This window comes from Neoarius graeffei, chromosome 12 (assembly GCF_027579695.1).
Source record: "Neoarius graeffei isolate fNeoGra1 chromosome 12, fNeoGra1.pri, whole genome shotgun sequence".
Taxonomy (NCBI): domain Eukaryota; kingdom Metazoa; phylum Chordata; class Actinopteri; order Siluriformes; family Ariidae; genus Neoarius; species Neoarius graeffei.
Genome location: NC_083580.1, coordinates 21,845,839 through 21,905,877, shown reverse-complemented (window position 1 = coordinate 21,905,877; position 60,039 = coordinate 21,845,839). Strand labels below are relative to the sequence as shown.

The 60,039-nt window shown below is 41.8% G+C and overlaps 1 protein-coding gene across 1 annotated transcript; it reads left to right on the top strand.

Annotated features, from left to right (window-relative positions):
* The first annotated feature begins 9,531 nt into the window (after positions 1-9,531).
* haus1 (HAUS augmin-like complex, subunit 1) lies at positions 9,532-53,733 on the top strand. The gene is made up of 9 exons (XM_060935681.1): positions 9,532-9,669; positions 9,780-9,954; positions 25,927-26,062; positions 27,633-27,767; positions 31,476-31,599; positions 33,006-33,071; positions 33,405-33,476; positions 53,211-53,258; positions 53,532-53,733. Exons 1-9 carry the CDS (start codon positions 9,649-9,651, stop codon positions 53,589-53,591), a joined length of 837 nt encoding a protein of 278 aa, XP_060791664.1. The 5' UTR covers positions 9,532-9,648; the 3' UTR covers positions 53,592-53,733.
* Positions 53,734-60,039: the final 6,306 nt, after the last annotated feature.

Genomic DNA, 60,039 nt, shown 5'->3' with positions numbered 1-60,039 from the left:
CAAAATCCGTAGGGAATACGGGAAATCCATAGGGGTTGACATGTATAAGCGATTGACAGCCTAAAGCCGGTATCTCACTGGGCTGCGACAAATTGCAAACGTCATTGGCGAGAGAGTTTCAAAAGTGTCTTGAAACATTCGCGGGGCTTCTCAATTTCCTCGCATGAGTCGCAAAGTGTCGCTCCTTCGTCGCTGAAATTTTGAACATGTTCAAAAAGTTCGTGTGACAAAATTTCTCTCAAAATAGCCGCAAATGCGTCGCTGGTGTCGCAAAGCCGTCGCGAACCCTTCTCAAGTCAGTTTCTGCCGAGGGAAAGCCGGGCTGAGACTAGTTGGAGGCACAACAATTGCAGTAATATATGCGAATATCAATTCAGTGTGATTCCAAGTGAAAATTGTTGCTAATTCGCATATTTTATTGCAATTGTTATTTCTCCAACTAGTCGTGGGCTGTTGCAGCCCAGTAAGATACTACCCTATCTCACTGGGCTGTGACAGCCTGCGACTAGTTGGAGACACAACAATTGCAATAAAATATGCGGCTTTGCGACACCAGCGATGCATTTGCAGCTATTTTGAGAGAAATTTTGTCACACGAATTTTTTGAACATGTTCAAAATTCCAGCGACGAAGGAGCGACACTTTGCGACTCATCTCATCTCATTATCTCTAGCCGCTTTATCCTGTTCTACAGGGTCGCAGGCAAGCTGGAGCCTATCCCAGCTGACTACGGGCGAAAGGCAGGGTACACCCTGGACAAGGCGCCAGGTCATCACAGGGCTGACACATAGACACAGACAACCATTCACACTCACATTCACACCTACAGTCAATTTAGAGTCACCAGTTAACCTAACCTGCATGTCTTTGGACTGTGGAGGAAACCGGAGCACCCGGAGGAAACCCATGCGGACACGGGGAGAACGTGCAAACTCCGCACAGAAAGGCCCTTGTTGGCCACGGGGCTCGAACCCGGACCTTCTTGCTGTGAGGCGACAGCGCTAACCACTACACCACCGTGCCGCCCGCCCAGTGAGATAGTGGCTTAAAACACGCAGAGATCACAGGTGCTGTGCAGGAGACGAAGGGAGGTTTAGGGTTCCAAAACTTTCAAAGAGATGCGCAGAACCTTTATTTTTAAATACATTTCTGAGTAGATAGTATCTCCATCCTTGACTGCATAAATGGGAATTATATTTTTGAGAGTTAAAATCAACCGCAAAGTTGGCATTCGAGCTGAGCCAGCCAGCCCTGAATGCGTGACGTCACAGTGGGAACCGATTTTAAGGCCGAGGCTTTTTACAGCTATAGACCAAAGTCATATAAATAAAAATTTATGGTGAAAGTAAGAAATACCGTTACCGACTTGTTCAACTAAGACTGATTTGACTTCATTGATTGTGGGTTGACTCTCATTAAAACAGGATGGGCGTTATAACATATGCAACATACATGTACATGCATGCATTTTCACTGATAAAACGTAAAAGGCTAATTAAATAATCAGATGAACTGAGACAATCACATTCTGAAGCAAATTAAATCATCTTATACCGGTAACTTAAACACACAATACAAGTTACGTGTATTAATCTAAATGGAGGTAAACAATGTGGTTTTGTTGTTTTGTATCCAAATGAGAGTCACTTCTTACTCGTCTGTGTTCTTGCTTCTTGAAGGCCGACCTTGTGGCCGATTGTTTTGAAACAATCTGACTTTCAGTTGTTCGTTCAGTTCTCCGTTCATTCGCTTCTTCCACGTAAGGGCGAGATATTGCTGCTGAGGCAAGCATATCCAGCGGATATCAGATGGCTGGTCCACTCATTCTCCATTTTCTCCATACTGAGTACTCCGCCATTACTGCTCGGTTCAGGCAATTACTAAAACCCAGGACGGGACATCACCGGTTTTAGCAACAACTGTGGGGAGGTCACTGTCCGAGCGATAATATGTCCCATTCCGTCCTGGGTTTTAGCAACAACCCTCGGCTCACACTCCAGGAGAACTGGTGCAACTGAACTTACTTTCATTTTCTTCTAGTTTCCTTTTCCTTTAATTGTTGGTACTGCACCCTTTTTCAATACGGTCCAACGCTCCTCAACAGATCAGAGGTCTCGTACGAGTCCTCAGTAAAATGTGCAGAGCAGAGGAGAGACCACTTCATAGGCGTCCAATGTGCCCGTGAACTTCTCGCAAAACGCGTTCAAATCTTTGCAGTTTGAACATTCTTGGGCCATGAATGCAACATAAATCCACCTTCTGTCGTGTTGCTGTACCGGCCAGCAACACATCTACGTGGCATGGTGATAAATTGGCTCAAAATGGAGGATCAGAGTTGCAGTCAGCTCTGTGTTTTAGTATAGCGGAAATGGCAATGAGACCGATAGCCTTCCTGCTGTGATGTCACAGATGTCAAGATCATTCACTCAGACCGCTACCTATATGAATCATTTTAATCATAAAAATTATTAGATTTATTGTTAACGCTTAAAACTATTCCTGTGCCATTCTTGAGGTCTCAAGGCATTTATAAACAAAAAGTGAGGTCATGGTTCTGCATAGCTCCTTTAAGCCGTTCTGCATGAGTAACAACTGGGAGAAAAGAAGTGCAGTAGTGAGAGAGATAAGGAAAGAAGAACAAGAAAAATGATATCTTCATTTAGTACAGTGCGCACAGCAAGGACATTGTTTAAGATGGGAGGAGAATGTAGTAATTGGATGGAAAGAGATCTGGAGTTGGGAAAGATCAAGAACTTCATTTCTGATAAAGTCAACATACGATGCAATGCCATCCCCAGTCAGCTTAGTCTGCTGGAAGCAAGATAATGATGACAGATGTAGATGTGGAGTAAAAGGAACACTCAAACACATTCTGTCTAAGTGCAAGCTTGCACTGGAAAGATACACTTGGCGTCATAATGAAGTGCTGAAAGTTATAGAAAAAGTAATACAGAAGAAAATCAATCAGTTTAACAGTGGCGAGCTTCCGAAAGTGGAGAAGATAAAGCGAATGAATTTCCAAAAAGCTGGGTGCTTGGGTACTGCAAATAGTCACAGCAAGTCACAGGAGATAGATGAGAGATGGTGCGGAAACTGGAAAGTGACAGTAGATACAGATAATTTCTTGGTTTTGCCAATGGTCCAAACACGTCAACGACCTGATCCTGTGGTATGGTGTGAAGAGAAGAAAGAGGGCATAGAACTAACTGTGCCCTGGGAAAACAACTTTGCTGCAGCAGAAGAGAGAAAAGAGAGCAGATATGAAGAACTGGTAGAAGAGTGTGAAGAACAAGGATGGAAGATTCGGTACCACCATTTGGCTGTCAGCATACGTGGGTACATTGAAAAGAAATTTGTCAACTTATTTCAAAAAACGCTTCTGCTGCACAAACATCGAGGTAAAATAACTGATTAAAAATCTACAGGAGACAGTTGAAAAAGCCTCTCATTGGATTTGGCTGAAAAGGGATGATTCTTCTTGGCTTGAGAACTAGCAGTTGACACCAGCATCATATGAACACCTCCAGTTGGAGGGGACTCGCCACTTCAGAATGCAGTAGAGGAAAAGGGGCTGAAACTGCAAAGTGGTTCTTCCTGATGATGTTCGATGCTGGCTCTGGTGTCGGAGCTGTCCTCTGCAAGCACTGCAAATAAGTGTTTGTTATCCCCTAGATTAGGGCGGCACGGCGGTGTAGTGGTTAGCGCTGTCGCCTCACAGCAAGAAGGGCCGGGTTCAAGCCCCGTGGCCGGCGAGGGCCTTTCTGTGCAGAGTTTGCATGTTCTTGCCATGTCCGTGTGGGTTTCCTCCGGGTGCTCCGTTTTCCCCCACAGTCCAAAGACATGCAGGTTACATAGGTTAACTGGTGACTCTAAATTGACCGTACTGTAGGTGTGAATGGTTGTCTGTGTCTATGTGTCAGCCCTGTGATGACCTGGCGACTTGTCCAGGGTGTACCCCGCCTCTTGCCTGTAGTTAGCTGGGATAGGCTCCAGCTTGCCTGCGAACCTGTAGGACAGGATAAGCGGCTATAGATGATGGATGGATGGTGTCATAGAGAAAATTGAGGTGTTTTTTTCCCTGCCAATCTTCTATTCCGGGCGGCACGGTGGTGTATTGGTTAGCGCTGTTGCCTCACAGCAAGAAGGTCCGGGTTCGAGCCCCGTGGCCGGCGAGGGCCTTTCTGTGCAGAGTTTGCATGTTCTTCCCGTGTCCAGGTGGGTTTCCTCCGGGTGCTCCGGTTTCCCCCACAGTCCAAAGACATGCAGGTTAGGTTAACTGGTGACTCTAAATTGACCGTAGGAGTGAATGTGAGTGTGAATGGTTGTCTGTGTGTCAGCCCTGCGATGACCTGGCGACTTGTCCAGGGTGTACCCCGCCTTTCACCCGTAGTCAGCTGGGATAGGCTCCAGCTTGCCTGCGACCCTGTAGAACAGGATAAAGCGGCTACAGATAATGAGATGAGATGAGATGAGATCTTCTATTCCTCACTCCAACCCAGTAGGTGGCGGTAATGCACCTTTAAGCTGGCATGCCAACCGCCATTAAACCCAAAAGAAGAAGAAGGTTTGTCTCATTTCCATGGACCAGTCCCTAAAATCTCTAAACAAGAGGATAGTAGTTGCTACGTGTTACAGTTGGCATTAGAACACATTCAACTCGAATACAATCAACACTTACATATATTTACTGATGGTTCAAAAAAAAAGATCTCGATTGTGCATCTGGCATTGTAATTCCAAGTCTAAACTTTCAAAAAGATTATAAAATCTCAAACGGTACTATTTTTAGAGCTGAGTTACAAGCAATTACAAAGGCTTTGGAACTTCTTATTGATAAACCTCCCTCTCAAAGTGTGATATTTTCTGATTCCTTGTCTGTCTTACAAAAAATTTAAAAAGAAGATAATGACATAGAATTACTATTAGATTTCCGATATCTTATGTATCACTTAGGGGTGGTGAGGTGGTTTTTTGTTGGATTCCAGCTCATGTGGGTATTATAGGAAATGAAATGGCTGATAAATTGGCCAAAAGATCAATAAATAAAACCTATTATTAGATTAGATTAGATTAGATTAGATTAGATTAGATTAGATTAGATTAGATTAGATTGAACTTTATTGATCCCTTTGGGAGGGTTCCCTCAGGGAAATTAAAATTCCAACAGCATAATTACAGGATAAACAGAGAATAGAAAATAGAGAAAACTCCTAGATAAATTATTTACATATACAAATATAAAAAAGAATAAGATATGGGAAAAGACAAAAGAAAAAAAGTCCAGCAGGAGAGGTATTGCACATTATATTGCACATTGTCCAGTATTGCTTTTTGTCAGGCTAGGCTACTGCTCCTTCCCATCCTCTGTCCTCCTATTACCCCTCCTCCCCCCCAGAGAGGAGTTGTCCAGTCTGATGGCGTGAGGGACAAAGGAATTTTTAAGTCTGTTAGTCCTGCACTTGGGAAGGAGCATTCTGTCACTGAACAGGCTTCTCTGGTTGCTGATGACGGTGTGCAGAGGGTGACTGGCATCGTCCATGATGTTCAGTAGTTTGTCCATAGTCCTCTTCTCTGCCACCATCACCAGAGAGTCCAGCTTCATGCCAACCACAGAGCCGGCCCGCCTGATCAGTTTGTCCAGCCTGGATGTGTCCTTCTTGGATGTGCTGCCCCCCCAGCACACCACGGTGTAAAACAGGACACTGGCGACCACGGACTGATAGAACATCCACAGAAGTTTCCTGCAGATGTTAAAGGACTGCAGCCTCCTCAGGAAATATAGCCTGCTCTGTCCCTTCCTATACAATTGGTTGGTGTTGCAAGTCCAGTCCAGCTTACTGTCCAGCCACAGCCCGAGGTACTTGTAGGAATCCACAGCCTCCACCTCGACTCCCTCAATCAGAACTGGTCGTGACCTTGGTCTGGACCTCCCAAAGTCAATGACCAGCTCTTTGGTCTTCGAGGTGTTGAGCTGCAGATGGTTCCTGTTGCACCAGATGGCAAAGTCCCTCACCAGGCTCCTATACTCCTCCTCTCTGTCATCCCTGATACACCCCACGATGGCTGTGTCACCGGTGAACTTCTGAATGTGACACAGCTCCAAGTTGTAGCAGAAGTCCGCGGTGTACAGGGTGAAGAGAAGAGGGGCCAGCACCGTGCCCTGGGGTGTTCCGGTGCTGCTAATCACAGTGTCGTATTTATGACATTCATTACCCTTTTACCACTGTTGATATTACAAAGCATATCAAAGATGTTATTTTTACAAGATGGCAAGACAGATGGGATAATTCTCAAACTGGTAGATTCTTCTACCAACTTGAACCAAATATTACAACACATACCACATCTCATCTCATCTCATTATCTGTAGCCACTTTATCCTGTTCTACAGGGTCGCAGGCAAGCTGGAGCCTATCCCAGCTGACTACGGGCGAAAGGCGGGGTACACCCTGGACAAGTCGCCAGGTCATCACAGGGCTGACACATAGATACAGACAACCATTCACATTCACATTCACACCTACGGTCAATTTAGAGTCACCAGTTAACCTAACCTGCATGTCTTTGGACTGTGGGGGAAACCGGAGCACCCGGAGGAAACCCACGCAGACACGGGGAGAAGATGCACACTCCACACAGAAAGGCCCTCGCCGGCCACGGGGCTCGAACCCGGACCTTCTTGCTGTGAGGTGACAGCGCTAACCACTACACCACTGTGCCACCCCACATACCACATATTCTGACAAAAACAGAAACAAACAAAGAATAATTACAAGACTTAGATTTGGAAAATGTCTACTTAAAGTGTATATCCTGGACCAATTTCTTTTTTTTTTTTATATGAAAGTATGTCCCTTTACACACTCATCCAGAAGGGTAATTTTGCACACGGCCATCTGTCTACAGCAGAAAAAAAATAAAATAACAAAACACGTCTGGAAAAATCCCAAGGGAGTTTGGAGCCAGAATTGTGACGTCACCTGCAGAAGCGCCAGCAGGCTGCGCGAGCTTTGCACAGTTTCAGTGCACAGCCTGTGTAGACCAAGTTTAGCAGCTAGCGATTTTGCACTGAAATATGGAATTGTCACCTGAGCGCAATGTTACTTCATCTTTGGATGAAGAATATGATGAGATGTCAATTATTTCTTACCCTGGCAACAGCCAACTTGTGAACTCTTGATTTTCTTGGTCTTTTTCTCGGCTCTACTTTGATCCTCGGCTTCCGGGTGCCTCACATGAAGCGCTCCCATTTCTCTCTCATTGTCCGGTCTTTTGGAAAACGATGAGTACTAATCCCATCAAGATTGGTGTTGCTACACCCTCCTACGATACATCTGTTAACCATTTTAATAATTACGTGATAACATTGAAGAAATTTGCAGAAAACCACCGGGTCGTTTTCTCAGAAACAAACCAGCGCTGACGCCTACATACCATTCAGAGGGAGGCGTCCTGCTGCACGCAACGTCATGAAAATCAATGTTTGCTGGGAAATCCAAATGCCAAGTTTTTTCAGAGGCGGACCAATTCGCCTCAAATGGCTTGATTTCAACTGAATTTTTCTGGTATTGCACAAGGTAAAAAAAATTGCACAAAATGCAAAATGTGACAGATATTTGACCAAAGTTTAATATAAAATAGGAGAATTACATTGATCTTGCTCCTGAATTTACCCGTGATATGCACTTTAATTATACACAATTTCTTTTTTTTAAAAAACCCTTCCAATCAATGTACAACTTGTGGTGTAAAAGAACGTCAAACACCTGCTTCTAGATTGTATGAAATATCCAAACTTTCATGATAAAATTATTCAAAAAACGAAATAAACAGTTAGAAATTAATATTAAAAATTCACTTTTACATAAAGAATTTTATGATGACATAAGTTTAGGGCGGCACGGTGGTGTAGTGGTTAGTGCTGTCGCCTCGCAGCAAGAAGGTCCGGGTTCGAGCCCCGTGGCCGGCGAGGGCCTTTCTGTGTGGAGTTTGCATGTTCTCCCCGTGTCCGCGTGGGTTTCCTCCGGGTGCTCCGGTTTCCCCCACAGTCCAAAGACATGCAGGTTAAGTTAACTAGTGACTCTAAATTGACCGTAGGTGTGAATGTGAGTGTGAATGGTTGTCTGTGTCTATGTGTCAGCCCTGTGATGACCTGGCGACTTGTCCAGGGTGTACCCCGCCTTTCGCCCGTAGTCAGCTGGGATAGGCTCCAGCTTGCCTGCGACCCTGTAGAACAGGATAAAGCGGCTAGAGATGATATGAGATGAGATTTATAAGTTTAGGGTGGCACGGTGGTGTAGTGGTTAGTGCTGTCACCTCACAGCAAAAAGGTCCGGGTTCGAGCCCCGTGGCCGGCGAGGGCCTTTCTGTGTGGAGTTTGCATGTTCTCCCCGTGTCCGCGTGGGTTTCCTCCGGGTGCTCCGGTTTCCCCCACAGTCCAAAGACATGCAGGTTAAGTTAACTAGTGACTCTAAATTGACCGTAGGTGTGAATGTGAGTGTGAATGGTTGTCTGTGTCTATGTGTCAGCCCTGTGATGACCTGGCGACTTGTCCAGGGTGTACCCCGCCTTTCGCCCGTAGTCAGCTGGGATAGGCTCCAGCTTGCCTGCGACCCTGTAGAACAGGATAAAGCGGCTAGAGATGATATGAGATGAGATGAGATTTATAAGTTTAGGGTGGCACGGTGGTGTAGTGGTTAGTGCTGTCACCTCACAGCAAAAAGGTCCGGGTTCGAGCCCCGTGGCCGGCGAGGGCCTTTCTGTGCGGAGTTTGCATGTTCTCCCCGTGTCCGCGTGGGTTTCCTCCGGGTGCTCCGGTTTCCCCCACAGTCCAAAGACATGCAGGTTAGGCTAACTGGTGACTCTAAATTGACCGTAGGTGTGAATGTGAGTGTGAATGGTTGTCTGTGTCTATGTGTCAGCCCTGTGATGACCTGGCGACTTGTCCAGGGTGTACCCCGCCTTTCGCCCGTAGTCAGCTGGGATAGGCTCCAGCTTGCCTGCGACCCTGTAGAACAGGATAAAGCGGCTAGAGATGATATGAGATGAGATGAGATTTATAAGTTTAGGGTGGCACGGTGGTGTAGTGGTGTCACCTCACAGCAAAAAGGTCCAGGTTCGAGCCCCGTGGCCGGCGAGGGCCTTTCTGTGCGGAGTTTGCATGTTCTCCCCGTGTCCGCGTGGGTTTCCTCCGGGTGCTCCGGTTTCCCCCACAGTCCAAAGACATGCAGGTTAGGTTAACTGGTGACTCTAAATTGACCGTAGGTGTGAATGTGAGTGTGAATGGTTGTCTGTGTCTATGTGTCAGCCCTGCGATGACCTGGCGACTTGTCCAGGGTGTACCCCGCCTTTTGCCCGTAGTCAGCTGGGATAGGCTCCAGCTTGCCTGCGACCCTGTAGAACAGGATAAAGCGGCTACAGATAATGAGATGAGATGAGATGGTCACAATATGAGAACTAGTAGTTCCAAGAAGCTCAAGCTCAAGATTGGCCAGTAGGTGGCGGTAATTCAAGTTCTGGTTCTACGTCAAAGAAGAAGCGCAAGCAGAAACTACATGGCGGGATTTTCTAGTGTTTTGTTTACACAGTTCTCTCTCAGGTGTTGAATTAAGTTCTGTGGTTTAAATGTAACGTTTCATTCGGAGAAATATGTGTGAAAAGAACAAAAGGGTGAGCAGCGTCCTTAGTAAAAAGGAAGTTTAAAAAAAATATATATGTAGATACTTGTAGGCGGTTTTCGCTTGTTTGTTTGTTTGTTTGTAACACAGTCTGTTGTGCAGGTGAGCCGGTGGCTCGAGACGGTGTTCGGTGCTGACGGACTTCCGGGTTTTGAGGTGAACACGCGCACAGTTGAGCTGCTGGACCAGCTGGCGCACATGAGCGAGCTGAGGTGTAAAGAAGCGGCCTTACTCACAGACGATTACAGACACAAAGCAGCGGAGTACAGCAGTGATGGTACACAACTTTACTGGCACTTATTATTCAGAATCAGAATTACTTTATTAACCCCCGGAGGGAAATTCAAATTTGCAACCAAGCTCCTGAATCAGAGAAGAAGTAAACATGTCTAAAAGTGAGCAATTCCAGCGTTATGGACGTGACACTTGAACTCAAAATGGCAACAAATGACCCAGTGCATGTTTTATTGTCTCCCAGTATTTAAACAGGTGTTGCATATTTTAAGGCTGTACCATACTGGAGAAGTGATAGAACAAGAACAATTCCCATAGTACATCTAGGGCATGCCAGAAAATGCCAATAAAAGATGCGTTATGGATGTGACAGAAAAAGTATCACTTTTCTTGGGTGACTGTACATTTTTATCAAACTCTGTGAAATTGTAAACCTAATGTCGAAATGGAGATATCCATTTGATAGAGGGGTCCAAGGTGAATGTTAAAAAATCTTTGTTTAAAATATTTTGTATTTCATGCAGAGTTTCGGAAGGAAAAGTCAGCGTTATGGATGGACGAAATTCCGTTATGGATGTGACGCGTCTGAAATAGACATGGCCTATGTTTAGAAAATCAGCAATTTAACCACCATAACCCTTTGAAAAACTCTCTAAATATCAGCTAAAACTATCAAAGTTCTTAAATAATATTTAGGATGGCTATTGTTTTGCTGTTTTGTGGATTTTAGCATACATTTCTGTGGCTTGTGGCAATAATATAGAATTGTACATGATCAAAGTTGATTTTAGCTTGGGGTTTACATTATAAGAAAGAAAGACTGACAGTGACATATTAGGTTGGTTACAAATTGGTTCAACTTATTCACATCTGTAAAATACAGGCCTAGGTGAGATCTCTGGAAGTGGTTTTGATGTATTACATGTTGCTTTATTTTTGCATGGTGAGGTTGACATTTACATGGAATTGCCCAAATAGAAGATAAAATAGTCTTTAAAAAAAAAATAAATAAAATTTAAATAAGTTCAGTGACTGAAGTAAAAGCAAAATGAAGTGATGTTATATACAATTCCTATATACATATATTGCACCTGAGTTACGGATACATGAGAAGACAGTGTACCACAGTCAAGTCAAGTTTATTTGTATAGCGCTTTTAACAGTAAACATTGTCGCAAAGCAGCTTTACAGAATTTGAAAGACTTAAAATATGAGCTAATTTTATCCCTAATCTATCCTGTAGTGCAATACCTCACTCCATAATGTGAAACACAACACATTCACCTCACCTCAGGACTGTGCACCTTAAGGCCAATTTATGCTGACAATGCAGTCCTCGCATATGGTGTCGCAGATGGCGTCTGCGTAGCCCCCCCCTTCGCAGACGCTCTGTGCTCACCTCCCAAAAATCGTGACCACCGCAGAAGCCTTGCAGACAGCGTTGCAGACAAGAGGGCTCTGATTGGTCCACTCTACATCCGCTGTACACGCACTTCCGCTTCCCTACTTTCCTGGTTGGGTTTGTTTTCACTACCACCATTTTTAAAAACACGAGCGAAGATGGAGCAGCACGAAGAGCGGTTGATCGAGGAAGTGAGGAAGTACATACATCTATACGACTCCAGTTCTAGTCATTATAAGTAACCGGAGGATAAACACTCCACTAACCACACCCACCAACTACTCCTAGCGATTTCGCGACTTCGCGCCCCCTTGCGTTGTGGCGGTGAATAACATCGCGCACGCCTATTACTCCCCACTCAACGATAAATTACAACTGTCTGCGAAAAGCTATCTGCGAAAGCCTTGTCGCAAGAGCATGCAGAGGCCCTTACACACAGCACAGACACCTCAGGACTGTGCACCTTAAGCCTAGGTCACAACCGGACGTACGATTTTTTGGCCGTGCGATTTTTGGCGTTTCCCAAATCGCTGCTTTTTTTTGTTGTTGTTGTTCATGGAGAAAGACACACGTTGGCCGTAAGTTTGTCTTGCAACCTGAAAAAAACGTAAGCGCCCGTAGAGTTTGTTTGACATGACAAAGAACCTCTGCGGCCGGTCTGCAGCCAGTCTACGGCTTGAAAATCAGCAAGTCACACGTGCGCCCTCGGTGCGTTTCACGCGTGCCCTCCATGCGTTTCTTGCACGTAGACCAGCCGTAAGCGCACATACGGCCGATTGTGACCGAGGCTTTACACACAACACATACGCCTCAGGACTGTGCACCTACCTTACCTTGCAATACTTCATAAATGTGTACAACCCCGATTCCAAAAAAGTTGGGACAAAGTACAAATTGTAAATAAAAACGGAATGCAATAATTTACAAATCTCAAAAACTGATATTGTATTCACAATAGAACATAGACAACATTATCAAATGTCCAAAGTGAGACATTTTGAAATTTCATGCCAAATATTGGCTCATTTGAAATTTCATGATAGCAACACATCTCAAAAAAGTTGGGACAGGGGCAGTAAGAGGCTGGAAAAGTTAAACGTACAAAAAAGGAACAGCTGGAGGACCAAATTGCAACTCATTAGGTCAATTGGCAATAGGTCATTAACATGACTGGGTATAAAAAGGGCATCTTGGAGTGGCAGTGGCTCTCAGAAGTAAAGATGGGAAGAGGATCACCAATCCCCCTAATTCTGCGCCGACAGATAGTGGAGCAATATCAGAAAGGAGTTCGACAGTGTCAAATTGCAAAGAGTTTGAACATATCATCTACAGTGCATAATATCAAAAGATTCAGAGAATCTGGAAGAATCTCTGTGCGTAAGGGTCAAGGCCGGAAAACCATACTGGGTGCCCGTGATTTTCGGGCCCTTAGACGGCACTGCATCACATACAGGCATGCTTCTGTATTGGAAATCACAAAATGGGCTCAGGAATATTTCCAGAGAACATTATCTGTGAACACAATTCACCGTGCCATCCGCCGTTGCCAGCTAAAACTCTATAGTTCAAAGAAGAAGCCGTATCTAAACATGATCCAGAAGCACAGACGTCTTCTCTGGGCCAAGGCTCATTTAAAATGGACTGTGGCAAAGTGGAAAACTGTTCTGTGGTCAGACGAATCAAAATTTGAAGTTCTTTATGGAAATCAGGGCCGCCGTGTCATTCGGACTAAAGAGGAGAAGGACGACCCAAGTTGTTATCAGCGCTCAGTTCAGAAGCCTGCATCTCTGATGGTATGGGGTTGCATTAGTGCGTGTGGCATGGGCAGCTTACACATCTGGAAAGACACCATCAGTGCTGAAAGGTATATCCAGGTTCTAGAGCAACATATGCTCCCATCCAGACGACGTCTCTTTCAGGGAAGACCTTGCATTTTCCAACATGACAATGTCAAACCACATACTGCATCAATTACAGCATCATGGCTGCATAGAAGAAGGGTCCGGGTACTGAACTGGCCAGCCTGCAGTCCAGATCTTTCACCCATAGAAAACATTTAGCACATCATAAAACAGAAGATATGACAAAAAAGACCTAAGACAATTGGGCAACTAGAATCCTACATTAGACAAGAATTGGTTAACATTCCTATCCCTAAACTTGAGCAACTTGTCTCCTCAGTCCCCAGACGTTTACAGACTGTTGTAAAGAGAAAAGGGGATGTCTCACAGTGGTAAACATGGCCTTGTCCCAACTTTTTTGAGATGTGTTGTTGCCATGAAATTTAAAATCACCTAATTTTTCTCTTTAAATTATACATTTTCTCAGTTTAAACATTTGATATGTCATCTATGTTCTATTCTGAATAAAATATGGAATTTTGAATCTTCCACATCATTGCATTTCGTTTTTATTTACAATTTGTACTTTGTCCCAACTTTTTTGGAATCAGGGTTGTAATATTTTATTTTATAATGTGAATCTCTTGTGCAATAATTTTATAATGTGACTCTCTCTGTGCAATAATTTATATGTGCAATGGGCAATACCTCACTCCATAATGTGTAACACAACACACACACCTCAGGACTGTGCACTTTACCCCCCTTACACACACACACCCCTTTCCCCCCCTTCCTCCCTCTCTCTCTCTCTCTCTCTACGCTGTTTTGCACTGTTATTGGAGATGCTTTAATCTCATTGTACATGTGTATAGTGACAATAAAGGCATTCTATTCTATCCCCAACGAGCGCGACGGTGGCAAGGAAAAACTTCCTCAGACGACACGAGGAAGAAACCTCGAGAGGAACCAGACTCAAAAGGGAACCCATCCCCATCCGGGCAACAACAGACAGCATGACTATAACATTTACAGTCCTAACAAAGTCAGCTTCATTGACGCTATAAACCCCCCACCAACGGAAACCCGAGTGCAAAACTGTTCACGACAACCGCAGTCCCAAAGTCAGCAAGTCAACTGCAGTCCCCAGCCACAAAAACACCACTGCAAGAGTCCAGAGCGTCCTCCAGGCGTGACCCCCAATATGCACTTGGCTTTACTCCACCAAAATTTGCCTCTCAAAATGCGGGCAATTGCATTTTAGAGTGTTAAAAATTCCAGAATTTCCCTGGGGGGAGATTGCCTTTGGCATGCAACACATCGTTTCCCCCCTATCCAAAACTTCCTGCTGCCACCTCTGGGAAAGTATCACTCAAATTCGAACTGATTAAACTTAAAAGTTCAACTGCTGCCTTAAAAAATGTGAATGAATTCGACTGGAAGATAAACGTTTGTTTCCACACAAAAAGTTATACAAGTTATTTAACTAAAGATAATTTGTTGTTTCAAGTTGACACTGAGTGATAATTGGTAAATTGTTATTGTGATATGGCCATTCATACCATCATAGAATCGAATATCGCGATTTCGCAGAACTATTCACTTTCCTCCAGAAACAAACTCCTTCAATGACTCTGTATAATGTAGCATGATGCGTAGGACTAGCTTAATAAATATTAGGCCTATTATATTAGAATCTTACTGTCCGCAGTAGCAGAGGAGGGAGTATGGAGGAGCACACATCAGGTCATGGGTGGGGGTGACCCCCCCCCCCCCCAAAAAAAAAAAACCCACAAACAAACAGGCCTTTGTTTACCCAAAACTGGAGTAAATGGCAGAAAAGTACCATATATACACTACCGTTCAAAAGTTTGGGATCACTTTGAAATGTCCTTATTTTTGAAAGAAAAGCACTGTTCTTTTCAATGAAGATCAAAATCAAAAAATCAAGTTTATTTGTATAGCGCTTTTAACAATAAACATTGTTGCAAAGCAGCTTTACAGAATTTGAATGACTTAAAACATGAGCTAATTTTATCCCTGATCTATCCCCAATGAGCAAGCCTGTGGCGACGGTGGCAAGGAAAAACTCCCTCAGACGACATGAGGAAGAAACCTCGAGAGGAACCAGACTCAAAAGGGAACCCATCCTCATTTGGGCAACAACAGACAGCCTGACTATAATATTAACAGTTTTAACAGGTATAACCCTCAACTGTCCTCATGGGGCCAGGGCTCGAAATTAACTTTTTTTCTTTGTGTCCCCCAGTGGTCCCGAATTCTGTGTTGTGTTGTCCCGAATGGAAGCAATAGTGTCCCCATTTTTTTCCTCTCTGAAATAACCAGTGGTTAATATTATCATATGAAGTTACTATTATATTTGTAACTATGTGATTTTGAACCCTTTATATCATTTTTACAATAAGTCACAAGACACAAGCGACACATGTCCTATACATCATCTACTTCAAAATTACAGTTATTGCATTTTCAGTTTATTAAACTTTGGCGATCTCACTGTATGAATAGATACCCGTTTATTTAAAGGGGCCAACTAGCTCATTCAGAAAATGTTTCAACTCACTACATCTGCAGTACACTTTAGTTGAAAATAAGACCCCTTTTATGTTCATTTCATCTACTTATACCTTGAATATCTGTTGGCACTTATAAGGCCAACTTATCATTTTCACCATTACCGTTATCCATTTTTATGAACTTTCCGTTATCCATTACCGTTATCCATTTTTATGAACTTTCCGTTATCCCTTTTATGAACTTTCGCTGCCGGGTGCAAATGTTAGCAACATCAGCATAGTGGCAGGTCCGAGCCTAGTTGTGCTGCTGACTGACTAAACTTTCTGAACTAGAAAGACACCAAGAAAACTCACTTATTCTGTTGAACGCTATCTTCCGTCAATATCATCCACATCATTCCTGTTGTATTTTATAACGTGTCTAACAGTGTTCATTAAGTTCATTCAGTTGCTAGCGTTGCCTGCAGACCAGGCGATGACACTTTGGATCCTGAAGGTCCCGGAGACGTTATGTCTGGGCTTTCAGTTTCTTCCCCGCGGTCGGTCCGCTTCAACCACTTAAGCGTTTTTGTTCTGGCAAGAGTCGGCGCAGCGTGTGCGGTAGCAATTCCATTCCAAGTCCATATAATGCGGACTCCGGCCGAAGATTCTAGAACAGAATGCGCTGCTCTGTAGCCTACGGATGCAGGTGCATCGAAAGTGTAGCTACTATGTATTTTCACTGTTAACGTTTTAAAATTAAAATTGACAAATTAGGTGAATGTCTACGTATGTGTTACGGCTTTGTAGATAATATTAATGTAGAACTTTTTTTCTGGATCTATTTTTTTCCATTGTCCCGGGATTGTCCCAGATATGATAATTTTGTGTCCCGATGACATTTTTTATGGTCCCCGGGACATCGGGACACCGTTAGTTTCGAGCGCTGCATGGGGCCATCCTTCACAGGAGCGGTGCGATAAAACTCCGACCAGACACAGGGCACCAGGATGGATCAAGCAGGTCTGAGGGGCAGAAGAGGCCAGCATCTCAATCCCAGGATCAACATACAACTCAGAGGGACAGATTGGGGGGGGGGAGAGAAAGAAAACGCGTTGTTAGGTATGCCCTAAAAATGATAAGTATTAAATCTGTGTGGTAGGCTCGCAGAGACGAGAGTCTTTACATCAGGCATAACACACAACAATGGCATGTTAATATGGTAAAATATATCATGATCTGCTCTGGCTGGATGCTTGATTGGGTGATGGGAGCACACTCCTCAGCAATGATGAGATGCAGATGGGACCCTTAGGGCTGGCCAAGACAATTCAGTTACATTTCACCGGGTCTGGGACATACGACAATGTCTGACGGCCGATCACTTTAAACTAATCAGAAATCCACTCTATACATTGCTAATGTGGTAAATGACTATTCTAGCTGCAAATGTGTGGTTTTTGGTGCAATATCTCCATAGGTGTATAGAGGCCCATTTCCAGCAACTCTCACTCCAGTGTTCTAATGGTACAATGTGTTTGCTCATTGCCTCAGAAGGCTAATGGATGATTAGAAAACCCTTGTACAATCATGTTAGCACAGCTGAAAACAGTTGAGCTCTTTAGAGAAGCTATAAAACTGACCTTCCTTTGAGCAGATTGAGTTTCTGGAGCATCACATTTGTGGGGTCGATTAAATGCTCAAAATGGCCAGAAAAATGTCTTGACTATATTTTCTATTCATTTTACAACTTATGGTGGTAAATAAAAGTGTGACTTTTCATGGAAAACACAAAATTGTCTGGGTGACCCCAAACTTTTGAACGGTAGTGTAAAACATGGTCAAAACGCGGAGAACAAAAACAGAGTAAAAACAGCACTGGAGCTCATGAATGAGCTCCCTATGTTGGGAGAGGTGCACCTTTTATAACGGGTGTCCGACGAGCCCAAACTGGCCTCAGGAGAGCGCCTGAATACCCCCTGACTCCCAATGTCTGTGTACTTACAAAAAAATCTGCATGTGCCTTCATGTTCTTTTGTCTGTGAACATTTATTTTCATAGCATAATACAACTGCAAATCAGAAAAAGTTGAGACGGTATGTTGAAATTAAAACTAAAAACAGTGATTTGTAAATGAGCTTTGACCTGTACTGCACTCAAAACAACACAGCAGCACATTTGATGTTTTACCTCATGAATCCCCCCCCCCAAACAAACACATTTCAATTTGATTCTTTAAAAAAAAAAAGTTGGGACTGTGGCGGCACGGTGGTGTAGTGGTTAGCGCTGTCGCCTCACAGCAAGAAGGTCCTGGGTTCGAGCCCCGTGGCCGGCGAGGGCCTTTCTGTGCGGAGTTTGCATGTTCTCCCCATGTCCGCGTGGGTTTCCTCCGGGTGCTCCGGTTTCCCCCACAGTCCAAAGACATGCAGGTTAGGTTAACTAGTGACTCTAAATTGACCGTAGGTGTGAATGTGAGTGTGAATGGTTGTCTGTGTCTATGTGTCAGCCCTGTGATGACCTGGCAACTTGTCCAGGGTGTATCCCACCTTTCACCCGTAGTCAGCTGGGACAGGCTCCAGCTTGCCTGCGACCCTGTAGAACAGGATAAAGCGGCTAGAGATAATGAGATGAGATGAAGTTGGGACTGTAAAGCATTTACTACTTTCTAATGCGGCCATTCCACCTCACATCACTTAAGATGTTTAGGGACTGAAGACACCAAGTGATAGTGTTTCAGGTGACATATAACACCTGAAACATATATATTCTTTGTCCCAGTCTTCCTGCAAACAGGTCTTTAGGTGTGCAGCAGTATGGGGTCTTCATTATCTTTTTTTTTTTTTCCCCCCAAAAAAAATTTGCCACACAATCTCTATTGGGGACAGAGGAAACAGGCACCCTCTTCTTCTGCAGCCATGCCTTTGGTAAAGTGTGCAGAATGTGGTTTTGCAATGTTTTGTTGAAGCATGAATGGGCGTCCCTGGAAAAATGTCGTCCTGAAGGCAGCACATGTTGCTCCAAAACCTTTTTCTGCATTAATGCTGCCATCACAGCAGTGTAAGTTACCTTTTCCAAGGACACTGATACAACCCCAAACCATAACGGACCTTGAATTTTGGGCTTGTTGCTGGTAATAGTCTGGGTGGTCCTTTTCATCTTTGGTCCCGAGTACATGGTGGCCATCCATTATCCATAATCGCTTATCCTGTGCAGGGTCGCAGGCAAGCTAGAGCCTATCCCAGCTGACTATGGGTGAGAGGCGAGGTACACCCTGGACAAGTCACCAGGTCATCACAGGGCTGACACATGGAGACAAACAACCATTCACAATCACGTTCACACCTACGGTCAATTTAGAGCCACCAGTTAGCCTAACCTGCATGTCTTTGGACTGTGAGGGAAACCGGAGCACCCGGAGAAAACCCACGCGGACACGGGGAGAACATGCAAACTCCACACAGAAAGGCCCTCATTGGCTACTGGGCTCGAACCCAGAACATTCTTGCTGTGAGGCGACAGTGCTAACCACTACACCACCGTGCCGACGTGGCATCCATTTCTCCCCCCCCCCCAAAAAAAAGACCTGGAATACTAATTCATCCGACCAGAATATACATTTTTACTATGTGATGGTCCATCCCAGATGCCTCCAAACCCCAAGAAGTCAACAGCGCATCTGGACACCATTAACATAATGCTTCCTTTTCACACAGTAAAGTTTTAACTGGCATTTGTGACTGTAACTCCGTATTGTAGCGTTTGACAAAGTCATCCCAAGCATGTGGTGATGTAATGCTGTAATCTCATGTAATGTAACGAATATCCTGGTTACACAGTTGGACTTTTTTGACCATATAGGACACAGTTATAGAAGTTATGGTTATTTTTTTTTAATCACATTCTGTTACCTTGCCAAATGAGGATGGGTTCCCTTTTGATTCTGGTTCCTCTCAAGGTTTCTTCATGTCATCTCAGGGAGATTTCCTCGTCACTGTTGCCTCAGGCTTGCTCATCAGGGGTAAATTCAGGGTTTTTTCTAGAAAAATTTAGTATGAGGGCGCTCACCGTGGCGAGGGAGCGAAGCGGGGGGGGGAGATGGTGCCGGTTGTCCCCCCCCCCGCCGTGCAAAGCCTTTGAAAAATGCTCCAATGGGACATTCTGAGGCTATCTGAGAGGGAAATTGTAACAAATTGTCTGTCAACATTGAAAAAGAAGTAATCATCTTCTGCCCCAGACAGTCTTTGGCTTTCTTCCGTTTCGTGCCGCGGGATGACATCTTTAAATGCCCAAGTGTCAACAAAAACAACTCGCGAACTACTTCTGTCAAAAGCTCCCGCGCCGGTGGGTGAAAGGTCATTCAGTCTCGAGAAATCTCGCTCTACAAGTCAGCTGACCTTGTATGTAACCCATGTCAAATCTTGCGAGAGCAGCCGTGACAAGTAAACAACTAAACAACATGGCGCCTCAGTCTGGAAAACGCCAATTCGGATTGTTTTTGCACCGTCTGGCGGTGTATCTACTATGATTGGAATATTTTTGGAGCAATTATAACGTATTTGATGATCAGACACATTGTCACGTAGTGTTGCTGGGATGTTTTCACGGAGTCGGTAAGGGGGCGCACGCCGAGAGTAAGAGGGCGCAGCGTCCCTGTTCCCCCGTTTAGACGAAAGCCTGAAATTCATATATTTAAAATTTATATTTTTCTGTCATGCTGTTTTGTGACTCTTCCTATTATTAAAAGCGCTATACAAGTAAAATTGACTTGACGATCAGCTATAGATGAACGATGGTTCTGTGATTCAGTGCCGTCTGAGGGATTAGAGATCACGGGTGTTCAGCTTAGGCTTGTGCCCTTGCCCTTAATGCACCGAAATTCCTGCAAGTTCCTTGAATCATTTAATTATACACTGTAGAGGGTGAAACATATCCAAATCCCTTTCTATCTTTCTTTGAGGAACATTCTTTTTAAACATTTCAATACTTTTCTTACACATTTGTTGAGAAAATTTGAGATCCTCGGCCTATCTTTACTCCTCAAAGACTAGGCTGTTCCTGGATACTGATTTTGTACCAAATCATGATTACAATCACCTGTTTCAAATCACATCATTAGCTAATTGTTTTATCTTGTAATTAGTCCTGAATTGCCCCGTCCCAACTTTTTTTTGGAATGTGTTGCAGGCCTGAAACGCAGGAATGGATGTATATTAACAAATGAAATGAAGTTGACCAGACAAAACTTGAAATATCTTGGGTTCATTCTGTCTGCAATGAAACAAGTCAAACTGAATTTAGAAATTGCTAGGGCTGTAACGATACACCCAACTCACGATTCGATTCGTATCGCGATTTTTGACCCACGATTCGATACGCCCACGATTTTTTTTAAAATGTTTTTTTAAAGTAGTAAATTTGACTTAAAATTTACTTACATTAACTATTTAATAACAAATTATTCAGACCACTGCAGAGAATGAGTAATATGTATGCAAAAATGAACAAATGTATATCCAAAGATTGTTTTATTTTTCAAAATAATACTGTTGAGCCGGAAGCTCTGTTTTTTTTCGGTTCTGAAAAAGACATTTTTCCAAATCGTGTAAATCCGTTAAGATTTTTTTTTGGGGGGGTGGCTCTCTCACTCTCATAGGGCCAATGATTTTCTGTGATCGCGGAAAACAGATGGAAATTACGGAATTTTTATGGTGAAACATTGCTCACGTGTCAAAATGTAACTGCCGCAGAAGGCTTCCGCCCAAGCAGACATGCCTTCAGTGTTGCCAGATATTGCTAACGTTTTCCACCCCAAAATATGTTCAAAACCAGCCAAAAAGCACCTAAACCTGCCCAATCTGGCAACACTGCATGCCTTTCCGGTCAAGTGATTGTGATTGGCTTGTGGCACACCTAGCCAGCCAATGAGCTGCTTATTTACAGATTCGCTCCCCGCGTCGCAACCAGAATGGCGATCGCTTAAAAGAAATGAATCCTCTGCCAGTGGCGAGTGTGGACGTTGCGTGACTCGCAGAAGATTGTTGCAGGTCGGCGAAAAAACGACTTACTAATAGATATAAAAAAATAAAAGTAATTTAAGTTTAAAATGTAATTTAAATAAAAAGTAAAGTATTCATAAATTGAAGTTTGGAAGCGCCTCTGTTTTTGGGCTGAGGAGAAGTTTGAAAGGGTGTACCGCGATTCTGCCTTCTTGTATCGCGATACGGATCGTGGCTCTGCGTATCTCGATTTCGATGAAAATCCCTCACCTTTTGGCGAAATTCGCCGTTTTGAAACCAAAACGGGTGACCTACGTGATTCGTGTAGATCCGATGAGAAAAAAAATGGGGGGGGTTTGATATTGACCCAAAGGGCAAGGAGGTCGCTTCGCATCCATAGACAGTTCGTGCTGGTTTGCGCCTCCTCCTCCTGCTTTGATATTGACGCGATAGCAACAAGTACATCTCGCTGCGAAGGGCAAGCAGCATCATTTCGTGCCTCTTCTCCTGCTGGCCAGAGCGTGCACACATCAGTCAGAGTGCAGACCAGACCACCAGAAGCTGGAAGCTGGATTGAGTCATCGGACTGAATTTCCTACTTTTTTCAAACTTTCCTGATTGCTATCAAAACAAACAAAACTTCCGGCTTGATTACGTCAGCATTCGAAAGAGGGCGCGCGTGTCTTTTGACGTGCTGTCCGTGCTGAAAGAAATCAAATTAAAAGTCTCAAATTTGATTTAATAAAAGACAGCAGCAAAGAAGAAAGTATTCAGCCTTGATTTAAAAAGAACTGAAAGCTGCAGGTACTTCCATATCTTGGCAGGCTGAGTGGTATGCTGGGGCACCTCTTGCCAGCAGACCAGGATATCCAGAGGGAACTTGTGCGGTTCAGTGTTGACCTGACCATCCCCAGCTTCAAGGAGGGAGAGAGCATCGTGGAGTGGTGGGGTCATGTCTTCAACAAACCAGACAAGTACCCCTCCCTGGGTGCACTGGTTAAGTGTTGCCTCTCCATCTTTCATGGACCTAGAGTTGAGTCCTCATTTAGTCTGATGAATGGTGTAATTGATCAAAGGAGTGGCAACATGAATGTGGAAACATTTAATGCAATACAGACGGTCAAGTACACGCTGATGTCCAGGGGGAAGACAGCTATGCAGCTCTTTAGAAGGGAGGACGTGAAGTTTGGGGAAGTGGACAGAACATTGTGCAAGAACATTAACTCTGCAGCAGCCACATACAAACACCAGCAGAGGGTGGACAAGGAGGAAAAGCAGCAGAGCAAGTATGGCTCTCAAGCAACTTGCAGTGCTCAGCAGGCCAAGAAACAGTCTGCTGAAGGAGAGAAGCGGGCAAGGCTGAAACATGTGGCAACTCTGCGAAAGCAGGCCATGGAGACACTGGTGAGCCAGGCAAATAAAAGGAAAAAATGATCACTATTCCTTGTGTGTTCTCCACTTTCTTCGTTCTATTATTCGCATTTTTTCCAGGGCATAATTTCACTATAACTACATGTATTTGAATTTGTATTTGTACTGTATGTCCTTGTGCAAATGTCAATACAGTATACTTAGTAAGGAGGCTATAATATTTATTCTGGGGGAGGACCCCCCAAACAAAATAAAACAACACCAGAGGCCACGTCACCACTCTCGCCACTCTCACCACTTCTCACCTTTTTCACCCCTGATCCGTTTTCATGCCTGATAATATATCTCGCCAAGCCCTACTGCCAGGTTTTGTTGAGTCTGTGCCCACTGTAGTTTCAGATTCCTGTTTTTGACCGACGGGAGCAGAACCCAGTGTGGTCTTCCACTGTTGTAGCCTATCCACCTCTGAGATGTGGGCCATTTTCAAAAAATTGTACCAATTACGGTAAAGAAATGAAGAAAAAATTTTGTCACTCTTTCTATAAATGTACAAAAAGATTGCCCATTGATTTTAAAATCAAGTCCTACTAATCAGCAAAGCTAGATTCCTATTATTTTTATAAAACATTAATTTTTCTGAAATTGTGGCTTTCTTTACCGTTACCATATCAAAAAAGCTTTTATTATATTTCATCTGGTACACAATGACTTAAAATATTTTAAATTCAATTCTATTTGCCTATTTGGCCCGGAAATCTAGAGAAAAACAGACATTTATGCATGATTTTCTCTTTACCGTTACCAGAGTTTCTTTAACGTTACTAGGAATGGTAACGGTAAAGAAAGTGTATGGTAACGGTAAAGAGGTGTCTCATTCTCTTACAACACAGCGTGACAGTTATGCTTTCAAATAATTGCTCATATTTCATCACTCAAACTTAATCAACAACTACAAATAGTTTCTATTTGATCACTGATGTCTGTAAGATGACGTGCATCACGGTAAAGTATATTTGTGTGACATGAGTAATTAATGAAATGTTTTGCTCACCTTTCAGCCTCCACTGCCTCAAAAAAAATTCAAAATGGAGTCCCAACATCCTGGCACTTCAGGATGTCGAACAGCTCCCTCTTTAGCAAGCACTAGGAACTAATTATTTTCAAAAATGTTTTTGGGTAACGGTAAAGAAACTAAAGTAACACAACAATATTTTTTGAATTTATAAAAAAAAAATCAGATAATATACTCAATACTTTTGTTTAAACACCTAATTAGTTATTTTTGTGAAAAATAAAATTTAATCCTGAGTAAGTTCAAGAATGTAAGATATATTTATGAATAATTAGTTTTTGCATTGATAACGGTAAAGAAAAATTATAACATAAATCACTCTTATTTTTCTTATTAAATAAGATAACTTCAGTATGAAAATTTAGAGAGGTTTTTATTGTCTATGCAGTTATGTGAATCATTTTTCAATTAAACCCCTCTGTTCTGATGAGAAACTGAAAAATAAGTGAAGACTTCTTTACTGTAATAGGTACATTTTTTTTTTAAAAATGGCCCATGTGTGTTCTGAGATGTTTCCACCTCCCACAGTTATAGAGTGCTTATTTGTGTTACCGTAGCCTTCCTGTTAGCCAGTTTGGCCAGGGAGAAAACGGGGTAGGTGGGATCAAAAAAAAAAAGAAAGAAAGAATGACTTTGTATTTTGAAGTTAATAGGACATGATCCTGAAAAACTACAAAGTCCTTCATCCTGAAGACCGTCCTTTGTCTGAAAACCAAGAAACTGCTTTTTTGTTACAGACTGCTGGCACTGGATTTGAAAACAGTGCTTGCAAAGCAACTGTGCCACAATTAAAAACCATGTTTCTATTTAATGCCCGCATTGAGTACAAAAGGAATGAATGGGAACTGACCCAAAACCAGACTTTAAAATTTGTGTAACAGCGGAGGTGGTAAAAGTATGTGATAAAAGTACTGACGTTACCCATGTTACTATCAGAAAAATGCACTGGGATGTGTTTTGTTGCATTATTATCATGTTAATATAATAATTATATCATATTGGAAAAGTATTGTGGCACAGAGAGGAAATCAGTTCTGTCCAAAACCTACAGAACAAAAAACAGACCGTCAGTGACAGCGTAGCTCACTCTGGCCCCGTCTAGTCCAGAAGGAACGATCTAAAGTGGGCCACTTTGCGCGATACATGTTGCAAACTATATACACCCTAGGAATACCGACCTATTTGCCAGAAAGAATCCAAAACGGTGAGAAATTGACCGAGAAGAAGTGATTTTTGTTAAACTGCTCATTAAGACTTAATTAGCCCATAAATTCATTAATAACTGTAATGAAGCAAATCTGGGTAGAAGTTATATGCACCCTAGGTACCCCGACCTTCATGCCAGAAAGAATCAAAATCGGTGAAGAATTGAGAGAGAAGTGATTTGTGTGGAAATTGCTCATTAGGGCTTAATTACTTCATATCTTCATTCATAATTGCAGTTATGCAAATTTGGGTAGAAGTTATATGCACCCCAGGCAGACCTACCTTCCTGCCAAGAATAAAAAAAATCGGTGAAGAATTGAGAGAGAAGAAGCAATTTTCTTGAAATGTGGATGACGGACAGCACATGATGGCATCAGCTCCTTACCTATGAGCTAATAATGATATTAGTATTGATTATCGACACTTTTTTATTAGAATGTTCACGGTTCTAAAATTACAAGTAGCAATAACACTAAGTGTTTGAACTTTACTACATACTCATCCCTTGGTGGACACTTGTGTGATGTACTAGATGAAAAAATAATACAAAATAATTAGGTGAAAGTGGATGGGATCCAAACTAATTAAGCTGCTTTCCTTTGTTATTATAGCTACCCACTTTCAGGAAGTGCTACTTCAGGGTGTCGGGCTTCAACCCAGAAGTGTTGCCAAATCCACTTCTGATTTTTTGTCTGTGTTAGAGGGCAGCGCCGAGGTCCTTAAAGTTCGAGACACATCAATGGGAAGGTAATATACCTGCATTTCAGTTCAACGTTACATTTGAATACACGTGTCTGTTCACAGATTCAGTTTATGCAGAGTTTCTCAAAAATGTCAAAATTTGTGGTGGAGCGTGTGCTTGTAGAAATTTGCAAATACTGTGTCCTTGAGTAACCCGAAGTGACCGATGCCTGTTTGTTTGCTACAAAGCTGTGTAATGCAGCTGCGATTCCAGTGATGGACAGCATCTGAATTGAGACTTTGTGTTTTATGCAAGTTGAGCTACAGTTAAAAAAAAAAAAAAAGCTTCAGTGCATTCTTTGGACCAGTCCTTTAGCACTGGATGTCTAGTGTCTTCTCAACGTATTCCACAATGTCGTGTGGATTCTACAAATCCAAATCAACATCAATGACTAATGTAAACTCAGAAAATTGCCTATGTATCACTGTATGGGCATTTTTGAAGCATTTGGTTCTCCTCCAATTGTTGCTCATCACTTTCCATAGAATTATAGCATAAACTGTACCAGAATATGAGAATGTAGTGTCTCTAGGGGTGTTCACACGGCAACTTTTACTCTGGTGTAGCACCGGGGCTGCCCCGGTAGAGCGTTCACACGGTACAAAGTTATACCGGTGTAGCCCCTGAAAGCTGCTTAAACCGGTGCAAATCTAACCCTGCTCGGGAGGTGGTTTAAGAAATTTACTCCGGAGTAAATGCTAGTTTGTGGGGCAGCACCGATATAAAATGGGACGTCTGAACGCTACAGGGTTAGACTCGCTACGCGTGAGGAGAGTTGATTACATACGGGCATTGCATAATTTACATCCTGGTATTTTTGCGCTTCCAAAATGGCGAATATCAACAACAACAGAACTGCGTGTCTTCCAGTGTTGCCAGATTGGGCGGTTTTAAGTGCATTTTGGCGGATTTGGACATATTTTGGGCTGGAAAACGTCAGCAGTATCTGGCAACACTGGTGTCTTCATCCACGTTGTTTTCCCGGCACTTGGTGATGCCATGACAACCGGGAAAAGGAAGTACATTTTCACGCATGTGCTTATTTCATTTCCGCATTATTACTATCATATAGCACGGTCGCAAAAACTGCCGTGTGAACGCCAGTGGGGCTGCACCGGTGCTAACACGCTTCTCTCTAGTAAGCAGGTTTGTGACGTGTGAACGCTCCACAAAATTTACACCGGTGTAAGATATATCGCAACAAAATACATCGGTGCAGCATCGATGCAAATATGTGCCGTGTGAACACCCCTTCTGAAACTGGAATATTTAGTCTAGTTTACTAAGTAACCTAAGGCATAAAAGTACTGTAGCTAGCTAAATTGTGGCTTTGTTTTGATAATTTATTTATAAGCATCGTATTACAGAGTTCTAACAGTGCTGCATTCCTTTTAGCAACTATACCAACTTATTTCTAGTTGAAATACTAAAACCCGCCTATTTACATTTGAGAAAAGGCTACAATTGAATATAAATGTCTATCCTGTGGAATATACCATTATCTAAATGATTAAAATACCACCCCTGCATTGTGGTATGAAGTTGACGATCGTTAATTAACTCTTGGCTTTACAGCTTTGTCCCTGCAATTAATAAACTGACCAGCGACCTGGCTGAGGCAGAGAAGACTGACAGGAAGTTGGGGCAGGAGCTCGCTGCTGTGAGGAAGAAGATGGCTGCCACGATGATTCTCCGGAAAAAACTTCAAGAGTAGGAGAAAACGCAAAAAGCATACGTAATAAATGAAGGTCATGTTGTTAGATTCAGATAGTAAAGAAAGAAATCCAGTCGGAATGAGATGCACATCTACAGTCTCCAAGTATTGGAATGGCAAAGCCAACACTTTTTTTTTTTTTTTTTTTTAAATGTATACAAAAGGTATTTGGGTTTGAGTTTATGATATAAGTGTTCTTGGGTTTCAGTCACGTGACTTTTCTTAGCGATTTCACTTCCGGTAAAACTGCTGGTGGTCAAGCAAACTAAAACGGCTGCGGTAGTGCCAACAACTAGTGATAACTTCTCAGAGTACGCTCGTAATCTAGAAGCCATGGCTCACTTTAGATATATTCAGAAGATTGCTATGTGCAATGGAATAAACCCCTACAGTCTGGGAAAGAAGGATTTGTCATACAATCTCGAAAACTACCCTTCAGTCGAGTTCCCCGACATCTCCAACTGTCTGGTGTTGCAGACGTCCTTCTACACCGCAAAACACATGAAAGGGTGGAAGAGTATGGAGGCTTACAACTTTTTTTTTTAAATGTGGCTGGGTAAAGGACCTCGGTTAGCCTAGTAAACTAGACCCACCCGCCTAGCGGCCAAAAATATTTTTGCCTAGCGAATGGGTCTAGCCTCACACCATATAAATAAAAACACCCCGGGCATCAAATCGTGCCCGCCAATCACAACGCAAGGTTTGTGTTTGGATTCTTTGGGCGGGCTTTTGCAGGAGTGACGACAAAGCTGCGCGACGCTGGAGAAAGCACAACAGGAAAGATGGCTACGGCTAGTGAACAGCGCGCGTTTGACTCCGCTTTGGAATCAGTTTTAGAAGAATTAGACTTGGAGTTTTCGTTGAAACATGAGCAGGAAGAGGCTCTCCGCTCATTCCTTTTCAAGAAGGACGTTTTCGCTGTTTTGCCGACCGGCTATGGCAAAAGTCTGATCTACCAGCTGGCTCCGCTCGTAGCCAAAAGGATGGGGCTAGTTTGTGCAGTACGAAGAATTAATAAACAGCTTTGAAACATTACTTTTTGATTGTTTCTTATTTTCCCGTTATTTTAAATTTAAGGGAAATTATTTCACCAAACACCACTAAATAAAAACTCTCAAAAACAGTTTAAGCAAACCCTTGAAAAACACTTGGAAAAATGTGGTACAGACTCCAAACTTGTGGTCATTATCTCCAAACTTCTTAATATCTAGAACCTGTTTATTAATTAATACGCATTTTGAAAAATTATTTATTTCAAGGCCTCCCCCACTGCTTTCTGTCGCCCTGACTACATCACAGTCACTGTTGCGCTGATTGGTCAGAGCGTTGGCCTATACGCACAGAGACAGTTTGAAAGACAGCGGTTTGTTCCTCCCACCCCCGTCGGAAATGTCTACGGATCGAGGCCAGACTAAATATTCACATTTAGTCTGGCTTGCCAGGCTAGACCTCGGTATCAAGTCACTGCCAAATGAATCCTGTATTGTTTTTGCGTGTGTATTTTTATTTATTTTTTTTTAAAGCTTTTCGTTCGCATCTTTACAATGAAGTGCTGCAAGTTGAAGTGTAAACAAACAACAGTTTGCTTGATTCTCACTTGTGTTGGCTCTTATCTCTCAGGTAAATCATTCACAAAGATCATCAGAAACCCCTTTAAAGACCTGGATCTTAGTTAAACAAGACGGAGAAGTGATCACGGCACACTGTATCTGTACGGGTGGGGAAGAATTTTGTCGCGACCTTCATGCATATGGACTTTGAGGAGTAAACAAAGAAACAGCTGGGGACTTTAGCGCTTTGGGACTAAAAAAAAAAAAAAAGTACCATAAAATAACGACACATAGCAAGAAAAGTACTTTGAAAACACTACTAAGGACAAAGCTCAAAGGGATATACAGTACAAACCTTTCACCAAGTGATCACTGCAAACTTGAGCATGCTTCAACTCTGCTCCCTTCGATTTCAGTGAGAGGTTCAAAAGCTTCCTTTCTCGACGTCTTTTTGTGAAATCCTCTGTTCGTTCACCCCGTTTTTTTTTTTTTTTTATTAGTTCATGGGGAACCCTGAAGATACTTGTCAGTTTCACAGTTTGACCGATTCGAACAGCCTAAAACAGTGCAAGCGTAGGGCGTTTTTCATGCAAGCAAATGTACCTTCTCCGTACAAACGCTTTGTCAACTGAGCTTTGGTAGACCACCAGCTAAAGTTCTGAATAACTAATGAGGCGGATGTGATGTCACGCGAAACCCAGCAGTTGGCCCAGTGCTTGTGTAATGGCTTGAAAATGGCTTGCGCTTCTCCCATAGATAGCTCTCTGGTCTTTATGTGGGTTTATCCTTTTTAACATCAAATGCAGTCTTCAAAGTCGAAACCCAGGACTCAAACCAAGAGAAGACGTTGAGCTATTGTTTCCAAGGCACACCTGGCAACAAGAGAGACTCGTCAGTCACATGTTCCAAAATTTCTGATCACTCGAATGACATGGCTGGCATTGTACCACATCATTAGATTTTGCATTCATGGGACTGAACGTCGCTAGAAATTGGTAGCTGAGAAACGAAACCCCTGCTCTTTTGTTTTTAAGTGCGAACAACAAAATCTGACCATTTTTCCTTGCGTTTGAAATCGCCACATTTTCCTCCCTCATGTTAAAAGCCATTGCAACTCTGCGCTCAGTGTCCCCCTGTGATGTCAGAATGGTACACGCTAGGGCTGGGTATCACAGTCAGTTTCCTAGATCGATTCGATTTCGATTGTTAGGGTTTTAAATTGATTAATCACGATTCGATTCAATCTGAATCAATTCAATCTGCTCTTAAATAATGAAAATATCTCCATACAATACGTCGCAAAATACACGTCTTTATTTTGTAAATTTGACAGTTCATACGTAACTGTAAACAAAACTGTTATCTTCCTGTAATTAAAAAAGTGCAAATGTAAAAAGTGCAAATGAACGTTGCAGTATTGTTTAAGTGAAAAAATATTAACAAAAAATATTAAAAGTATTAATATTAACAAAACGAAGACAGTAAACTTAAACTGTCACACTTAAGAGACTGAGAGATTCTTGTTGAGGAAAAGGAGCTCATTGACGTGTTCTGGGGTGATGCAGCTCCTTTTGGCAGTGACAATATCACCCGCAGTGGAAAACACCCTCTCCGATGCAATACTGGTCCCTGGGACACAGAGGTAGTGCTTTGCCAGGTGAGCTAACAGTGGATACTCCTTTTCATTTGACCTCCACCAGGTCAGACACGTCAGATTTCATTTGAGACGGCTTGCCGAGCGGTGTTTTCCCTGCCTCAGCCATTTTGTGTGCGTGCTTGAACGTCACGACGTACGACTGTGCAGCTGCGTCATCACGCACGAGACGGCTGAGGGAGGAAAATCACACAACACACGAGATTGTGTTGTGGGAAAAAAAAAAAAACCCTCGATCTTATGCCCTGTGAATTGATAGTGCGAAATTTAAATGAAATCGATCCAAAATCGATTAAATCGACTTTTTTTTTTTTTACCCAGCCCTAGTACACACTTCTCACTGAAATAATGAAAATACAGCATCAATATTTCAGTATGAACATTGTTTAATGTATTTCAAGGTGGATTTTTCTTTTTCATGCAATCTAAGCAAAGGCTTTCACTCATCAATGTAAAGACAAGCTGAGCTAAAGACTGGGAATCCTCCTGTGTTTTGTTAGGGACTTGAAGAACATTACACAGGTCCAGCAGGTTGAGGCTGCTACAGCTGAAGAGAGGTTGCTCAATATGGACTTCATGAAGAACAAATCCAGGGACCTGACCTACAGAAATAAGCTAGCACAGGTGTGTGTGTGTGTGTGTGTGTGTGTGTGTGTGTGTCTGTCTGAGTGTCTTGTGGATTCCATATTATGAGTTTTACTTATGTTTCTGGGGAGGGAAAAAAAAAAAGTGGGTCCAGAAGTGCAGGTTCACAAATTTTAAAGATAGTTACCGTATTGGCCCGAATATAAGACGACCCTGAATGTAAGACGACCCCCCCTTTTCCAAGTTCATCTTTGGGGAAAAAGTTTTTTGAAGACCAAATGTTCATTCATATAAAGCGTATTTATTTCAAAATTCTGTTTAAAATTAGAGGCTTTTGTTTTTCACATTTAAATAGAGGTCATTTCAGTCTCATTTCCGTGAACACTTTTCATAGAAGTAAAAAAAGAGGCTAAACTGCAGGCTACTAGACAAGCCAAATTAAAACATTTAAATTGCATTAATTCAACAAATTTGTCAGGTTTAGATTGAAAGTTCATAAACTTCAGAATGTCAATGCATAACTTCCCATAGCCTACGGGTATATGGAATAAATTTGCAGAACAGTGCAAATGCTTTAAACAATGCATTAAACAATACATTAAGGTTTACAATAATAAACAACTGAAACAATGGAAAGGGTAGTTTGCTAAATTACAGCTACTCAGCACAGAGATCCTCAGCCTCACTTTGCTCACTCTCACTGTCCTCACTTTCGTTTTTGGCGGCATTTTGTCTAGTCCGCGAATTTAAGACGACCCCCCTTTTTAAGGGCTATTTTTTACAACAAAAACACCGTCTTATATTCGAGCCAATACGGTACTCGTTCACCGGCCATAGAGCGATGAGCTATTGCCATCATGCGGCGTCCGTCCACAATTCACAAAAATTCCTACTCCTCACTGAGTTTTTCATGGATTTTGATTCTAATTTTGTTTGGAAGCTCTAGGGTAGGTTTCCCAAAAGTCTCTTAATGCTAAGAGCATCTTAACTAGAAGAGAGAGTGTGTGAGTGTTCATTGTGATGCCCGCTCTACCATTTAATGATGATCTTTGTGCTATGATGCTTTTGGGAAACCCACCCCTAATCAGTCTGCACAAAAGTTACTCCCTGGTTTTGTGATTTCTCATCAACGAGTCGCTAATTAGGCTGATTAACGAACTTTGACGGAAATCGCGACTCCTCCCTCAGTTTTCACTGGATTTTGATTCTGATTTTGTTTGGAAGATCTAATTGTTCTCATAAAGAACAACTCGGCTAATTATAAACTAGTCTGGTTTCTCACGGTTCGGCTGTGTGAGCTGCTGCGTCGCTGATGCTCTGATATTTTTCCTCATTTTCTCTCCTATGTGGTGAACTACCAATTCCCACCCACTAGTCAGCTTTCTGCCCCCTTCTGCATATGTTCACAGTCCTCCAAGTCTGTGTGTTTGTGTGATTTATTCTAGGATAAACTGGCTTCCAGACAGATGAAGGACTCACTCAGTCATCAGGCTATTGTGCAGCTCACAGAAGTAAGACACACTGTCCATTTTTAAACTTTAAAAAATAAAAAAAATAAATTTTCTTTTAAGTCATTGTTAGTCCAGGCGTTCTCTCTTCTAAGGGTATTAGGAGAAGTGTAAAGTTGAGATACCAGCAGGGACGTTCTGCTAATTTAAGGGTTTAGGCAGTTAACGAAAACATTGTTCGAGAAAATTACAGCAAGCTGTGCAGTGTGAAGTGTTTCAGTTACAGGAATTAATGTGCTGTGAAAGGGCATCTGGAGTCCAATTACACTGAGATTTTTCCTATTTTTAACACTCTCTCTCTCTCTCTCTCTCTCTGTGTGTGTGTTAAATTCACAGAAAATCACAGCGTTGAAACAGGACATTGCTCCACTCATGAAGAAGCTAGAGCCTTATTATGACCTGAGCCCTGTAAGGAAGCCTAAAGTCTTATTTTATTTATTTATTTACTTTTTTTTGGCTTTGTGCCAATCTAATATTTTCACAGCATGGGCATTAGCACAACACTAATATTACAGAAATTAGTGTGTTTAAAGATGTTTTTGAAATGTATTTTGATATACAAAGCCAGAAATGTAATGAAATAAGACATCCCAAATAATTGTAATCCTTCATTTCTGCAGAATGAGGTTGTAAAAAACTGGCCAGGTTCCCTCAGGGCTCGACATTAACTTTTCAACCCACTCGCCCTGGGGGGCAAGTGGGGGTTAATTTCCACTTGCCCCCCAATATTATCACTTGCCCCCTATTTTGCGAGTGCTATTTTTTTTTTTTTTTTTTTTTTAAACCTAGAGATGGATGATTTAAAAAAAAAAAATTATATAAATATTTTTCACAGGACTGTGTTTCTCTGATAACAGAAACAAAGCTCCAGCTCTCTCTGCTCTTAATCTGTTCTGTTCTTTCAGGATTTATTGCGCATGTCGCTCCTTGTTGAGTTTTTTATGCCCGAGTTGTTTGAAACCAATCTGAGTTTTCTGTGTCGAATAAGGAAGCGGCTTCACCTGTAAGAAAATCAAACACTTTCACGAAGGTGCTGACCCGAATGCGAGCAGAAAAAAAAAAGATTCTTAAGCAAACTCTTCCATCCTCACTTCCGACTTTTCTGTTTTTGTAAAATACATTTTCAATACAATCGTGAATTTCTCTGGAGTTTTCAGGCTGAGCTTCTCTCTTGATATTCTTTAACCACTCGTTTCCTCATTGTTCTTCAAGCATTTGCTTCTATTTGTTAACATTTTTCTTGATAGCAGGGAGACGGTAATGCCTTTTATCTATTTCTCTGTTTGACCGAGCAAAAACAGCACAAAAATGAACCATATTGAAGACGGATTAAGCCTTGCTTGCATGAAAGACGGTGTCTGTCTGACCCCAGCTGTAATTATCACATGATGCGTGATGTCATGCACAAGGGGTCTAAACAATACGCGTACCATACTACAGCAGCGGGGATATATAAAATAACTTGCAAAGCAGTAAATGAAACCGAGACTAAGAAAACAGCCAAGACATAATGGCGGATAGGTAGTGATGGATGCTTTTAGGAACTGGTCAAAAAGCCTAATTTTTGTGGTGCTAGTCCATAATGCATGCTTGTTCGAACTTGCCCGGTTGAGCATATCGGGGACATATCCCACTTGCCCAACTGCATGTTTCACTTGCCCCGGGCAATCAGGCAGTCCTTAATGTCGAGCCCTGTCCCTTTTAGAGGTTCTACCACAGTGTATGACCTATTTTAAAGAATAGTCCACAGCTAGTCTCTGCCTCAGGTGCTCTTCCCCCAGGATAGAGTGTATGATGTTATTTGTACACTTTTCTGGCCACAATCTTCAGAATGTTGAACATAATCGGGTTTGATCTCTCAATATCAGTGTACCGTATGTGTGCCTCCATGTGTTGGTTTCCAGTAAAAAAAAAATTTAATACTTACACAATGAGCTTTTCAGAGCAAGGTATAGTGAATGGATTAGAGGTCAAGGTCTTTTTGTCATTTCAACCATATACAGTTGGTACAGTACACAGTTGAAACAAAACAACGTTTCTCCAGGACCATGGTACTGCATTAAACATCGCAGGCCTACAAATCTACATATCACAACATCAAGTGCAACACTGCAGACAATAAATGACACAATAGACAGACAATAAACAACACAACATAAGGTGTAGGGTTGAGTGTGCATATTAAGGTAGTATATAAAAAGGGAATAATGAATGAATGAACTGAATGGATTTGTTTTTTATTTCGAACATGTATTAAAAAATGTAACTATTTGTACATACAAAAGAAAGAAAATGAGAAATTTAAAAAAAATAGCATAAAGAGCTAAGACATTACAAAACACCGCACATTGTTCGAAAAAGGAGTGGGAAGAAGTACAATACTTTTTTAATTTCCCACCCCTTTTTAACTACCCCGAAATCCAAACTACATTAATACACCTATAAAAATATATACCATATATACACTTCATGAATATCTATATAAATATATAATTACAAAAATATATACTACATACACACTTCATAAATATCTATATAAATATATAACTACAAAAAATATATACTATATGCACTTAATAAATATCTATATAAATATATAATTACAAAATATCTACTACATACCTATCCCTGTAAAAATAAATATATAAACTATCCCCATAAATAAATATATACCATATACTGTTAGTTCTAATATAACAATCAACCCTATTCTATTTATAGATTTATCCCTCATCCTCCGTTAACATACTTCCTCTTCCATATACTAATAAATAAATAAATGTAAACTGTGTGTGAGACATTGTAAGGCAATAGTGCATTATTGTCCACTGTGCAAAGATTGCAGTGTGAGTGGTGTGTTCAGCAGTCAGTGAGGACCAGTCCAGTCCCTCAGAATCGAGGAGTCCGATGGCATGAGGGAAGAAACTGTTAGAGTCTGGCTGTGAAGGCCCGAATGCTTCGGTACCTTTTTCCAGACGGCAGAAGGGTGAAGAGATTGTTTAAGGGGTGTGTGGGGTCAGCCACGATACTGGCGGCTTTCCGGATGCAGCATGTGGTGTAAATATCCGTGATGAAGGGAAGAGAGACTCCGATGATCTGAGCTGTTCTCATTATCCACTGTCGGGTCTTGCGATCCAAGATGGTGCAATTCCCAAACCAGACCATGATGCAGCTGCTCAGAATGCTTCGGTTCCTTTTTCCAGATGGCAGGAGGGTGAAGAGATTGTGTGAGGGGTGTGTGGTAGTCAATAGTCCCTCTGTAGAATATTATGAGGATGGGTGGTAATGGGAGATGGGGTTTCCTCAGCCTCTGTAGGAAGTAGAGATGCTGCTGGGCTTTCTTGACTGGAGCTGGTGTTGAGGAACCAGGTGAAGTTCTCTGCCAGATGAACACCGAGGAATTTAGTGCTCTTGATGTTCTCCACGAGAGCTACAAAAAAAAAAACCCTGCAAATATTTTAAGTCAGCTGGTTGTATAAATTAATCTACACAGATAAATAAAAAATAATGTGAGGAACATCTAGTTAACAAATATTTAATAACTTATTAGTCTGCTGAATTTCTCCTGTAGGGCTATCCTCAAATGATTATTCCTTGTTCCGAATGTATCTTTTGATACGGGATATATTTTTGAATTTATCTTTAACGCTTTATCTTAAATGTATTGCATCATTTTCATTGTTTAACAGGCCAAAATTAAACAGGCTAAAGCATAAACGGCCTCAACTGCTGCACATGTAATTACTACAATATCAAGCCTATGAAATGTAATATGAGGCTATGACGACAGCCTTCGCTTTTAATTCTCCTGCAGCTGTGAAAGTTCTTTGTTTTGTACAGACTGGATTGTACTGCTTTCAGGGCTTTCCCCAAAGCACAGATATGCGGCGCTTTGCCATGCTGTGCGACGTCAGCGTTGCGCTATCACTTGCACACCAAAAAAAAAAATCAATACCATAAATTGAACAATGCAGAGTACTTTCCGCACCTAAGTATCTCCTATTCCCCTCTGAAAATGAGTAATAACTATAGAAATAGGAAGATACCTATATAATAAGCGGCAAAGTTAGTTTGTTTTGTCTTGAGCTAATGTCGCCATTTCTTGATGGATTTTCACCAAATTTCTCAAGTAGGTACAGGAATCAGCCACAATTTGGCAGAACTCAGAAATTCCATATTTGGGGCCCAGGGGGTCCCTGGTGGGCTCCTGGGTGGTGGATGTTTGGATTTTTGTTTGTCTTGGGTTAACATCACCATTTCTTGACGGATCTTCACCAAATTTGACATGGAAGTCTGGGGTCAACCCAGAATTTTGCAAAACCTGGGCAACGCCGGGTAACCTGCTAGTTGTAATATAAAGATCTAGACTATCCTGATACTCAACCCAGAAGTGAAAATTAAGTTTCTCACTGCGTGCACTGACTGCCATTCGCAGCCATACATAAAACCACGTTCTTGGTGCTGGTTGCTAGATGGCGCTGTTGCATGATTTGACCTCGGTTCTGTTCCTGGCATCCTGGAATTGGAAAAATGAAGAGGTGTGCTATGAAGTGTTTGCATTTCAAATCTAATTTTGCCCTTTTAAATTTTGTCCCTTGCATATTTGACGAGGTAAAAAAAAAACAGCAAATTTAATAATGTTGAATTTTGCCTAAATTGACTCTTGAGAATGCACCATTTGAAGTCTTTAATTTCAAAATTTTCCGGGGGAGCATGCCTCAAGACCCCCCAAAAGCAGCCTTCGGGGCTCTCTACGCCAGGGTTCCGTATCAGTAGCACCACTCTGATATTTTTGGTTTCTGGGGTATAGCCCTGGCTTTTACCGGTACCGTTTTTTAAATGAAACTGTCACTGTTTTTGCCATCATTCAAAGATCTCACACAGAGTGTGTGCACACGCTGCTGTCACTCTTATGTTTTCTACTAGTCATGTTGACATGACCATGACGTGTTTTTCTGCATTCTGATGGCTCCACTGAGCTGTTTTTTATCCAAGCAAGAAGCTTGTTTCTTACAAGTGAAATCCCTTGATCTGCTGCTTCCAGTGGCTTCATTATGGCATTACATCCCCAATAGATGCCTCTGCACTCTTGGATCATGTGTCCATGTAGTTGGTTTTTTTTTTCCCCTTTTCCTGTCAGAAAAGTGCTAGTAGACAGCTGTGGAGCGCTTTGTCCCAGCACTTCATCAAAAAAGCACTCCCATGCTGTGCATCAGTTGTTTTGTTGTTGTTTGGGGTTTTACAGCAATTTGCATCCATTGTGTTGCATTGCTGCCTCCTTCTGGTTTTCTTCGTCCATCACCCTCTTGTGATCAGCCGGGTTGTTTTCAGAAACCCGAATAAGCACTTTGTCCCCTCCATTGTGTCCCTGCACTGCACTGCAACACATCTTGAGTCCTAGTTTCTGTTGCTCTGTAGTCCTTTCCCTTGTTTCCTCTTTGTGCTTTGCTCATGACCGTGGCGGCTGGTGAAAAAAATTCTTGGTGGGTCTGGTGTGCCAATAGATTTCCCTGCCTAGTCCAGTACAAGTATTCAAGTGAACAGTCAGAAAGTGACAACAATTCCACAATAATAATTTAATTTCCTTCTCAAAATCAGCAGTTTCACAGCTAAAGTAAATGAACAATTTACAGCTATATTAGGCTCCATTTATGCTTTGGAAAGGAACGGCATCAAATACAATACAATACTCAAATACCTCTTCATTGTGCCTTCTTCCAGCAATGCGGTGCCCATCGTCTAGCTGCGCCGCTATGCTAATCCTTCCGAGCACAGCTAGCTTTACGCAGTTTTCCGTGTGAACTCTTGATCTTTCATGCTTCTTGATGCATTCGGAGACCTGCTTTAAGTCAGTTTGTCCAGACTGTGTCCACATCAAATCACACCTGTCACTTTTGAAAAGGATGCAGGGGAAACAAAAAAATGCATTGGCTGTTCCACAGCCTGTCAGCCACGACTTGCGCTGGAACCAACTCCTGCAAAAAGTCCTGTTGTAGGCTTTAACTTTCTCCTTGGTTGGCTGGGTGATGTTTATTTTGGGCTTGTCGGGTCCCAGCTCCTTAACACGGACTTTTTCCACCATCGTCCTTTTCACGAAAGGGTAGTTCAACAAAGATCTCGCCTAATTTGGTGGAAGCTGCCCCTCAACTGTCGTCACTGCCATCATCTCTCTGACTGACTGACCTGAGACCTCAAATTTATCACCAAAGCAATCCAAAACTTTCCCACATTTTCTGTAGCAGGGGTGAAATTTCCAGCGCCCCAGAACCATTAAATTCGGCGATGCTGATTGGCCAAATATTTATTTTTCCCTCTCAGCCATACACGATTGGCTATTTCGCTGCACTTCTGGGGCGCTTTGACGAACGCCCAAGAAGAGAAATGATACGAGTCTGTCGGTGGAAATTCACTGTTGAATGAGAGTCAGTTGGTGGAAATGTTGTTTAAATAATTCAGATTGCATGTAGGCACACACTATTGAGTAAAACTGACATTGATCATAAAATTTGTAAAAAAAAAAAAAAGTGATTCCACGCTTATGGGTACTGAAATGGGGACATGAACTTATTTTTAAAAATTCACCTAAAACCATTTCTTTTTTTACCATCAGGTCACAAAACATGTAATCTTTAATGAATGATATGTTAAAAGATAACTTTAATTTTCTGAGATGTAATAAAAACATATTTATATGCCAAAGTCAGAACGTAACAGAAGTGTTGTGGACATATATATTCTCAATTTTAACAATGTAGAATTACTTTTTGAAACATAGGAAGGTGATGTTTTAGCAAATATAATTAATAAACATGTGTAGTAGAATAAACATACACATTCTTTCAATAAGATTAACATGGTATAGAGCTAGATTGTAATTAATTTGTAACAGACGCGAGATGGACAATCGTAACAGAAGTAATGTAACAGACATCATTTTGGAACTCATAGGCTTGACTTTGGCATATAAATATGTTTTTATTACATTTCAGAAAATTAAAGTTATCTTTTAACATATCATTCATTAAAGATTACATGTTTTGTGACCTGATGGTAAAAAAAGAAATGGTTTTAGGTGAATTTTTAAAAATAAGTTCATGTCCCCATTTCAGTACCCAGAAGCGTGGAATCACTCATATATATATATATATATATATATATATATATATATATATATATATATATATATAATTTTTTTTTAAAAATATTTTTTCCCTCCACATCTAGGAGGGCAGCGCCCAAGCGCCCCCTATGGGCTAGCCGCCACTGCATCAGGACATGAGCCACTGACTCCATTGTTTGACAGTACTTGCAATGACCGGTTGGACGTTTCCCCATGATGAAAAATGTGCTATTTAAGTTGCTGACTCTTAGTCTACTCATGACTACTTGCTCCCTTCTGTTGGTCCCTCCAATTCTTGCCCCTTCAAATTTTTTTCTGAATTCTGTGTAGGCATCTTTGTTTAGTCACACTGTCCCAGTACTGCTGCCATTATTTGATTATTTCCTTCCAAACAATACTTTTCCCCTCTGATTTTGAAAGCTTAATACCAATTTCCACACTTCTTTCCGACCAACTCCTTCTCTAGCTTGTCTACTTTTTCATTCCCAGTAATTCTTGAGTGTTCTGGAACCCATATGAACATTTACATTTTCCCCTGGCTAGCTAGCCTTGAGTTAGTGGATAGCAGTTCATATATTAAGTCTAGATGCCTTCTGGCTGTTCCTGTTTTAACACTTGACAGTGCTGACACTGAATCACTACAGATGAATATATTTGCCACCACCTCTTCCACCCACGCTAGTGCTCGCAGAACTGCAAATAGCTCAACAGCATACACACTCGCTCAAATTATCTGATGTTCTTCTACTGACACCAGTCTGGAGGCTGGGGATCACTATTGCTGCCCCGTTGCCTCTGTTAGAGGTTCCTTTGATCCATCAGTAAAGAACTGCAGATAACCACTGTAGTTCCTATCCACATGGCTTTAGTTTTCCTGGGCTAGATCTGTTCTCTTATTTCTCTGCTTAATGTTCAGTAGTTCCAAATGTCCACCATGCAGCATCCATTTTGGTTTTACTGGCCATATCACCATTGGGCAAAAATCCACTTTAATGGATTTTATTTGCTCTGCAATGCCTTTTCCTATCCATCCAAAGCTTGGGTGTTTGTTTTTATGCTTTCCCCCTTTCCCAACACAGGGTTCCCACGGGGTCTAAAAAAGTCTAAAATTCAGAAAGTTAAATTTTAGGCCTTAAAATGTCTAAAAAAAAACCCACACATTTTCATCCCAGGTCTAAAATTTAATTTATCCAAGTCTAAAATTCTTACATCCGCTCAGTCCGTTCCTAGAAGTGCCTGCAAAACATTAATAAAAAATGTGCCGGTTGCGTTGTTGTCTGCCTGCTAAAAAACTTCAATCACCGATGATCGTGGCAAGTATGCAACGGTCCAGTTTGTCCACTACGCCTACCATAGTTCTACCTTCTAAGTTCCCGCCGAGTTTATGCAGTCTGTGGCAGTCAGAGAAGGTTAGCGGTTGTGTTGGCAGTGCGATGAAGAGTGTGGATAGCGCGTCGAATAATTTTGAGTAAAATGGGAAAGTGTCTGTTTAATGAAGCTTGGCTTGACCGTGAAGAATTTCGAAACTGGTTAGAAGCCGCAGCAGGTGATAGGTATGCGGCTCGCTGCAAAGTCTGCAGGAAATGAAAGCCCTTGAAGCTGAGATCAGTGCTAAAGGAGAGGAACTCAGATATATGGTTGTATAGGTTGTATGTATCACTAGAAATTGTCTTCTACTTGATTGTCAGTTTGACATTTACAGACGCAATACAAAATTACATTGTTTTTGAGAATTGAACTGATTTTTTGGTCGTTTTTTTTGGGGGGGGGGCTGTAATCCTTCAGGTTGGTCAATCCGAGGAACTTGGATATTGTATAGATTGTATGCATCACTCTATTGTCTTGTACTTTTGTTGCTATGTGACATAATGTACTAATGTTGCACTAATGTTACCATATGACATAAATAAGCACACAATCAGTTTGTATCCCTGCTAGTCAGTTTACCAATACAAATGACTTTGTTTTGAGAATTGAACTCGATTGTCTTTTTTTGGGAAGGGCAGGGGTAGGGCAGGTTGTAATGCTTCGTGTTGGTCTAAAAAATTTTTCAGAATGGTCTTAAAAAGTCTAAAAAAGGTCTAAAATTTAACTTACTGAATCCTGCAAGAACCCTGCAACAAGCCACTAAAACCTTGCCATATTTCGCTGAAGCAACATCAACTCCCCAGTCTACCCCTGCCAGACATCTCATGACATTGATGACTTTCTTACTTTCCTTCATGCTATGCTTCTTACATGCTCTCTCCAAGTTAGTCTAGGGCCAAAATGGATTCCCAGAAAGTGAAAGCTTTCTACTCTTTCTAGATTATTTCCATACAGTTTCAAATTTGTTCCTTGAGGAACAAAGGAACGGTGGTGCAGTGGTTAACACTGTTGTCTCACAGCAAGAAGGGTTCTGGGTTTGAGCCCAGGGGCTGACAGAAGCCTTTCTTGTGTGACGTTTGCATGTTCTCCCTGTGTCTGCATGGGTTTCCTCTGGGTACTCCGGTTTCTCCCACAGTCCAAAGACGTGCGATTAGGTTAACTGGCTACTCTAAATTGCCCATAGGTGTGAATGTGTGTGGGTGTGAACGGTTGTTTCCCAGGCCTGGAAATGGGAGGGTTGTGGCAGGAAGGGCATCCGGTGTAAAACTAGATGGATTTCTCAACATAGAAGGGAAAAATGGCTCGTAAACATTCGGTCGGACTCTGTGTCGAATGGAGAGATCAAAAACCCTCTGGTATGCTCACTTCATTTTTACGAAGGTAAGAATTCCAACAAAATTTTTTTTTTTTCAAAACTGCAGCGCAGTGCTCATTCTTATACAGTGAACATGAGCGTCAACACATCGGCTCAGCATAGCCTAACCTTCACCGGGACTTAAAAAGTGTATTTACATTTGCGGATCCTTTGGAGCGCTTTGTGCACGCGCTTGGGACCCAGTCATTATGGGAAACACCTGGTGCTGATTTGAGCGCAGTCAGCACATGCATGTAAGGATGCTGTTTTCATAGAGACTTTGCAAAGTGTTCTGTCGGGTATGCGGCAGGAGACGGAAGTAAGTGCATGAGCTGTTTACAAGCAGGCGTGATCTTTACAAAAACACAAATGAAACCGAAAGCAGAGTCATAAACGTGACCTTCATAATGATCGTACTTCACAAAGCCTCTGTGTCCTTATATGTGTGCTGATTGCGCTCAAATCAGCATCAGGTGTTTCCCATAATGACTAGGTGAGCGAGCGTGACTGTTCAAGCGCCCGAAAACATGACAGTCAAGTGTTCACCTCCTGCGTGACCACAACTTTTATCTCGCCTGTACATCTCACCATGCATCGTCACCAAAACACCTCATTTTCATTGATAACCCATTGCAAAGCATCGTGAGCTGTAGTGTGACTGTGGCTTCATGTTCATGTTCACCTCTGTATAAAAATGAGCACCTTGCTGCACTTTTGTATCTTTTGCGAGCCATTTTTCCCTTCTACGTTTTGAAATGAAATCGTTCAGAATGATTTGCACACCCAAAACCCCTGCACCCCTTCCCGTTTTGGCTGTTACCCTCTTCAGCTCCCCAATAGCAAACTAGGGTATCTAATTCACTCTTCAAAATTATTCATTCTTCTTAGGCCCCCGACTTGGCTTTCCCTCCTCAGTCTGATTATTGGGTCTGTGTAAAGCAGTAAACCATTAATTCAGCCTTTTGCTTTTTGCCACTTTATTCCCAGTGCTCACAACAGGATATTTCCACTCTCTCGCCTATTTTCTCCCATTTTCTTTACCCTCATAGGAGACGTCTGGGGAATGATGGTGTTGCCAGTTGACCCGTAGAACTTCCTTCAGTATGCCCTCTTTGTAGTCTTGTTGTTTTCCTAACCATAGCTTGGACTTGCTTGTCCTGGATCAGATGCTGAAAATTATGGGATTTTTTGACCAGTTTGAGTGCCTTGTTTCTATTCTTAACTGCTTGTTTGCACTTATCATCCCACCATGTTGGTACTTTTTTTTTTTTTTCTCTTTTTTTTTTGCTTATGCTTTAAGGAATAGAGCTTGCTGATGCTATACCCTCCAGGTTGGGAGTGAGTTGCTGCCCGAAGTGAAGATCAAGTATCTCAGGATCTTGTTCACGAGTGATGGTAAAATGGAGCGTGAGGTGGACAGGCGGATTGGGATGGTGTCAGCAGTAATGTGGGCATTGTACCAGTCCATCATGGTGAAGAGGGAGCTGAGCCTGAACCAGTCAATCTATGTTCCAACCTTCACCTATGGTCATGAGCTTTGGGTAGTGACTGAAAGGATGAGATCGTGGATACAAGTGGCTGAAATGAGCTTTCTCCGTAGGGTGGCTGGGCTTACCCTTAGAAATAGAGTGAGGAGCTCAAACATCGGGAGGGATCTCAGAGTCGAGCCACTGCTTCATGTCGAAAGGAGTCAGCTGAAGTGGTTTGGGGATCATTCAAACCTTCTTTTGGAGGTTTTCCGGGCACGTCCAGCTGGGAGGAGACCTCGGGGTAGACCCAGAACACGCTGGAGAGATTATATACACTTGTGTTCAAAATAATAGCAGTCCAACACGACTAACCAGATCAATCACTGTTTTTGGTGGAAATTATATTATTACATGGCAAATAATTTACCAGTAGGTGTAGTAGAGTCATAGAAAACCAACAGACCCAACATTCATGATATGCATGCTCCTGAGTCTGTGTAATCGAATAATTAAATGAAAGGGACGTGTTCAAAATAATAGCAGTGTGGAGTTCAATTAGTGAGGTCATTCATTCTGTGAAAAAACAGATGTCAGTCAGGTGGCCCTAATTTAAGGATGAAGCCAGCACGTTGTACATCCATTTCTCTCTGAAAACCTGAGAAACATGGGTCGTTCCAGACATTGTTCAGAAGAACAGCGCGCTTTGATTAAAACATTGATTGGAGAGGGGAAAACGTATACTGTAAAGAAGTGCAGAAAATGATGGGACAGCAAAGCCAGAGAGACGTGGAAGAAAACAGAAGACTACCATTCAAATGGATCGAAGAATAGCCAGAATGGCAAAGACTCAGCCAATGATCAGCTCCAGGGTGATCAAAGACGGTCTGAAGTTACCTGTGAGTACTGTGACAATTAGAAGATGCCTGTGTGAAGCTAATCTATCAGCAAGAAGCTCCCGCAAAGTTCCACTGTTAAAAAAAGACGTGCTGAAGAGGATGCAATTTGCCAAAGAACACATCGACTGGCCTAAAGAGAAATGGAAAAACATTTTGTGGACTGATGAAAGTAAAATTGTTCTTTTTGGGTCGAAGAGCCGCAGACAGTTTTTCAGATGACCCCCAAACACTGAATTCAAGCCACAGTACACTCTGAAGACAGTGAAGCATGGTGGTGCAAGCATCATGATATGGGGATGTTTCTCTTACTATGGTGTTGGGCCCATTTATCGCATACCAGGGATCATGGATCAGTTTGCATATATCAAAATACTTGAGGAGGTCATGTTGCCTTATGCTGAAGAGGAAATGCCCTTGAAATGGGTGTTTCAACAAGACAACGACCCCAAACACACCAGTAAGCGAGCAGCATCAGGGTTCAAGACCAACAAAATGAAAGTTATGGAGTGGCCAGCCCAATCCCCGGACCTTAATCCGATAGAAAACTTGTGGGGTGACATCAAAAATGCTGTTTCTGAGGCAAAACCAAGAAATGCAGAGGAATTGTGGAATGTTGTCAAATCATCCTGGGCTAGAATACCTGTTCACAGGTGCCAGAAGTTCTCAGAAACCATGGTTATACAACTAAATATTAGTTTAGTGATTCACAGGAATACTAAATCCTTAAGATTTTTTCAGTTTATACAGTAAATATTTGGAGTTTGTAATGAAAAATGCAGACACTGCTATTTTTTTGAACAGCCCAATGTTCATTTTTCTTCATTTTCTGTAAAGTAATTAAAATATTCATACATTTTTCTTCATGTTTTGATGTAGAATATAATGTGCAGTGTTCCCAATGCATGGAAATAAAAACTATTATAAGGATTTTGAGCTTTACTCACGTTTTTAAACACACTGCTATTATTTTGAACACAACTGTATATCATCTGGCCTGGGAGCGCCTTGGGATCCCCCAGGAAAAACTGGAAAGTGCTGCTGGGGAGAGGGATGCCTGGAATACCCTGCTTAGCCTGCTGCCACTGTGCCCTGACTTTGGATAAGCGGAAGAAAATGGATGGATGATGCTATACCCTGCCTTATTTTACAATTAAGTATTTTTATTTCCATGTAATCACAAATCTGGCAGAGATGTTTATCACATTTGTTTATGGATTTTGCCCAGTTGGCTTTCTCAAAAATCCCCCCCCCCCAAATCCCAGTTCTCTGGTCTGTATTTTTGCTTTGTTTATTTTGATATAGACCCCTTGCGCATGATGTCATACATCACGTGATCATTTCTCCTGGGGAACAACCAGGCACCATCTTTCCTGTAAGCAAGGCTTAATCTATTGGTTAATTTTTGCACTGTTTTTGGTTGTTCCAGTTGTTCAAATAGAGGGGTGGGGGTGGGAAAGGTATTGCTGTCTCTCTGGAACTTTGTCTTGAACTTCTGATTGTGGCTTAGGAACTTGACTTGGGCATAGAAAGGAAATATCTCTGATCCGGGAGTAGGAGACACTTTTTTTTCAGAGCAGTAGGAAGAAGCCAGTACACCTTTTTATCTGTAACTGTCAGTAAATCCCTTTGTTTCACTCCATTCTTGAGGATAATGCTCACTGCCAGTGGTCCCTTCTTGGTACACTACACTAGCATCAGGTCCAGAGCTGATTATTTGCCCAAGTTCACATCTGTTCTTGTTTTTGGCCAGTAATTCTTCCACTACCTGGCCATTCGTAATCTGTTGTCTCACTCCCCCATAAGGCCATTATTAAAAAATGTTCTGTTTCCGGTCCACCGGCCGGGTGAGTGCCATTTGTGCGGTTGAAATTTTTTTTTTTTTAACGCCGGTTTTTCGACATTTTTTTCGGGTTCATAAATCTAAAATCGAACTTGACATTTATGCATTCCCAGGGCTTTCCACTAAGGCTCATACTAGCCAGCCATGACAAATAAGTAGCCAGCCGGGGGGGGGGAGGAAACACAAAATAAACTCCTGTGCACGCAGTTCCCAGGATTAAATGTATTTTCCACAGACCATTTATTCATTCACTTTACTCAAATACAAAGTAAAATGGCAGTAAATCTTCTTTCTTTTCTTGCGTATTGCATCATGAGGCGTTCCTGGCTTGTAAATCTCTTATTTTCGGTGCATGACACATTCACGCAGCTGAGCATGCTATGAATTAACAACGACAACGGTCTGCAGTGGGGCTACACAATTACACACTCGGCGAACATTTCTCCATTTGTGTATGAAAACACACTCCAACGACTCAGTTTGGTTTCATTTACAACCAGCGGTGTCTTTTGATGCCAGCACGTAATTGAACGAGAGAAGACTGGTTTACCGGAGACAAAATAAGCGTTATCTCTGCTTCTGTTCCCTCCGACGGCCCCGACACACTACTGCCTCCGCCGAGTGCGCGTGCGTACACCGCATGTCGGGGCCGCGGATGAGTTACTCTCCCTTGATCAACGAAGTCGGCGGGGAATTTGTGGTTATTATCGGTACAAACAGCGCGAATCACAACTTAAATGAGCGCCGTTCAGTTTGACATTATTGTCAGTCCGTTAGATAAACATTTAATTTTATTAAAATCAAAAATTAATATTTAGAGCCTGTGGGCTACAAAAATAATAGTCATTAAAGTAGCCGGCTGGACTTAATTGTGTAGTCGGCTCTATGGCCGGCAGTCGGCGCTTGTGGAAAGCCCTGCATTCTGTGCGGAATATAGAATTGAATCAGCTCTGCGCATGCGCCGTGCGACACAAAAAAATGGCAGCCACCATGAAGGAAGGAGATCTGGAGTTTTCAAACATTTGCTTAAGTGTGAAATCGTGAAATGATATTCTAGCGAACAACAAAATAGTAAAGATTCAGAAAAACAAATCATTCAGTGATCATTTTAATAGTGTAATTTCATCCGAACGAGGCCTAACGGTCGATTTAGAACTACAAAAAGTCCGTGTGTTGGACATTTTAAGTACCTTTTGTAAAAGTTTTGCAAATGTTGCAGTCAGCATTTAAAATGCTAACTTAAAGTTTTTGTACAAGTTTCAGTTGATTAAACTGTCATATTTTATTAAATGTGTCTGCTTTTGTAATAAAAAAGTAGTGAAAGAAAAAGCAAACACAGCATTGCGATTTCTTATCCATCCATATATAAAAAAAAAAAATCCCTCCCTCCCTACTGAAAATTTTTTTGCTCACCCGGTGGACAGGAAACGGATTTTTTTTTTTTTTTTAAGGATGGCCTAAAGTATTGTGTGCATTAGAGGCCCCACACTACACTGTCTATTCCTTCAAGTGTATGAAGATCTAGCTTTCTGCATGGATTATAGCAGTTTATCACCACCCAGTTCGTTTCCTTTCTGCCCACAGTTCAATAACCATGCACTCTAGCTTAGTGTCATTATCTATAGCTCTGTCAGGGATTCCCTCTTTCACGAGGGTGACGCAGAACCCCTCCTGTTCCATCTTCCCTGTCCTGCCCGATCGCCACATTTACCCCTTTATCATAACTTGGTTTTAACCATGACTCCTGGATACATGCGTCTCTCTTTGTCTTCGTCTCTCTCACAGCCCACACTCCGAACTCCACTCCACTCCTCTGGTTCCGTGTGTTCCACCTGCCCTACATTGGTTTTGTTTCTGTGACATTTATTTTGAAACGTGTCAACACTTTAACCACTGTATGATTGGTTGCCTGAAAAGGAGCAGCAGTGACACTACCAGTGCCTTTCTGAAAAGTTCAGAGATTTTCAACTTGAAACAGCTGCACAAAAACGGCAGAGCGCTGTGAAAAGACACTGTGTGCTACACTTTTTTTCTCTAGGCGGCCACATACAGTGGCATACTCCGCTCTCTCTCCACTGGAAGCAATTGAAAAAAGATGCTGGCGCTCAGATTAAAATACTATGTGGACAATAGGGTGGATCAGTTGCCCTCACTTTCATAAAATCTGCTGCATTTTTGTTTGGGTGTTCCTTTTCACCAATAAAGACATCCTGTAAAAAATTTTTTGACCATATTCAAAAGTCTAATGGTGGCACCATGAGGTTCATTTTTTGCCAAAAAATGCTTATTTTATGTTTTCGCGTAAGGTTTGAATCACAATGTTGGACTCCATTTATTGATTTCTTGTGACCCAGAGATCATGTTAAGAACCTTTGCAAGGGATTGAGAAGCATTAATGTGATTCATAATACATTTGCATTGTTTAAAAGTAGTTGAACAATGATTCAATGAACAGCTAAAACTCAAACTGTGCTTGATAATATATTTAGAATATGTACTAAAAATGTGTATCTAAGATATTTGGTATACTCTATAAGGTGCCATAATGTTTCATGAAAAGTGATCGAAATTTTGTCATAAAAGTCATAAAATAGCAGCTTTTTCCATAACTTTGAGCTCCTGGTGCCACCATTACAGTGGTGGCTGCTGGTTTTTAAAACAGGGGAAGCCCATTTTACGCATTCATCGTAAAACCTGTAGGCCGGATATCAAAGCATAGAAAAGTGTGCCCCATTAGCACAATGAACTAGACAACCCTACCTAGTGGCAGAAAGTATTTTTGCTTGTACATTTCACGTTATAGTCTGGCTTGCCAGGCTAGTGCCTCATATCCTTAATCAAAAATATCAAACATCCAAAAATCACTGGCTATTCAACGAAGAGCCTTGAACATCATACCCTGATATGCAACACAGAGTCTTTAACACAACACCCAGCTGTGCAACACATCCTTGAACATCTTCTGCAACACAGTCTGGAAATTCATAACCAGGTAGGCTATGCAACACACAGAACCTTGAATATTATACCCAGGTATAACCTATAACACAGAGCCCACCATTCTCTTAACATTACTGAACAATATACACACTTCACATTCATGAACATGAACACTATTTATACACACATTCTGCCCTCCGCTCCTTTTCCAGAAAATGGTCTGTGACCCTGTCATACCAGCTGGTTGTGCTTTCCAGAGACTTCACCAATTTCTGTTAGCAGCTAGCACTGCAGATCCCAATAAGGCTCAAGCTAGCCTACAACCAGATTGAACTACAAATGAAATAAACGAGTGAATTCACGAATGATCAAACTGATAGAATGGATGAAAGTTAACAGAGCACAACGAGTAATATTTACATTTATTTACAGAGTAATGTAGAGAGACATAAATGAGAAGAACCGTTTATATGAAAAGAAATTCGGACAGCACTTTGGCACACGACTACACTTTTTCGACATCCGCTAGGCTGATCGTACTTCCGTGTTCCTCGCCGAAGTACCGCCCTCCTCATGTCTTTCAAACACTACCTCCAATAATCCTTTATCAGCCCGGCTTCTTGTCCCTCCCACTGTCTCGTTTAGTCCCAGAGAAGCCCGGCTTCCCTGGAAGTGACGATTTTGTTGATTTTAACCAATAACAACTAGCCGAAATTGGCTGTTCAGAGCCGTCTCGTAGACTGCAACGGATACCCGGCTGCCAGTCAGTGTTGCCAGATACTGCTGACGTTTTCCACCCAAAATATGTTCAAAACCCGCCAAAATGCACTTAAAACCGCCCAATCTGGCAACACTGCTGCCAGTCCATAGAGCCCATTCAAATAAGAAAGGTTACAGCCTGGCAGCAAAGGTGATTCTCGTAGCGAACTGCAAGTTCGTCAGACATCACTCAAATAAGTTACAGGATAGTTATGAACATAAATACAATCTTGGGCATATATTACGTTATGCAAGTTATTGTTTTAATGAGAATTCAACGTCGTAGATGCCGCAGTTTGGGGAGAGAATTTTAGGGGAAGCTCGGCTTCCCTTGTTGTCTCTGAGAAATCGCCCCTGCACCATTAAACTTTTGAATTTTGTCAAAAATATTTCACCCAGTGTGTTTTCTTACCAAAAGGAACATAAAAACAAAAATGCATCATGATCGGAGGAACTTTTCATTTTTAGGGGGCAACTGATGCACCCTTACATTTTTGTTATTGGTGAAGTAAACTACTTGTTGAATATAAACGTGTGTGTGTGTGTAATTTTTCATAATTGACATTTCTGATAGTTCAACTAATCGAGGCAGTCCTACACTGGATTAAAATAGTTAACGGAATCCTGTCCGTGAGACGTTATTCAGGAATTTTATGTGAGGCAGTGAAGGCTGGAGAAAACAGTCTGTGGTTGGTCATCTGCCATGTCAATCAAATTGCCTTTTTCTATGAATGTAGGCAGTTCCTGGCTGTGTTGAATGACAAAATATACCACACTCTATCAAAGCTAAAGGTCTGGCTTCTGAGACAAATGCACAACTATAATAACACGAGAGTGACACTGTTTTAAAGTGTCCAAAATGGTATCAGTATGGCGGTGCAGCACGTAGTATTGTTTCCTTACAGCTCCAGGTTCTCCAGTTCGATCCTGAACTCTGGTTATTGTATGTGTGGAGTTTTGCTTGGATCCGTGTGTGCTGAATGAAACATCCATCCATCCATCCATTATCCGTTACCGCTTATCCTCTGCAGGGGTGCGGGCAAGCTGGAGCCTTTCCCAGCTGACTATAGGCGAGAGGTGGGGTACATCCTGGACAAGTCACCAGGTCATCGCAGGGCTGACACATGGAGACAATCATTTACACTCACGGTCAATTTAGAGCTTCCAAATTAGCCTAACCTGCCTGTCTTTGGGCCATTATTAAAAAATGTTCTGTTTCCGGTCCACCAGCCGGGTGAGTGCCATTTGTGCGGTTGAAATTTTATTTTATTTTTTAACACCGGTTTTTCGACATTTTTTTCGGGTTCGTAAATCTAAAATCGAACTTGACATTTACGCATTCCGCGCAGAATATAGAATTGAATCAGCTCTGCGCATGCGCCGTGTGGCACAAAAATATGGCAGCCACCATGAAGGAAGGAGATCCGGAGTTTTCAAACATTTGCTTAAGTGTGAAATCGCAAAATGGTATTCTAGCGAACAACAAAATAGTAAAGATTCAGAAAAACAAATCATTCAGTGATCATTTTAATAGTGTAATTTCATCCGAACTAGGCCTAACGGTCGATTTAGAACTACAAAAAGTCCGTGTGTCGGACCATCACAAACCGTTACTGGGAAATTCGTTTGATCTTGATCCATCCGAGACGTTACAAACAGCTTTCGAGTTTTGTTATGCGAAATTCATTACCTACTTTGTTAATGACCCTGACAGATCTGTAGGAGAACGTAATAGATCTATTCAAAATGAGAACGGAACTGAACAAAAAAAATGCGTTTACGGAACTAATGCAGGTTGGCTGGACAGAATTAAAAACTGTGTCTGTAGCAAATAAAAAGAACGAATTACAAAAAAAAAAATCCCTCCCTCCCGAAAATTGTTTTGCTCACCCGGTGGACAGGAAACGGATTTTTTTTTTTTTAAGGATGGCCTTGGATTGTGGAGGAAACCCATGCAGACACTAGGAAAACATGCAAACTCCACACAGAAAGGCCCCTGTCAGCCACTGGGCTCGAACCCAGAACCTTCTTGCTGTGAGGCGACAGTGCTAACCACTACACCACCTGAATGAAACAGTTGTGGCAAATTAAAACGAGGTTATTCAGAGTACAAATTATGAATCTGAATCTTGAAATACTCTGACTAGACCGTATGACGCCAAAAACCATGCCATGTTTCTCCCGTGCTGATGTTTGACGTGAACGTAAACTGAAGCTTGAGACCTGGATCTGCATGATTTTATGATGTATTCTGCAATTCTGTGCATAAAATGTTTTAAAAATGCATCTTAATTTCATCAACATTAACATCATGTAAATTGCAGTGCAATGTACACAGTCATAATTTACCAATTTAACTGTTTTTCCCTTTAAATCATCCACACCATTCCTTACAGAGTCCTGCTCTGGCTCGGGTTGCAATCGAAGAGGTGAAAAGAGAGCTGGTATGTTTGGCCATGTACATTTTGTTACTCGTGACGTAATGATTGGTTAGTTTGGATTGATGCATTGAAATATATAAATCAAGGCAACAACCATGAATTGATGATTTATCCATGATAACTGATTCTAAATCGATTATCAAAAAAAGCCTTATGAACCAAAATAAGTATTTTATCATATCAGATTAAACTGTATTGTCAAATATCAAATTGTTGCCATAAGAATCCAAATCGTGTTATTGTGTATAAGCCTTTTGTGTTTTGTGTATGTACTAGGTGGCCCTGGATGCTGAACTAGAGCAGAAGGTTGATTTGATGAACACTTTATCTCAGTGACTGACTGATGAAGAATAAGGAGATCAGCAACAATTAGTGTTGTAACTCAACCTTTTATTTTATTCCCCCCCCCTTCCCTAGCCACTATGGGTGGGCTTTATTTGTGCAAGTGTGTGAAAATAAAATACATTTTTCAGTTCAAGATTGTTTCATCAGTGGCACTCTTCTGCATTACCAAAGATGCTGTTAGAAGGTATGTGAATATTTTAAAAAAGGAAACTACAGTGGTATGCAAAAGTTTGGGCACCCCTGGTTAAAATTGCTGTTACTGTGAACAGTGAAGCAAGTTGAAGATGAAATGATCTCCAAAAGGCATAAAGTTAAAGATGACTCATTCCCTTTATATTTTAAGCAAAAACAATTTTTTTATTTTCATCTTTTACATTTTCAAAATGACAAAAAAGGAAAAGGGCCCGAAGCAAAAGTTTGGGCACCCTGCATGGTGAGTACCGAGTAATGCCCCCTTTGGCAAGTATCACAGCTTGTAAACACTTTTTTTGTAGCCGGCTAATAATCTTTCAGTTCTTACCTGGGGGATTTTCACACATTCGTCCTTGCAAAAGGCTTCCAGTTCTACAAGTTTCTTGGGCTGTCTTGCATGCACTGCTGTTTTGAGATCTATCCACAGATTTTCAATGATGTTTAGGTCAGGGGACTGTGAGGGCCAGGGCAAAACCTTCAGCTTGTGCTTCTTGAGGTATTCCATTGTAGATTTTGAGGTGTGCTTTGGATCATCGTCTTATTGTAGGACCCATCCTCTTTTTAACCAACTTTTTTACAGATGGTGTGATGTTTGCTTCCAGAGTTTGCTGGTATTTATTTGAATCCATGCTTCCCTTGACCAATGAAATGTGCCCTGTGACACTGGCTACAACGCAACCCCAAAGCATGATCGATCCACACCCATGCTTCAGAGTTGGAGAGGTGTTCTTTTCCTGGAATTTGGCACCCTTTTTTCTCCAAACATACCTTTGCACATTGTGGCCAAAAAGTTCTATTTTGATTTCATCAGTCCACAGGGCTTGTTTCCAAAATGCATCAGGCTTATTTAGATGTTCATTTGCAAGCTTCAGACGCTGAATTTTGTGGCGAGGACGCAGGAAAGGTTTTCTTCTGATGACTCTTCCATGAAGGTCATACGGTATTTGTTCAGGTGTCGTTGTTGTGTAGAACAGTGCACCACCACTCCAGGGTCTGCTAAATCTTTCTGAAGGTCTTTTGCAGTCAAACAGGGTTTTTTATTTGCCTTTCTAGCAATCCAACGAGCAGTTCTTTCAGAAAATTTTCTTCATCTTCCAGACCTCACCTTGATCTCCACTGTTTCTGTTAACTGCCATTTCTTAATAACATTACAATCTGAGGAAACAGCTACCTGAAAACACTTTGCTACGTTCTTTAGCCTTCTCCTGCTTTGTGAGCATCAATTATTTTATTATTCAGAATGCGAGGGAGTTGCTTAGAGGAGCCCATGGCTGTTGATTTTAGGGACAAGTTTGAGGAGTCAGTGAATTTATATGACTTTGAAATCTGCATCATCTGACCTTTCCTAACAAAGAATTTGAACAAGCCACAGCTCAATAAGCTAATTAAGGTCTGGAACCTCGGTAAAAGTTATCTGAGAACTCAAATGTATTGGGGTGCCCAAACTTTTGCATGGTGTTCCTTTTCTTTTTTTCCACTCTCCAATTGTACAAAACAAAAATAATACACACATCTTGCAGAAAACGCTGAAAAAAAATGGCGTCTTTGCCTTTTGGTGATCAGTTCATCTTCTGCTCACTTAACTATTCACAGTAACAGTCATTTTCACTAAGGGTGCCCAAACTTTTGCATGCCACTGTAGATAGATACTGTGATTAAAGTCAGAGTAATTTGCGCTAGCTGTTTAAAAAAACTGGGAAGTCTGGACACTGTACCCTGTAGATCCGGAATGGTAAGAGATGGAGAATGACGCTTAGTGAGGAAAAGTTGCGCCCTGCCACCCTGAGCAAAATAAAGACTAACTGATCGAAAAAAATCATGAAAACTGACGGTTATAAGTGATTGAAAAAAGCCAGTTTTTCATGGATCATAACGGTTCAGTGATCCAGATCAGCACCAAAAGTCATAGCAACGTAATTCAGCCCAGAGGTATTCTTCATGTGAAATTTGGTGATGATTGAGGGAGAAATAGCATCCTAAAAAATGTAAGGAGAACAGTAATAGATGATGATGAAGAAACAGAGAAGGAGAACAAGGATCCTGAGTGAGAGTAATAATTTGCACTACTGCTGCGAGCGCTAATTAAAAAACCAAAGCAGGCGTCATGGTGGTGCAGTGTGCAGCCGTCTCACAGCTTCAGCATCTCAGTTCAGTCCTGAGCTGGATTTGGTGTCTGTGGAGTTCTGCATGTTTAGATTTCTCTGGTTTCTGCAAACCATGCCGGTAGGTGGATTGGCTGTACAAAATTGTCCCTCGGGTGTGAATGAATGTGTATTTATGTGCATGATGGTGCCTTGTGTTGGACTGGCATTTCTGCCTCATGTTCAGTGTTCCTAGGATAGACTCCAGATCCACCAGGTTGCTGAAAGTGAGTGATGGATGGGGGGGGAGGTTGAACCAATGACCATAAAATACATGGATGGTGTAATGTCTATAAAATGTGAAGCAGCCTCAGGTCTAGTAGCGCCCCTGCTGGTGGGTTGCAGTATAATGTATAGAGAGCATACACGTGACGTCACGAGGCCACTTGATATTTGTTTATCTGCCATCTTGGACGGCATGGCCGCGCATAGAACTCAGACGAACCCGTTCTAATTATCAAGTGTGTAGGAGTAGATCTTTTGAGAATGGTTATATCTTGTTCAGCATTTGGTTGTAGGAAGCATCTTATATCAAAAAAATATAACTGGTTTTCACATGGACGTGTAATATTAATGTTCTTAATAAACTATGTATACAAATGCATAACTTGTTTATAAAGTTCTTCCTATCAGATTGTGTAAAGTACTGAAAAAGAATATGTATGTTATTTTAGGCACATAGAGGTCCAAGAAAACATTTTTTTAATTTGTTTGAATATAGAAGCTGGACATATCTGTGACCCCTATACATTTTATATCTGATATTGAATAATAATTCTGCACAGATAAAGATAGCGGTGATTTTGTGATTTTTTTTTTTCAGACAAAAACATATAATTTTACAACCCTGTCATTATCTGGAACTGAGTTTAGATTTCGAACATTCTTACGATAAAACGTCCTGCATAGTCTCTTTATGATAAACGTCTTAATGCCACTTACCCGTAAGGTTATCAAGTAGACATTCTTCTTCGGAACCTTCCAGAGGTATAGTTGGGATACCCATCCCGCAACAAAATATTTATAAGCTTCCAGGCTCTTGTAAGCTTTGAGGGCTTTGCCAGCGTAACACGATTCACGATTAACAAGAAAATTGTAAATGTCGTGGTAGGCCAGATCGGGCAAATCGCCGGCACCGCAGCTCCGAATTTCCCTGAACAAGGATTGCGGCAAGTTGTACGGATCTGCAATCCCCAACCTGGAACACTTTTCCACGTAACGCTGCCTCACGTCACCTTCAAGATGCTGAACAAACTTAGACAAGTAATCGCGCGATGTAGATGGGGTATTTTCCGAATTTTCTTGGGGATTACTCCCTGGATCCATTACGCTCGCGCAAGGTAAACAATCCTGAAGCCGTCCAATATGGCGGAGTAAACACAGACGGGTCACGTGACTGCACATCCTCTATAGCACTGTCCCATCCACGTGTCACTTTTTATTTTCTCTTTTTATTTACAGTCTAAACTGTCTTTCCATTTACAGTGTCTAATTTTAGCAGTTTTCCCTATGCTGATATCTGCACTTTTTATATTTTAATTTCTCTCCAAAAATTAGTTTTTAAAACGTGATTTCTACTACGGTATATTGTTATAAACCATGAAAACACTTGGGAATGAAATGATTGACAGCCTGGGCAATGCGCTAGACCTTGGTATTGGGAGAAGGGGACAGGCCTACCACATGCCTAACCTGACTTCGACTCTAGTCTCTATTGTGTGAATTCTGGCTCCAAACAGTATGTTTGACAACAAGGCAGAGGAATTTGGGCTTCATTTCTATAGAACAGAAGGGCATGGAGCCAACCATTCATGTGTAACAGGAGAGAATGCCACAACACTTTTTATGTGGGACGGCTGACATCAGTGGTGGGGGGGACAGGCAACATAAACAAAAAATCAGTTCAGCAGGACGGAAAAGTTAACAAAACTGTAGCATAGTCATGTTGTGAAGCCACGCTGTAATGGTGGTCAGTCAGTCTGATTCAGTTCAGGAAAGAGAAGTTATTTGTGACAGTGTCATTCAGGACACAGTGTATGTTGAACTTAAGGCTAGTTAGCCAGTATATCAGGTTTGCTAGCTGGATAACTCTGGAGTGAGCTTTCACTCTGATAGACTGCTAGAGAGGCTTCAGAGCGGTCATCATTTTTTTTGATGTTGGAGACGTTTTGTTGAGAAGAATTACCCGTGGAAGTGAGTAGCTTGTACAGGCAGTTCCTTTTCTCAGCGATCGCCTGGGACAACCAGTGACCGCTCGCCACTGCTGTGTCCTGCTGAGGTGTAGTTTACTTGGCCAGAACATGTTTCGTATATCGGCGAACAGGTACTGTATATATACTCACCGGCCACTTTGATAGGAACCTGTTCTTGATTCTAAGATTCTTGTTCTTGGCTGCAGGACTGGAACCCAATGTGGTGTTCTGCTATTGCATGCTGAGATGCTTTTCTGCTCACCACGGTTGTAAAGAGTTGCGATATCTTTCCTGGCAGCTTGAACCAATCTGGCCATTTTCCTCTGACCTCTCTTATCAACAAGACGTTTCCACCTACAGAACTGTCGCTCGTTCAATGTTTTTTGTTTTTCGCACCATTCTTTTGTAAACTCTAGAGACTGTTGCGTGTGAAAACCCTAGGAGATCATCAGTTTCTGAAATATTCAAACCAGTCTATCTGTCACAGAGATCACAATTTTTCTCGTTCTGATGTTTGAAGTTAACATTAATTGAATCTCTTGATTTGTATCTGCATGATTTTATGCATTGTGCTGCTGTCAAGGGATGGGCTGATTAGATAACAGTATAAAACAGGTGGATGGGTATTCTTAATAAAGTGGCCAGTGAGTGTATTTATAATTGGTTATATGAAGAACTCCCATAGACTCTTGTTTTAATATTAGGGTTAAAAAAAATAAAACAAACTGATTTTGACCCTGAACTGTGATACATTTATTTAGATAAGACTTAAGATGTAAATTATTTAGGGCACATTGATCCTGAATTATAATTTATTTATTTAGAGGAGACTTAAAATATTGAAGATACTGATATCAATTCTGAATTGTTTTCCTTGTCAGGATAAGGTACAGTGGGGCAAAAAAGTATTTAGTCAGCCACCAATTGTGCAAGTTCTCCCACTTAAAAAGATGAGAGAGGCCTGTAATTTTCATCATAGGTACACTTCAACTATGAGAGACAGGATGGGGGGAAAGAATCCAGGAAATCACATTGTAGGATTTTTAATGAATTAATTGGTAAATTCCTCGGTAAAATGAGTATTTGGTCGCCTACAAACAAGCAAGATTTCTGGCTCTCACAGACCTGTAACAACTTCTTTAAGAGGCTCCTCTGTCCCCCACTCGTTACCTGTATTAATGGCACCTGTTTGAACTCGTTATCAGTATAAAAGACACCTGTCCACAACCTCAAACAGTCACACTCCAAACTCCACTATGGCCAAGACCAAAGAGCTGTCAAAGGACACCAGAAACAAAATTGTAGACCTGCACCAGGCTGGGAAGACTGAATCTGCAATAGGTAAGCAGCTTGGTGTGAAGAAATCAACTGTGGGAGCAATTATTAGAAAATGGAAGACATACAAAACCACTGATAATCTCCCTCGATCTGGGGCTCCACGCAAGATCTCACCCCGTGGGGTCAAAATGATCACAAGAACGGTGAGCAAAAATCCCAGAACCACACGGGGGGACCTAGTGAATGACTTGCAGAGAGCTGGGACCAAAGTAACAAAGGCTACCATCAGTAACACACTACGCCGCCAGGGACTCAAATCCTGCAGTGCCAGACGTGTCCCCCTGCTTAAGCCAGTATGTCCAGGCCCGTCTGAAGTTTGCTAGAGAGCATTTGGATGATCCAGAAGAGGAGTGGGAGAATGTCATATGGTCAGATGAAACCAAAATAGAACTTTTTGGTAAAAACTCAACTTGTCGTGTTTGGAGGAGAAAGAATGCTGAGTTGCATCCAAAGAACACCATACCTACTGTGAAGCATGGGGGTGGAAACATCATGCTTTGGGGCTGTTTTTCTGCAAAGGGACCAGGACGACTGATCCGTGTAAAGGAAAGAATGAATGGGGCCATGTATCATGAG

Coding starts and splice junctions, on each gene's coding strand:
- haus1 (XM_060935681.1), top strand. CDS start 9,649: ATGTGTGAAAAGAACAAAAGG. Junction 27,768..31,475: donor CTCCGGAAAAAACTTCAAGA/GTAGGAGAAAAC, acceptor GTGTTTTGTTAG/GGACTTGAAGAACATTACAC. Junction 33,477..53,210: donor CTTATTATGACCTGAGCCCT/GTAAGGAAGCCT, acceptor CATTCCTTACAG/AGTCCTGCTCTGGCTCGGGT.